The following is a 72,089-nucleotide window of genomic DNA, read 5'->3' as shown; positions in this document are numbered from 1 at the left end:
TGGAAGAAAGGATGAGTACCGGAAAGCGGTAGATGCATTAAATGCACACTATGTAGTGACACTGAATGCTACATTTCAACGCCATTTGTTTCGGAGAACGAGACAAGAAGATGGCCAGACAATCAGACAATTGCTCAGTACGTGACGAGACTACGCCAGCTAGCTGTTGGATGCAATTACATACCAGCTCATTTGGACAACCAATTATTGGATCAAGTCGTACAACACTGCAGATCAGATAAACTCAGAAGACGTCTACTGGAAAGAGGGAGTGAGTTGGAACTCACCGATGCTTTAACCATTGCTGCTGCATTAGAGGCTGTTGAAGGGCAATTTCATACCATGACCCTGAAAGACAACTCAAGCCAGAAAATTAAGAGGCTCTCACATCGCCATAACCAGCCAAGATATACATCGACACAGGACGTGGAGTGTTATTGATGTGGAAACCGAGGTCACTTTGGAAAAGACCCATATTGCCCGGCCAAAGGCAAAGTTTGCAGAAAGTGTGGAGGTAAGGACCATTTTGCAAAGAAGTGCAAAAGCAAGTCCAATGCAGACCAGAAGAGGAAGAGTATAACTTCCAAAGGCAAAGCCTGGGGGAAAGGAAAGTATTCTGGAAAGAAAGATACCATTCGCCAGATAGACGGTGACGATGATGATACCCAGGAGGAACAGAGGTGTTACTAATTTACGTTGAATGAAGTACGTCATGAGAAGGTCCCAGTGATCATTGGTGGAGTGACAGTGCAGGTCATTGTAGACTCAGGCAGTGACAGTAATGTGATTGATCGACATTTATGGGAGAAGTTGAAAAGGAAAAAGATCATCTGTACCTCAAAGAAGTGTTCCAAGAAACTGTATCCATACACAGCAACCAAGCCATTGCAGACCATTGGATGTTTTACTGCAACTGTTGAAGCTGGAGATAAGTACACCGAAGCAGAGTTTATGGTCATAGAAGAGAGGGGAGAACCATTGCTGAGTAGAAGCACAGCGCAAGACCTGGCAATACTTCATATTGGAGCTTGTGTCAATTCAATTCAGTCATACGAGGATATGAAGCAAGAATTCCCCGCAGTCTTCCAAGGAGTAGGAAAGCTGAAAGGTCGACAATTGAAGCTAGCGGTAGATGAAACGGTCAAACCCAAGGCACAACCAATGCGCCGAACTCCGTTTGGACTTCGTGGGAAAGTCAAAGCCAAAATTAAAGAATTGATCGAACAAGACATTATTGAACCGGTGGAACATTCGACACAATGGGTCAGTCCCGTAGTGATTGTGCACAAACCAAAGGGTGATATAAGACTATGTGTTGACATGAGAATGGCCAATGAAGCTATAATTAGAGAACGACACCCTATACCAACAGTGGAGGAAATACTTCAAGAACTAACTACCAGCAAGGTATTCTCAAAAATTGATCTGAAATGGGGCTATCATCAATTAGAGCTGGATCCAGGTTCCCGAGATGTAACAACATTTGTGACTCACTGTGGATTGTATCGTTACAAGAGACTATCATTTGGAATTATTGCAGCTTCGGAGATCTACCAGTATGAAATCCATCGAGTGATTCAAGGCATTCCTGGAGTTGCCAACATTTCTGACGACATCATAGTCCATGCACCAACGAGGGAAGAGCATGACAAACGGTTGAGGCGTGTACTATCTAGACTACAGGAGGCAGGCCTTACTGTGAATGGAAACAAGTGCCAGTTCGGTGTGTCAGAAATGGACTTCATGGGACACAGACTTACACGGGAAGGACTAAACCCTGCAGAGGCCAAGGTGAAAGCTATTGCAGAGGCACGTGCACCTCAGAACGCAACAGAGGTGAGGAGTTTCCTGGGATTGGTTAATTTTTGGCAAAGTTCATTCCTAATTTCGCTACAGTGGCAGAACCACTAAGGAAACTAACCAGGAAAGGTGTACCATTTCATTTTGGATCTGAGCAGAAGAAAGCGTTCACAGCGCTGAAGCAAAGCCTGACAGATGAAAAAACTCTTGGATATTACAATCCGGCGGCATCAACCAAAGTCATAGCGGATGCCAGCCCGGTTGGTTTAGGAGCCGTGTTGGTCCAGATGCATGATGGAGGACCAAGAATCATTGCCTATGCCAGCAGATCGTTATCAGATGTGGAAAGAAGATACTCTCAGACAGAGAAAGAAGCACTCGGACTTGTATGGGCCTGTGAGCGGTTCCATGTATATTTATACGGCATTGAATTTGAACTCATCACAGATCATAAGCCATTAGAGGTGATCTATGCAACTATATCCAAACCATGTGCCAGAATAGAGAGATGGGTACTCAGACTACAACCCTACAAATATAAAGTAATCCACATTGCAGGGAAAACAAACATTGCAGATCCGTTGTCCAGATTGGTGAAGGATGGTGGTCCACAATCCAAGTCAGAATTGGGAACAGAAACAGAGAGCTTTGTACGCTTCGTAGCTATCCAGTCGACACCGAAAGCTGTGACTACGAAGGAGGTCGAGAGAGAATCCGAACGTGATCCAGAACTCAGGGAAGTAAGAGAATGCATACAGAGTGGACAATGGGACAAGTGTACTCACAAGGCTTACTTTCCCATTAGAGACGAACTTTGTTGCATCAGACAGTGTGTATTAAGAGGTTGCAGATTGGTGATACCGCAAAGATTGAGACCGAAGATCATATCCTTAGCGCATGAAGGACACCTAGGTATTGTTGATACCAAGCAAAACCTCAGGACCAAGGTATGGTGGCCAGGTTGTGATAAGGACGCAGAGAAATTTGTTAAAACTTGTCACGGATGTCAAATCACATGTAGGAGTAATCCGCCAGAACCGATCCGGAGTACGCAACTCCCGACAGGACCATGGATCGACGTAGCTGTTGATTTTTTTGGACCTTTACCGACGGGTGAATCAATTATGGTAGTGATAGATTACTACAGCAGATACTATGAATACATGGTATTGAAGTCCACAACCACTGAAAAAACAATACAAGCGTTAGCAGAGATATTTGCAAGATATGGATTACCTGTTACATTATACTCTGACAATGGTCCACAATTCATTTCAGAGACATTTGCGGAATACATGAGGACCACAGGTATCCACCATCATAATGTAACTCTGAAATGGCCGCAAGCCAACGGAGAAGTAGAGAGACAAAATCAGTCCATTGAAAAACGATTGAGGATTGCACACGCAGAAGGACAAAATTGGCGAGGAGTATTGCTATCTTATGTGGCTGTCTATCGAGCAACGCCTCATGCAACCACTGGAAAAAGTCCTGCAGAAGCATTTTTTGGGAGAAAAATCCGCACAAAAATGCCAGAAATAAAGGAAATCCGAGACGACCAGGAGATGAGGGACCACGATGCTGAAAAGAAAGGTGCAGCAAAGCTGCACACAGATTCGAAACGTGGAGCCAAGTACTCAGACATCATGCCAGGAGATAATGTTCTAGTGAGCCATGAAACTGGTGGTAAGCTAGACACACCTTATTACCATCAACCCTATACTGTCGTATCCAGAAGTGGCAGTATGGTGACAGTCAAGTCTCCGACTGGAGTCCTGTATAGGAGAAATGTATCAGGTGTAAAAAGGTACCAGTCCAGAGATACATCGAGCGAAGAGGTTGAAAGGCCAATACGAGATGCTGAAACTGAGAGACCTGATGATGTTCCAGAGGCAGTTACCAGCACTCCTGATGAAGTGACTAGAGCGTCAGAAACACCCGAAGCCGTGGCGAGCAGTATTTCCGACGCCGAGAGTGAACAACCGAGAAGCGACGACAATATCGCAGGCAGGCCGAAACGAAACCGGAAAGTGTCCAAACGATACAAAGACTTTGTGCCATAGTTTTAATAAGAACTTTGGGACAGTATTTTAATCTTATATCATAAAGTGCATGTATGAGTGCTGTAGGAAGTAAACTTTATGTAGTTGAGTTATAGTATTACCATTAGTTACGATGTTTGTATGTTTCCGAGGGATATTGGTAAGTGAAGGTAAAGTTTATTTCTGATTAAAGGAGGGATGTCATGATAATGAATATGTATGAGATGTACCGGAAGTCACGTGGTATGAGAGAGAGATAAGAGCACAAGCAGGAGAACAAAGGAAACTGGAGAATAAAGACTCTGAGAAGTTTACCTGATAAAACTTGTGTTTGATGTTTTATTAACTTCACATTTCGGGCCACAAATGTGACAATAGCAACACTCAAATCACCTATTTTAAGCACTAAATGAATTATATTAAGCAATCTAGCTACATTTTCCAAATATCTGATCCATATTAATTACTTTAGGTAACAAATTATTCATTCTATTTGCCAAAAGGTTTTGGTACTATTTTATAATCCACATTTAATCATGAAATAGGTCTATAACATAAGGGTTTTAAAGGGTAACTATCCTTTTTTTGATAATGTCTTATGATCAATATAGATGAGGGGTGGCCAAACTGAATATGAATATCACAACTTTGAATTTTGTGCTCTCTCTCTCAAAGATCTTTTAATTTCAGTTTACCAAACAAACTTAATTTTGTTTATGATCTTTGCTTTGGTTGAGATCAAAGTTTTGTGAGTTTTGTGTGTTTTGTGTTTCTTTAGTGTCTAAGTTTTTCTGTGGGCTGGTTGGAAGTGTAGCTTAGACTTTGATTACATATGTAATATTTAGGCTGGGGAATTTATTAGTTTTACACTGTTATAGAGATTTGCATAGTAACCAGTGGGCATTGTTATAAAAGGGGGATTTTGAATTAAAGTTTGAAGGTGAATATTTTGTTAATAAAGTAATTGTTCATCTTTACCCCTGTGTGATATGCCTTCTTTGTGGTTGCTGGTTTGATCTTGTAACATAATTTGGGGGATTCGTCCAGGATCAAACCAATTTGGAAGCTTTAGGGGCGATAGACTTGTGCTTAGTTATCAGTCGTCTGAGTTTGACTCAACCTCCAGCTTGAAATTATAAATAAATAGTGAGTGTATAAATCACCAGCAGTAAAAAACAACTATGAATATTGACCAGTTCATACGCTTCCACCAGCGTTGTCTCCGCTCCATCCTCAACATCCATTGGAGCGCTTACATCCCTAATGTCGAAGTACTCGAGATGGCAGAGGTCGACAGCATCGAGTCCACGCTGCTGAAGATCCAGCTGCGCTGGATGGGTCACGTCTCCAGAATGGAGGACCATCGCCTTCCCAAGATCGTGTTATATGGCGAGCTCTCCACTGGCCACCGTGACGGAGGTGCACCAAAGAAAAGGTACAAGGACTGCCTCAAGAAATCTCTTGGTGCCTGCCACATTGACCACCGCCAGTGGGCTGATAACGCCTCAAACCGTGCATCTTGGCGCCTCACAGTTTGGCGGGCAGCAACCTCCTTTGAAGAAGACCGCAGAGCCCACCTCACTGACAAAAGGCAAAGGAGGAAAAACCCAACACCCAACCCCAACCAACCAATTTTCCCCTGCAACCGCTGCAATCGTGTCTGCCTGTCCCGCATCGGACTTGTCAGCCACAAACGAGCCTGCAGCTGACGTGGACTTTTTACCCCCTCCATAAATCTTCGTCCGCGAAGCCAAAGAAGAGTTAACCCTTCAGTTGTTAATTTAAAAATGGCTACAAAGTCAGACCTGATGGTTATAGTTGGCAAGTTAAAACTTCTTACAGTAAGAATTGGCCCAAAGATTGTTAAGCACTATGTAGGAAAGGGGGTAGTTGAAGAAGCTGCATTAGAACAGTTTCAAAAGGAGAAAACTTCAGAGGAAGTAAAGTTGGCTTTGAGAAAACTAGAGTTAGAGGAAAAAATAGAGGCAGGAAGGAAAGCTAAACGGGAAGCAGTAAGGCAGGCAGAAATGGAGGACAGAGAGAGAAAGAATGGAAGCATGAGCTAGAACTAACTAAATTAAAGCTGACCCTAATGCAAGGAGAGGGAGAAGCCCAAAACCCATGTGCTGATCAGGAGGAGAGGTTTCTGGTCAGTAGAGAAGTGAGGTTAGTTCCTCCATTTGAGGAAGCTGAAATAGAGCAGTATTTTCAGCATTTTGAGAAAGTAGCTGTAAATTTAAAATGGCCACCAGACCAGTGGTCACTCCAGTTACAAAGTGTTCATAAAGGGAATGCCCAATAGGTGTATTCAAGTCTCACTGTACAACAAGCAGCTGATTACGAATTTGTAAAGCAGGCTATTTTCCGATCTTATGAACTAGTCCCAGAGGCTTATAGACAAAGGTTCAGGAGTTTAATAAAGTTGTGTGTTTTGATCGGTGGTGTGCTGCAATGAAAGTAGAAAATAACTTTGATTTATTGAGGGAAATCGTTCTGATTGAGGAGATTAAAAATTGTGTATCTGACTATATTCAAGTGTACTTGGCAGAGAAAAAAATAAAAACTTGGCAAGAATTGTGTTATATCCTTTAACCCACAAGTCTAAGTGGACACCAGGGAAAACCTTTCAAAGGAATACTTCTGATAATCCAAGTAGAGTACAAAGAAAATCAAGAAGTGAGGTTAAAGGAAGAGAGGAAGAGAAATGGGTGAAGGAAAATTTTTTGAGACTTATTTGCCACTATTGTAAGAAGCCAGGGCACATAATAGCAAGTTGTCCTGTACTGAAAAGGAAAAAAGAGAAAGGGGTGGTACCAACTGCCTGTGTTCAGAGTGAGAAAGTTTGGGATATTTTTAAACCATTCATGACTGAAGGTTTCATTTCAGTTAACGAAGGATCCAATCAGGTGCCAGTTAAAATCCTGCAGGATACTGGAGCAGTTCAATCCCAATTAAGCAACGTTTTGAATTTTGGTGAGGAGACCGATACTGGAGATGTGAATTTAATTAAAGACATTGGTGGTGAAGCAGAGCCTATACCTTTTTCATAGAATAGAAATGAAATCAGACTTAGTTAAGGGCTCGGTTACGATAGGGATAAGATCAAGTCTGCTGGTGGATGGAGTTTCTCTTTTGTTAGGAAACGATTTAGCAGAGGGTAAAGTCATACCTGCAGTGAAACTCACAAGTAAGCCATTGATTTATGGGTCTGAAAAGGATTTGGAAATCTACCCTGCATGTGATGTTACTAGAGCCATGTCTAGAAAAAAGGTAGAGGTAGAGAAAGTCTGTGATTATCCTGTAGTGGAGGCAAGCATTGAGGACAAACATAAGGGTCCAGCTTTGCTGTTGTCAAGAGAAGAATTAATAGCTAGACAAAAGCATGATCCTGATCTTGCTGGGATAAGAGATAAGATTCTGTTTAACCTGGAAATTGAAACTGTGCCAGTAGGTTACTTTGTTCAAGATGGAATACTGATGAGAAAGTGGAGACCACAAGTGATACCTGCCAGTAAAAACTGGGCAGTAGTAAGGCAAGTTGTAATTCCCAAAACTTACAGGAATGAAATATTAAAGTTGGCTCATAGTACACCTTTAGGAGGTCATCTTGGAGTGAAGAAGACAATAGAAAAGATAAGGAAACAGTATTATTGGCTGAAATTAAGAAAGGATGTTGTGAACTTTTGTAGAATCTGTCACACTTGTCAACTGGTGGGCAAGCCTAATCAAGGACCACCAGTGGCACCTTTACAAACCATCCCTGCTTTCGGGGAGCCCTTCTCAAAAGTGATAGTTGATTGTATTGGCCCATTGCCAAAAACCAAAGCAGGAAATGAATATTTGTTAACTCTCATGTGCACAGCTTCAAGGTTTCAAGAAGATATTCCCATGAGAAACATTAAAGCAAAGACGATTGTGAAGGCTATGCTAAAATTTTTCACACTGTTTGGCCTACCAAGGTAAATTCAATCGGACCAGGGGAGTAATTACATGTCTGGAGTATTTCAACAGGTGGTGTATGAATTGAGAGCCCATCAAATTGTGTCGTCTGCCTATCGTCTTGAAAGTCAAGGGGCCTTGGAAAGGCTCCATTAAACTGTGAAAAATATGATGAGGGCTTATTGCTTGGAAAATAAAAAGGATTGGGATGAAGGAATCCATTTGTTATTGTTTGCTGTAAGAGAGGCAACTCAGGAGTCTCTTGGTTTTAGTCCATTTGAGTTGATGTTTGGTCATGAAAACAGGGGTCCATTACTTTTGTTGAAGGAACAGTGGATACATAATGATATACAATCAAATCTGTTGGATTATGTTTTCAAATTTAAAAACAGATTACATCAGGCTTGTGAGATGGCAAGGAAAAATTTAAAAGCTGCTCAGGGAAAAATGAAAATTCGGTATGATCAAAAAGCAAAAATTAGGGACATTAAACCTGGTGACAAAGTATTGGTTTGGTTTACAATGCAGTCAAACCCTTTGAGAGCTCAGTTTTCAGGATCATATAAGATGAAATCAAAAATTAACCAGGTCACCTGGTAATTGAGACACCTGATCATCCAAGGGAGCCATAGGTCTGTCACATGAACATGCTTAAACCTTACTTTGAGAAAATGACTGAGGAGGAGACTAGGATTCCAACCAAGGTGCTAGTTATAGAGGAAAGTAAGGATGAGATATGTTTTGGGGAAGGTCATGGAGCATAGAAAGTGATAAGCCCCAGGCTGGAAAATTCTATAGTTTTGCAAAACATAGACACCAAGTTAATGCATTTGACTAAATCAGAAAGGGAAGAAATGAAGACATTACTTATGAAATTTAAGGTTATATTCCCAGATGTTCAAGAAGAACTACTGTGGCTTGTCATGGTATGGAGGTCAGTGATGCTAAGCCTATTAAGCAGCATCCTTACCAAGTTAATCAGGAAAAGAATAGATTGTTGGATCAAGAGGTGGATTATATGCTCAAAAATGACATCATCAGAAAATCAAGTTCAAACTGGAGTTCACCCTGTGTTCTGGTGCCTAAGCCAGATGGCTTAATTAGGTTTTGTACAGATTATCAAAAGGTAAACATCGTGACAAAGACTGATGCGTTCCCTATTCCCAGAATAGATGATTGTATAGATAAGGTGGGGAAGGCTAAGTTTCTTACAAAGATTGATCTCTTAAAAGGATATTGGTGTCTTCCTTTGACAGAGAAAGGCAGGGAGATTTCTGCACTTGTTACACCTTTGGGATTGTATGAGTATAATGTTATGCCTTTCAGGATGAAAAATGCACTTGGCACATTTCAGAGAATGATTAATACAGTAATTCAGGATTTAGAGCACACAGGAGCTTATAAAGATGATTTAGTAAATAGTACGGATACATGGGAAGAACACATGCTTGAATTAGAGCTGTTATTTCAGAGACTGGTGGAAGCATACCTCACAGTGAATTTGCATAAGAGTAAGTTTAGACATGCCACTGTAATTTATCTGGGTTATGTGGTAGGACAGGGACAGATGGCACCAGTTGGAGTGAAAGTATTGGCTATCACTGTGTTCTCTATCCCCAATATTAAGAAAGCTCTTCAGAGATGCATGCCAGGAAGTGTTTCTGAAGTTAAAGGCCATTTTATGCCATCAGCCTGTACTTGTGTTCCCTAAATTTGAAAAGCCATTCTCTTTAGCCATGGACACCAATGACGAAGCACTTGATGCTGTACTGTTACAAAAGAAGGATGGTGATGGAGTAGAACATCCAATTTTGTAATTCTCAAAAAAGTTTAATGACCATCAACTAAATTACTCAACCATTGAGAAGCAGTTATTAGCGCTTGTTTTAGCGTTGCAACATTTTGATGTGTATATTTGTACTGCTCAAAAACTGTTAATAATATATACTGATCATAATCCATTAGTTTTTCTGTCTAAAATGAAAAATAAGAACAGATGGTTATTGAATTACTCTATTACAAGAGTATGATTTAATTATTATACACATAAAGGGGATGGATAATGTAATGGCAGATTGTTTGTCAAAATGTTAATTTGGGTAGATATGAATATAATAACATATTTATTGTAAAAAAATGGAGTGTTTATTTTATTTTATTTTATTTTATTTATGTAATACTTCCATTAAGTTTTAGCAGTGGAGGTGTTGTGCATTGGCCTATGTGTTGTGTGGTTTTATGTTAAAAAGTGATAGTTTGCCTTAGAGAGCCAAGGTGAAGGTGGACTGCTGAGAGAGTGAGAGATGGAACTGAGCATGTGCAGAAAAAGAAATAAATTTCTGGACTTGGATGATAAACCACCACTGGGTGGTGCCGTGGAAGGCCCAGAGATTGATTCATGGTCTGGAGGACAGTTTAGAATGTTGGGATTTCATAAAGGATGAACATTCCGAAGGCAGCCAGAAGGATCTGGTCCAAGCCAGTTGTTCCTCTCTCTGCAACGCAAGACAACTTCGAATTTTGTGCTCTCTCTCTCTCAAAGATCTTTTGACTTCAGTTTACCAAACAAATTGAATTTTGTTTATGATCTTTGCTTTGGTTGAGATTGGTTTTGTGAGTTTTGTGTGTTTTGTGTTTGTTTTGTGTCTAAGTTTTTCTGTGGGCTGGTTGGAAGTGCAGCTTAGACTTTGATTAAGTATGTTATATTTATGCTGGGGAATTTATTAGTTTTACTCTGTTATAGAGATTTGCCATTGCAGGCAAAATCTTTGCTAGGATTCTACTAAATAGAATAATACCTAGTGTCGCTGAGAATATTCTCCCAGAATCACAGTGCGGCTTTCGCGCAAACAGAGGAACCACTGACATGGTCTTTGCCCTCAGACAGCTCCAAGAAAAGTGCAGAGAACAAAACAAAGGACTCTACATCACCTTTGTTGACCTCACCAAAGCCTTCGACACCGTGAGCAGGAAAGGGCTTTGGCAAATACTAGAGCGCATCGGATGTCCCCCAAAGTTCCTCAACATGATTATCCAACTGCACGAAAACCAACAAGGTCGGGTCAGATACAGCAATGAGCTCTCTGAACCCTTCTCCATTAACAATGGCGTGAAGCAAGGCTGTGTTCTCGCACCAACCCTCTTTTCAATCTTCTTCAGCATGATGCTGAACCAAGCCATGAAAGACCCCAACAATGAAGACGCTGTTTACATCCGGTACCGCACGGATGGCAGTCTCTTCAATCTGAGGCGCCTGCAAGCTCACACCAAGACACAAGAGAAACTTGTCCGTGAACTACTCTTTGCAGATGATGCCGCTTTAGTTGCCCATTCAGAGCCAGCTCTTCAGCGCTTGACGTCCTGCTTTGCGGAAACTGCCAAAATGTTTGGCCTGGAAGTCAGCCTGAAGAAAACTGAGGTCCTCCATCAGCCAGCTCCCCACCATGACTACCAGCCCCCCCACATCTCCATCGGGCACACAAAACTCAAAACGGTCAACCAGTTTACCTATCTCGGCTGCACCATTTCATCAGATGCAAGGATCGACAATGAGATAGACAACAGACTCGCCAAGGCAAATAGCGCCTTTGGAAGACTACACAAAAGAGTCTGGAAAAACAACCAAATGAAAAACCTCACAAAGATAAGCGTATACAGAGCCGTTGTCATACCCACACTCCTGTTCGGCTCCGAATCATGGGTCCTCTACCGGCACCACCTACGGCTCCTAGAACGCTTCCACCAGCGTTGTCTCCGCTCCATCCTCAACATCCATTGGAGCGCTCACACCCCTAACGTCGAGGTACTCGAGGATGCAGAGGTCGACAGCATCGAGTCCACGCTGCTGAAGATCCAGCTGCGCTGGATGGGTCACGTCTCCAGAATGGAGGACCATCGCCTTCCCAAGATCGTATTATATGGCGAGCTCTCCACTGGCCACCGTGACAGAGGTGCACCAAAGAAAAGGTACAAGGACTGCCTAAAGAAATCTCTTGGTGCCTGCCACATTGACCACCGCCAGTGGGCTGATAACGCCTCAAACCGTGCATCTTGGCGCCTCACAGTTTGGCGGGCAGCAGCCTCCTTTGAAGAAGACCGCAGAGCCCACCTCACTGACAAAAGGCAAAGGAGGAAAAACCCAACACCCAACCCCAACCAACCAATTTTCCCTTGCAACCGCTGCAATCGTGTCTGCCTGTCCCGCATCGGACTGGTCAGCCACAAACGAGCCTGCAGCTGACGTGGACTTTTTACCCCCTCCATAAATCTTCGTCCGCGAAGCCAAGCCAAAGAGTGGGCATTGTTTTAAAAGGGGGGATTTTGAATTAAAGTTTGAAGGTGAATTTTTTGTTTCATCTTTACCCCTGTGTGATATGCCTTCTTTGTGGTTGCTGGTTTGGTCTTGTAACATGATCAATGTAGCTCATAATGTCTGATGATCAATGCAGATAATAATGTCTTATGGTGATCAATATAGCTCATAATGTCTGATGATCAATATAGATCATAATGTCTTATGGTGATCACTATAGATCATAATGTCTTATGGTGATCAATATAGCTCATAATGTCTGATAATCAATATAGATCATTATGTCTTATAATGATCAATATAGATCATAATTTCTTTTATTATTGAAAATTATTCTGGATGGGTAGAAGTTTGAGAAGTTTGATCCTGTATTTGCATAAATATTGGAATTAATAAATCCTTAAATTCTTTATAAAATTCAGATGGAAAACCATCTGACTTGAACATCTCTAGGACACTTATTAAGAGATCATTGGTTCTCTTCTGCCTCAGTAAATGGAACATCAAGTTCAGACTGTTCTTCTAAACTTAGCCTAAGGAATATTACCTATGATAAGTAATCATTTAATTTAGCTTCATGAATGTTACCTGTGATAAGTAATCATTTATTTTAGCTTCACCTACTAAAGAATCTGAAGTATATAATTTCATATAAAAGTTTCTCAAAGATTCATTTATTTCTTGAGGTTTGTTCTGCTTTCAGTTGCCAGGCTCATACTTTATGTGATCTTTCACCTAATTTGCTTCTTCCTAATGATAGATTTTTCAGTCCTATAAGCTTTTACTGTATTATAATGAAACTTTATTTATTAATCAATTGTCTTCATTTATTTTCCCAAACAAATTTTTGAAGGTCCTTTTCCAAAACTGTAATTCCTTTTTCTAATTGATCTACTTTTCTCATATAATGCTTTTCAATTTTAGATGTAAAACTTATAATTTGCCTTTAAGGTGTCCCATATGATAAATTTATCATTTCTTGAGTTCAAGTTTTTATCACAAAATATGCTAATATTATTTTGAACAAAATCACCAAAATCTTTCCTTTTTAACAATAAAAAACTTAATCTCCATCTATATATCGACTTTTCCATGTCAGGCATTTCCATTGTTATTAACAATGCGGATGATCAGATAAAATCCCTGTCTTATAATCCGCTTCACAGATCCTAGTTTCTATTTGAGCCTAGACCAAAAATAGATCGATTCTAGAATAAGAATGAAACCTACTAGAATAAAATAAATACTCTGTCTCTCTAGCATGAATTCTTCTCCATACATCAATCAAAGTCAATCAAACCTCTCATCAAACCCAACGCAGCCTTAGCAGCTTTCGTTCTTGCTGTTACTTGAGTAGACCTATCCAAAAATCGATCTTAACAAAAATTAAAGTGCCCTCCTATTAAAATATTTCCATCTGCTTCTACTAAGTTTAAACAAAGTATCCTGAATAAATTTCTCATCATCAATATTTAGAGCATTCAAGTTCAAAAAAGTCCACATTTTTGAAAATATATGACAATGTATCATTACATCTCTACCTGCAGGATCTGTAACCATATTCTGAACTTCAATCTGAAGATTCTTTTTAATCAAAGTTGCTACCCCTTTTGCTTTAGAAATGAATGAAGGTGACATTATATTTCCCACCCAATCTCTTTTTTAATTTCAAAAGCTCTTTTTCAGTTAAATGTATTTCTTGAAGAAAAGTCACATCAACCCCCAATTTCTTAATTTGTGTTAACATTTTCTTTTTATTGTTATGTTTAGCCTGTAATCATTAAAATCTAAAAACTTAATTACCTCACTCATCTAAAGCAAATATTCATCAAACCCTCTCCCTTTACCCTGTCCTACAGGCCTCCTCCAGATCCAACAAAACCCCACGTATCTGCACGCACTCCCTTTAGCAATCCAAAAGAAGAAAAAAGAGAAAGGAATAATACAGAATAATATGTTGATCCCTATAACAATATAGAAAAAAAATCCAATAAGTGTTGTCTAATACAACACTAATTCCTTCCATTTTATGGGTTGTGATCAAAGTCACAAATACACACATAATCCCGCAGAAATCCACACCTCCCATCCTTCCCAACTCCCTCAGTATATTCAAGATATAAGCTTTAAAATTAATCAACTAATTAATTAATCATGATTAAAATAACAGTTCAAAATGAAAAGAAAATGACATAGTAATAAAAAATACATTGCCAAATTTTTCCATCTCAGTTATTAAGTTAAAATAAAACAAAAAAAAAGAGATAGTTCATGGCATCAAGTCCATAGTAGACACTAAAGGCTGAGCTTCAGGAAGACTCTAATCATATTCTTCTGCCTGAGCGAAATTTGTAAAGAACCTATTCTGTTGTCCTGGATTGAAAATCTTCAAAGTCGCAGGACATCGAAGAACAAACTTATAACCTTTATCATATAAAATTTTCTTAGCTGAATTAAATTCTTTCCTTCTTCTCAACAGGTTTTCACTCAAATCAGGATAAAACAAGATCCTATCCCCTTTTCATAACAAAGGACCTTGCTCCTTTGTTCCTTTCACAGCAAGACTTAAAACTTTTTCTCTGTCTTGATAATGCAGAAATTTTATTCATATAGATCATGGCTTTGATTAGGGAGAGGCTTAGGCCTCAATGCCCCATGTGCCCTTTCAATTTCAATATTGTTTTCAAAGTTGTTTTCTCCCAATACTTTAGGAATTCAATCTTGAAGGAAGTGAATTGCATCTGGACCTTCTTTACCTTCTATTTTTAATGTTATTTCTTCTACTAAAATTCTTCAAAATATTCCTTTGTCAGAAAGCTTTTCATATACTGTAATTAAACCAGTAATTGTGTTTTCCACATTAGTCATCCTGTCTTCAACATGCTGTGAAACATCCTGCACTCTAATAATTGTTTCTTCCATTTTCCCTAATTTCTTCTTCATTTTATTTACAACTTCCAATACTTTATCAATTTTTCTTTCATCTCTTTAATTTTATCCTTAACCTCCTTTAAACCTCTCATTTCCCCTTCATTCCTTTAATCTGTTTCATTTTCATGACAGGTAACACCTCTTCCTTGGTCTGAGGATTAAATTTAATTTCTTCCTTTACCTCTTCTTCTTGAATCCCTTTTTTCTCTTCTTTCTCACCTCAGCTGATGATCCTCCTCCTGAGCCCAATTCTTCTTCCTCCACAGCTGAAATCGATGTCTCCGACTTTTCTATAGGAGTTTGTTGCACTCCCAATAGTGCTTTGAGCTTCGATGTACCACGCATATGCTAGAAGTTGTGCAAGCACGGTTCACTTGCGGGTTCTCCATCGACGCCATCTCTCCATGTTGATGGCTGAGAGGCATCGACAGGAGTCCCCTCTGAGAATGAGATTTGGAGCCAGAAAGGAGTCCAGTGCCCTCCTTCATTATCAAAACAGGCCTCGTTTCTTTTTTCTTCTTGTCTTCCTATTGGACATCATGAGAGTAAGGTAAGAAGGTTTAAATACACTTTAAGATTATTTTTAAACTTTAAATAGTGCTTATCTAAAACTTTCTAAATTAATTTACCAAGGGAGTCAGGAGCCTGTGGGTTGATCCTACAACATCACGTGATATCCCCCTCGCAACACCTCACACTAATCCGGATTGAACTCCATCTGCCATGCTTCTGTCTAACTCTGCATCCTGTCTATAAAATTCCCAGGATTCTCCTTATTACCTCTTTTTTTAAAACAAGTGGACTACATTTGTCATTCTCCAGCCCTCTGGCACCTCCCCCGTGGCCAAGGAGGATTCAAAGATCATAGCCAATGCCTCAACTATCCTTTCCAACAGCAACTTGGGATATATTGGTCTGGCCTGGAGCTTATCAATCTTAATGCTTTTAAGAAGATCCAACACTTCTTTTTCCTTAATATCAACATCGGCCAGCTCACAAGCTTGGCTTATTCCAACCTCACCTGGATCATGGTCCCTTTCTCTGGTGAATTCTGAAGCAAAGTATTCATTTAGAACCTTCAGATTCTGTACCTCAAGATACGTGTTCTCTCCTTTATCCTTAAATATCCCATCTTCATTCTTAACATTCTTCTGTTCTTCATATGTGCCTTAGGGTTTTCTTATGTAATATAACACCTATAGGTCAGCTGCTTGAATGAATTATCTTTCTGTTGATTTCAATGATGGATAGCATGCTGGATCAAAAGAGGTGTATAAAACAGATTATCAACTAAAACAATTGACCTAATCTTGTATAAATCAAATAGAAGTGAATAAATAATTATGACCCTGTGCATGTTTGGTCTGAAATGCTTACCTACAAAATTAAGATTAAAACTGACCATTTTCTCAAGAGTTCATGGTCAAGATTAGAAGATGACAGAAAAGAGAGTACATTCCTGAACAGCTTGTGAAAAAAAGAAGTCTGCAGTTGCAGTGATTGTAGTTAATGCACAAAAGTACTGGAGAAGCTCAGCAGGTCCCAGAGGGTCCATAGGAGACAAAGATATTTGCATTAACTCTTCTCTTTCTTCTCTTTGGCTTGGCTTCGCGGACGAAGATTTATGGAGGGGGTAAAAAGTCCACGTCAGCTGCAGGCTCGTTTGTGGCTGACCAGTCCGATGCGGGACAGGCAGACACGATTGCAGCGGTTGCAAGGGAAAATTGGTTGGTTGGGGTTGGGTGTTGGGTTTTTCCTCCTTTGCCTTTTGTCAGTGAGGTGGGCTCTGCGGTCTTCTTCAAAGGAGGCTGCTGCCCGCAAAACTGTGAGGCACCAAGATGCACGGTTTGAGGCGTTATCAGCCCACTGGCGGTGATCAATGTGGCAGGCACCAAGAGATTTCTTTAGGCAGTCCTTGTACCTTTTCTTTGGTGCACCTCTGTCACGGTGGCCAGTGGAGAGCTCGCCATATAATACGATCTTGGGAAGGCGATGGTCCTCCATTCTGGAGACGTGACCCATCCAGCGCAGCTGGATCTTCAGCAGCGTGGACTCGATGCTGTCGACCTCTGCCATCTCGAGTACCTCGACGTTAGGGGTGTGAGCGCTCCAATGGATGTTGAGGATGGAGCGGAGACAACGCTGGTGGAAGCGTTCTAGGAGCCGTAGGTGGTGCCGGTAGAGGACCCATGATTCGGAGCCGAACAGGAGTGTGGGTATGACAACGGCTCTGTATACGCTTATCTTTGTGAGGTTTTTCAGTTGGTTGTTTTTCCAGACTCTTTTGTGTAGTCTTCCAAAGGCGCTATTTGCCTTGGCGAGTCTGTTGTCTATCTCATTGTCGATCCTTGCATCTGATGAAATGGTGCAGCCGAGATAGGTAAACTGGTTGACCGTTTTGAGTTTACAGCAACTGCAGACTCCCTTGCTGCACTTGTGTGATGAGTTAGGGTTGCATTTCCATATTTAATTCTTCAGTTTGCTGCTGAACCTATCCTAATCTCACCTTCTGGAAACATTTGTGCCTGCTCTTTGCTCAGTCGTTCCTCAGCACCTTCTTTCCTCCTGCCCACCTTTTTTATTCAGACATTTACCTTGTTTTTTGCTCATACCTTGACAAAGGGCTCAAGCCTGAAACATTGCTTGTATATCTGTGCCTCCCACGGATGGTAAAGGACCTGCTGACTTTCTCCTGCATTTTTGTGTATCTATCGCACAAGTCCTGTGCCATTTATGCTGACTGAATGTCACAGTCATGTCTACTTTAAATACCAATAATGCAACCAGAAAAATGATTTAAGTAAGCGACTGCCATGCAGGTTTTTAAGGTATCAAAACATTTGCTCATAAATATGTAGAGGAAGCTATTTGCTTCAAATGCATTTTCCAATACTTGTGAGGTGTGGAGCCTCAGTCTTCATCTATTCTTTCTGATCCCACTCCAGCCATACCATAGATCCTCAATAACCCCCAACTCTGCAGCAAATACCTTTCCTTTTTTTTCCAAAACCTTCCCTTTCCAAGTTGCAATGACTTCCTCCTTCATAGAAATTTCATCCCACTTCCTCACTGTAATCTCCTTCCTTCCCTCTCTTGCTTCTCTCTCTGCTGTAATAGCCCTTTTCCCTCTCCCTTTGCCCCTTCTGATTGCAGTCAGAGTAAGCAGGGTCTCTGTTTCATGGACTCTGTCCACCGATTTTTCTCTCCTGTCAGCCATGGTGTTGATTTGGCTGCGGTAGGTAATTACATGACAATGAGAGGTCATTGGGCTTGGGAGAGTCTCTTATGTTTTTTAGATAGAGTTTGTGTGATTTTACCGGTCTGAAGACCGGACATCGTTCGTATGTGAACGACCAAAACTCTAAATATCCGTTTCTTTACACAGGTTTAGACAGTAAGTGCGGTAAGTAAAGAGGAAGGATTTGCAACACCAAGGTGGTTACACCCTATTCATTAGCTTGTTGTTCACGGCGTGCCTGGAGTTCACTTTAGACTGCAGGCGTTCCGGGAAATTGACAAAGTGTCATTTTCCAGGGAAAATGGGAATATTTCCCTGGAACACAGCGGCTGTGTAAAAAAAAAACACATATCTGTCTTCACAGGATTCTTGGCTTTTTAATTCTGTTTTTGTGTTTTCTCACATTCTGCCACCTCTAAATCATTGGGACATCTTTCCTCACAAAGTAGCATCTAGACACTTTAATTTCCTAATTTGCTATTTTGCTTTCACTCCAATGAGAGTAACTTTGAAAGATATCATCAGTTAAAGAATTTGATGTTTCATTTTTAATGACTTCTCGACCCAGTAAAGAAAGGCGAACCCTTAGAGTTCTATCACTTTATAAAATCATGTTTAATAAATTGAGATTCATGAAGCTAAAACACTACATTTAGATGGATTTTGAACTAATTCTCAGTGATAGTTTTTAGTCATTTAAAAGGACAGAAAGTTAGTTTTAATGGTTGTGCTTCCTTTCATCTTGTGGTTCTGTGAGGAACCATTGGCAAATAGGTAAGCTGGTCTCTGAATTCCACGCTGTTGCTTAGAAGTAGGGAAGCCACTGGAGACTATATTTAGCACACATGATTTCCCACTCCATCAGTGCTGATTTTCCAGATACATTGATGCCTTCAGTTTACATCAGCCACTGACATGGAACAAATTTTAGTTACCTGTATATTTATTTCAATTGACATTAATGTTTTAATATGTTTAATTTTAAAATAATTTGCATCAGTTAATTCAATTAAATATTCTAAGGTAGAATAACAAATAAATTTGGAATTGTGTTCACTTCCTAAAACATTTGTTTCCACTGATTTCAAATGTGTACGTTACATTTACCTTCAATAAATAAAAGGATGTGATGGATCAAATATTAGAATGATGACAAATTTATACAGTATTTCAAATGTGCTCTAACAATTCTAAACAAGTTATTTTCAGTTCTGTCCTGTGGAAATAAACAACCCTTTGTGGCGGCGCACATCCTCATGGCGAACCGGCCCCGCGTGTATCGGCACGTGGCGGGCAGCCATGGGGAAATAGCATCGTCAGTGGTTTCTCTCTGACTCCAGCCTCCCTTCCAGCTCGTGCCCTGGGCAGCGTGGTGACTGAGCCCGAGCTGCCCTTAAATGGGCACACGCTGAGTTTGAATAAACAGTCATTAATGATCTATGGTGTGGTGACTGTATTTTTCTTCATTTACTTCAAGCGCCACAGGGCTTCAAGGGCCCTCATGGGCCCAGACGTCTATCTGGACCCAGTTAATGATGGATGCAGCCAAGGTAAACGCTGTAGCCCTCAAGCTTCCCCCTTTCTGGTCCCATCACCACGAAAGGGGTTCGGGTAAGTCGAGGCACAATTTCACCTGCGCAACATCTCAGCCAACGCCACGAAGTTTTACCACGTCATGGGCATGCTGGATCAGGACATGGTGGCGAGAGTGGACAACATCATTTATCGACCACCAGCAGTGGGCAAGTACGCCATCCTCAAAAACCTGCTCCTGGGGAAGTTTGGCCTTACTCCCCAGCAGCATGCTTCCAGGTTCTTACATCTGGACGGGTTGGGGGACTGCAGCCCTTTAGCTCTCATGGATGAGATGCTGGCCCTGGCAGAGGATCATGAGCCATGTTTCCTCTTCCGCCAGATATTTCTTGAACAGATGCAAGAAGATATCTGGTTACATCTGTCTGAAGAAGACTTCTCTGACCACCGCAAGGCCGCAACCTGGGCAGATACCCTCTGGCGCGCAAAGCAGGAAAACGAGGCGGCCCTTAGCCAAGTTTCCAAGCCGATGCCCCATCAACTGCAGGATGCCCCCAAGCACGAGCCAGAGGAAATCCTGTCAACATGGTGCTTTTACCACCAGCGCTGGGGAGTGAAAGCCCATAAGTGCCACCAACCCTGCGATTTTCAGTAAATTGGCCAGGCCAACTGCTGTTGATGGCCACGTGAACAGCCTCCTTTACGTCACAGACAACTCCACGGGCCGCTGGTTCCTGATGGACACAGGGGCCGAGCTGAGAGCCCTCCCCCCTACAATGCTGGAGACTCGAACCCAGATCCCCATCCAACCCTGTGGGCTGCCAACGGCTCCACAATCAAGACCTATAGCACCTGTAGGGCGCAGATACAGATCAGGGAAGAAATGTTCACATGGAGGTTCGTCCTGGCCTCGGTGAGCACCACACTGTTGGGGGATGACTTCCTGAGGGCTCACGGCCTGCTGGTGGATGTGAGGGGTAGGAGGCTGCTCAATACCCGTACTTTTCACTCAGTGCGACTGGGCATGGTGGGCGACGACAGACCCAGAATTGCCACAGTAGCCGCCACCACGGACGAGTACGCTGAGATCCTCAGCGAGTTTCCCGCCATCCTGGAGCCACGTTTTGACATCACTTTCCCCCGACACGGAGTTTTCCACCACATCTCCACGAAAGTCCCCCCGCTGCATGCCAGAGTTAGGCGGCTGCCGCCGGAGAAGCTAAAACAGGCAAAGGAGGAATTCGCCAGGCTCCAGGATTTGGGCATCGTCCGGCGGTCGGACATCACCTGGGCGGTGCCTCTGCACATGGTCTCGAAGTCATGTGGTCATTGGATGCCCTGCGGAGACTACAGGTGGTTAAATGATGCCACGACTCCAAACAGGTACCCAGTCCCCCATATCCAGGACTTCACAGCCAAACTCCACAGCGCGCTGTTCTTCTCTAAAGTCGATCTGGTGCATGGATACCACCAGATCCTGGTTCACCCCGATGATGTTGGAAAGGCCACCATTATCACCCCTTTCAGCTTATTTGAGTTCCTCTGGATGCCATTCAGGTTGAAGAACATTGCCCAGACGTTTCAGCGCCTCATGGACGGAGTGGGTAGGGATTTGGACTTTGTCTTTATCTACCTAGATGACATCCTGGTAGCCAGCCGCAGCTGTGAAGAGCACAAGGCCCATCTCCGTACCCTGTTCGCCCGTCTGGCAGAGTTTGGCCTCATGGTCAACAAGGCCAAATGCCAGTTTGGGAAACAAACATTGCAGTTCCTGGGGCACACCATCTCAGTGTCTGGGGCAGCTCTGGAACCAGAGAAAATGGCAGCCGTCCAGCATTTCCCCAAACCCTCCACACTTAAGGGCCCTCAAGAATTTGTGGGGATGATAAATGTTTACCATAGATTCATCCCCAACGCCGCCCGCACCATGCGCCCTCTATTCGCGCTGATAGTGGCAAAAGAGAAGACCCTGGCATGGTCGGAGGAGGTGAACGAGGTCTTCGCTGCAACAAAACAGGCTCTCGCAGAGGCGATGTTGTTGGTATACCTACGCCTGGACGCACACACGGCGCTCTAGGTCAATGCTTCTGCTACGGCAGTCGGGGGACTACTGGAACAGTGGCTGGACGGGCAGTGGTGGCTGCTGGCCTTTTTCAGTAAGCAGTTGTGGCTGCTGGAACTTAAATACAGTGTGTTCAACCGGGAGCTCCTGGCGCTCTACCTGGCTATCTGCCACTTTCGATATTTCTTGGAGGGCAGAACTTTCACTGTTTTTACTGATCACAAACCCCTCACCCAAGCACTGCCTATGGCCAAGGACCCGTGGTCGGCCAGGCAACAGTGCCACTTTTCCTATGTGTCCGAATACACCACGGACATCCGGCACAGGAAGGGCAAGGACAATGCGGTTGTGGATGCGCTCTCCCACCCGGCCGTCTACACGTTAGCTTCTGGCCTAGACTACGTGCATCTAGCGCAGGACCACCATCTCGGGTCTGCACCTCGAGGATATACGGTTTCCTGACTCTGCCCAGCTGCTGCTCTGCGACACCTCCACTGGCTCACTGTAGGTAGTTCCACAGGAGTGGAGGGCAAGGGTCATCAGCTCCATCCATAATCTCACCCACCCCTCAGAGCAGGCAACCGTGAGGATGGTGGTGCAATGATTCATCTGGCATGGCCTCAAGAAAGAGGTGGCAGCGCTGGCCCGCAACTACAATAGGTGCCAGATGTCTAAAATCCACATTTCAACTCCACAAGGCGGAGGTTCCAGCATATCCACATGGATGTCGTGGGCCCCTTGCCATCCCAGTCTGTGAGGCATCAGCAGAGACATGTGCCAGAGCCCTGGTCAGCCAGTAGATCGCTCATTTCGGCGTGCTGGTGCACATCACAAGCGACAGGTGCACCCAGTTTACCTCCGCACTATGGTCTCAGCTGGCAAGGCTTCTAGGGGTAACACTTCACCACACCACGGCCTACCACCCACAGTCTAACTGGTTGGTGGAGAGGTTCCACCGGCACTCGAAGTCTGCTCTGATGGCAAGACTTTCTGGCCCCGACTGGGTAGACAAGTTACCCTGGGTCCTCCTCGTGATCAGCACGGCGCCCAAGGAGGATCTGCCAACCTTGTTGGCAGAGATGGTTTATGGTGCGCCACTCTCCCTGCCAGGTGAATTCTTTGGCCCAGAGGCCAAGGCGACGCACAAAGAAGGCGAGTGGGTCGCAGACCTTCGCAAAAGACTGGCCAACCTTACCCCGCCACTCCCATCACACCACGGCACTCGACCATCCCATCGACCCAAAGAACTGGATGTGGTGCAGTTTGTATTTGTCTGGAGAGGACCACAGAGGGCCCAGTTGCAGCGCCCATACGAAGAGCCGTATAAGGTTCTCCAGTGGTCGGGTGGGACTTTCACCTTAGATATGGGGGAAAAGAAAGAACTTTTTAGTGCGGACTGCTTAAAAGCTGCTCATTTGGACTTATCCCAGCCGGTGCAGACATCCATGCCCAAGCGCCGGGGCTGGCCACCAAAGCAGCAAGATGCGTAGCAAGTTCTGGGTGGGGGGGGGTTTGTGTGGCGGCGGACATCCTCATGGCAATCTGGCCCCGCGTGTATCGCCACATGGCGCGGCAGCCATGGGGAGATGGCATCGTCAGGGATTTCTCTCTGACTCCAGCCTCCCTTCCAGCACGTGCCTTGGGCAGTGATTATGATGTAACCATTCACATGGTGACTGAGCCCAAGCTGCCCTTAAAGGGGCACGCTATGAGTTTGAATAAACAGTCGTTAACAATCTTCGGTGTGGTGACTGTTTTTTTTCAGCTGCTTCAAGCACCACAACTTTAAGATTTCCATATTCACCTGTAGCACAGCTATTGGAGAGTTAATTTTGAGTATTTGGAAATGGATGGCAAGATCAGCATTCATTGCCCTTGACAAGGCGCTGGTGAGTCATCTGCAAGAATGACATAGCAACTGAAGGATGTGCTGAGTAATTTGAAAGGAAAGTTAAGAGTTAACCATACAGCTATAGTTTGGAATCGCAAGTAATCTGGATAAGGAGAACAGACTTGCTGTCCTGAACAAGATGGAGGGGGGGGGGGGGGAAGGGGGAAGGGATTCAATACATTCTAGCAGCACTTAAAAATAAATCTTGATTGTTTAATTAAAATCATTTTAAATTGCATCCTCCCCCCACTCCATGTAGCCTGTAAGCACTTTTTTCTTGATTTGGATTCTTCTTTCGCAAATTATAGGCAATCAATTCACTTTTCTTGCTTCACAAGAATTGCTTTAATTAATTTGTCAATTTTATCTTCAAAGGGAATACCATTAAGGGAGCATGTAAATGATATGTTACTTAACACAAAGGTAATCAAGAGGTAAGCAAAGAGAGTTGGTTCTGAGGAAAAGTTCTGAGGGATAGTGCCGGAGGATTGGCGCATTGCGCATCTGGTTCCGTTATTTAAAAAGGGTTCAAGGAGGAAGCCTGGCAACTATCGGTCTGTAAGTTTGACGTCTGTGGTAGGTAAATTAATGGAGAAAATTCTTAGAGATAATACTTATAAACATCTGGATAGACAGGGTCTGGTCAGGAGCACTCAACATGGATTTGTGGAAGGTCATGTTTGACCAATCTGATTGAATTTTTTGAAGAGGTGACTAGGAATGTGGATGAGGGTAGCTCAGTGGATGTTGTCTATATGGACTTCAGTAAGGCCTTCGATAAGGTACCACATGGAAGGTTAGTTAGGAAGGTGCAGTCTTTAGGTATAAATTTTGAGATAGTCAAATGGATTGAACATTGGCTGAAAGGGAGAGGCCAGAGAGTGGTAGTGGATAATTGTCTGTCAGGTTGGAGGCCGGTGACCAGTGGTGTGCCTCAGGATCTGTATTGGGCCCATTGTTGTTCGTTATATACATTAATGATCTAGATGATGGGGTGGTGAATTGGATTAGTAAATATGCAGACGATACTAAGATAGGTGGAATAGTGGATAATGAAGAAGGTTTTCAACGATTGCAGAGGGATTTGGGCTGATTAGAAAAGTGGGCTGAAAAATGGCAGATGGAATTTAATGCTGATAAGTGTGAGTGCTTCATTTTGGTAAGAAGAATCAGAACAGGACATACGTGGTAAATGGGAGAGCATTGATGAATACAGAAAAGCAGAAAGATTTAGGAGTAACGGTACATCATTCCCTGAAGGTAGAAACTCACGTGAATAGGGTGGTGAAGAAGGCTTTTAGTATGCTGGCCTTTATCAATCATTGCATGGAATATAGGAGTTGGGAGGTGATGTTGAGATTGTATAAGACGTTGGAGTTCTGTGTGCAGTTCTGGTCGCCTAATTATAGGAAGGATATAAACAGAGTGGAGAGAGTGCAGAGAAGGCTTACCAGAATGTAACCTGGGTTTAAGCATCTAGAGTATAGGGAGAGATTGGACAGATTAGGTCTTTATTCTTTGGAGCGTAGAAGTTGAGAGGGGATTTGATAGAAGTATTTAAGATTATGAAAGGGATAGACAGAGTGGATGTGGATAGACTATTTCCGTTAAGAGGAGGAAAGATTAAAACAAGAGGACATGAGTTAAGAATTAAGGGGCAGAGGTTTAGAGGTAACATGAGGGGGAACTTCTTTACTCAGAGAGTGGTAGCTGTGTGGAATAAGCTTCCGGGAGAAATAGTGGCGGCGGAGTCAATTGTATTATTTAAGAAAAGGTTGGACAGGTATATGGATAAGAAGAAGATGGAGGGTTATGGGCATTGTGCAGGGAGGTGGGACTAGAAAGGGGTGTTTGGTTCGGTGCAGACTAGAAGGGCTTAATGGCCTGTTTCCGTGCTGTAATTGTTATGTTATGTTAGGAGAACGGTTCGATTGACACTTTTTTATCGGTGTTGAAATTACCGGTATTAGGAAAAGAAGACATATCGGAGCTGGAGGGTCCTTTAACTGATTTGGAAATTAAATCGGCTATGTTGAAAATGCCAAGTGGAAAATCACCTGGTGATGATGGGTTTTTTGTTGAATTTTATAAGGTATTTTATGATGATTTATCTACTGTGTTTGGAGATGTGTTACGACAGATTAATGAACATTATGATCTACCTGAGTCATGCTCTAGTGCCTTAATTACTGTAATTCCTAAGAAGGATAGAGATCCATTGAAGGTGTCTTCATATAGACCAATTTCTTTGTTGAATGTGGACTATAAAATAATAGCTAAAGTATTAGCGAATCGATTGACTAAAATTTTTACCTAAGTTGATACATGTTGATCAAACAGGTTTTATAAAGAATAGATATTCTTCAGATAATATTCTTTGAGTAATTAGTTTGATTAATAAACACCGACAGTGCTCCGACAATCCGATGGTGATATCTCTTGATGCAGAAAAGGCTTTTGATAGAGTTGACTGGAACTTTTTATTTAAAGTTTTAGAGAAACTTAACTTTGGACCCTCTTTTATTTGTTGGATTAAAGCTTTATACAATAAACCAATAGCCAGGGTATTGACAAATGGTCAGATCTCGAAACCTTTTAGATTAACTCGTTCAACTCGACAAGATTGCCCTTTGTCTCCAGCTTTGTTTGCATTAGTAATTGAACCTTTAGCACAGTTGATACGACAAAATATACAGATACAAGGTATGAGAGTTTTAGTTGAGGAGTATAAAATTAATCTATTTGCTGACATTGTACTGGTGTATTTAACAAATCCAGCTCAGTCACAATACAATATGGATCTTTGTCTGGATGTAAAGTTAATTGGGAAAAAAAGTGAAATTTTACCAATAGGTGAAGGAGATTATTCAGTTTATAAGAATATTATTAATTTGAAGTGGACTGATCGAATTAAATATTTGGGTATAAATGTGGATGTTGATTATCAATCTTTATATAAATTAAATTAGTTCCGTTAATGATAAAGATTAAAGTTGATTTGATTAAGTGGAAGGATCTTTCTATAAATTTAATTGGAAGAGTAAATACAATTAAAATGAATATTTTTCCACTTATACAATATTTCTTTCAATCAATTCTGTGCTTACTTAATAAGAATTTTTTTTGAGATTTAAATAAATGGTTAGGGAATTTTTATGGAAGGGTAAATTTCCAAGAGTAGCTTTGAATAAGTTAACCTGGAAATATGCATTAGGGGGATTATGCTTACCACATTTTCAAAATTATTATGAGGCAGCTCAATTTAAATTTATTAGTTTATTAATGGACTTGGAATGGCCCCCTAGTTGGGCTAAAATTGAGATGGCAAATATTTCTGAATTTGACACACATCAATTTTTGTTTTGGTGGAATTTAAATTAATCACAACAATATAATGTGCCTTTACTAAAACATTTAATGAAGTTATGGATGAGGAAAAATAGAATGATAGGTTCTAATAGTAAATTACTGACTTTAACACCGTTATATAATAACCAACTTATTCCTTTTCCAATGTATTACATTGGAAATCTAAAGGTATAAAAAACTTGGGGGATTGTTTTTAAGAAGGTCAATTTTTATCTTTTAATCAAATGAGGGAATATTTTGGTATTAATGAGAATTCTTTATTTGTTTATTATCAACTTCGATCTCTAGTAAAACAAATATTTGGTAGAAACCTGATTTTACCTGATTTGACTAAATTTGAATCTTTTCTTGTGACTGCACCAAAGAAGGGATACATTTCATTGATGTTCCAAATATTACAGGAAAGTATGGAGAAAAAGGGATGGGATAGAGCTAAAATTAAATGGGAAAAGGATATTAACTTTACTTTTTCTGAGGATGACTGGTTAGATATTTGTCATGATAGTGTTACTAGATTGATAAATGTTTGTTATGCAATGGTTAATTACAATTTTTTACATCATTTATATTTAACACCTGAAAAGTTAAAAAAAATATGGTTTTAGTGAATCAGATTCTTGTGTTAGGTGTGGTAATTTGGTTGGAACTTATTTTCATGCTGTTTGGTTATTGGTACATATACAATCTTTATGGAAAGCAATTCAATTATTTTTGGAACATTTGTATAAGATTAAAATACTTTTAGATCCGACAATATTTTTGTTGGGTAAGTTGAAGCCTTTGAAAGATTTGGGATTAAATAGATTTCAGATTACTTTTGTATATTTAGCTTTATCTGTAGTGAAAAAATGTATAGCAAGTACATGGAAAAATGGTAATATGATTGATATTAATAGATGGCATAATGAGATGAAAACTTGTTTGGTAATGGAAAAAATTACGTATGTTTTACATGATACTTATTCTTTTTTTTAATAAGTGGTCTTTATATTTAGAATATTTACATTTAGATTTATCTTGATTAGACTTTAGTGAATATATTTTGTTTTCTTTTTTCTTTCTTTGGCTCTCCTAAAGAGAGCTGGCTGAGAGGGGGGAGGGGGGGTTCTTTTCTTTTCTCTTTTTTTATATAAAGGAAAAAAAAAATATTGTTCATAATATGTATTTTTCTTATTGTATGTAATAACTTTGATGAACGAATAAATAAAGTTATAAAAAAAAGAGAGTTGGTTGATTATTGTTCATCTCAGTGCTGAATTAACACAACTGGAGGCCCTGGGCTAGGAGACTTTGGGAGGCCCAAACATTATAGCATCTGATCATGAGAAACAAAACCTCATTCTCTTCTTTATCCACTCACTGAAAGTAGAACATAGTTGAAATTTTAGCATTGATAAAAAGATTGTTTATAACTTTATAACCTTTAATAAGATTACAAAAGTATGGAATTAATGAAGGTGTTTACACAACATTCATAGCTATGATTCAACTTTACACCATATACAAAGTCAGAACAGTTTCTTTTGAGCTGTTTTGGATGCAAACTTATCAATTATGTCATTAAAATCTATAAGTTGTAGTTTATCATTTTCTATGCAGTAAATGCTAAAATCAGACAAATGATCTTGGGACATTGTTGACTGTAGATCATTCTTAATCCTTTTTAGTCGAGAAAATGATCTTTCGCTAGTGCAGTTAGTAACCATAAAACACAGGAACGATATGAAAATTGTTTCCATATTTGGAAAAGGTGTCCGAGTTTTCTCCTGGTATATTATTTGATGCATACCTTAGTAGCTGAAATGTTCTTTTCCAGAGTGAGCTTGTTTGGCATACAGGTGAAAGTGCAAGAGTTCATCGTCTAGGCTAAGGTCAACATCCTTTGGATATCGTTGCATCAACATCTCGACGCCTTTGTGAAACAGTTGCTTGCATGTTCACCAAAAATGAAAAATGGCCAGTTACACTCCTACACACTGATAATCTTCTGCCTAGGTTGGCTTCAAGAGCATTCATGACAGGGATAAATGAATTTCCCCTAAACCTGTCTTTTGGAGAAAGATTGTCTAAGGCTTTGGGTGCTGTCCCATCATTGTTTTTTTTTTCGTGCTTGCTTCCTTTTTACAGTTTTGTACTCTACATCTGGTAGGGTAATTTTTTCTTGCTGTTCAATTTCATAAAAATTAGCTCGAGCATTTGATACGAACTGCAATAGTGAGCTATAAATATTTGCACATGTGCTCAATGAAATTTGCTAACTTTGGAGGGCCTTGCTAACTTTATGAAATTGGTCTAGCAAATATGTCCAAAGGTAAAGCATGAAAATGAATTCAAATTTTTCCATTTTCTGTCATCTAGTATCTCCTTTTTCAGTTTCATCCCAGTAAATATGACTGAAGACTTCAATAATGTTAGCATAACATTTGCTATTGGCTGTAGTAGATTTGGCCGGAGCCTCCTATCTTGTGTCTGATAAATGTTTAGAAACTTTTGACTCTGCCTATCTTTTTGTAAAAAAAAACAATAGAACTCATTTATTGTGCCATAAAAAATTCACTGCCTCCAGCCACGAGTCAACTGGAGTTCGTCCAACTATATTTAGGGAATGTCCAGTGCATGGAATAAACTTTCGAATCTTGTTCTTTTCCAGAATTTTTTGTTGAACGCCATTATACTTTCCAGCCATATTGGCTGCATTGCCATATGATTGTCCTCTGCACTGACTGAAATCAATTTCAAGTTCACTGAAGACGTTCAGTATCAGCTCAACTATACTTGCACTGGTGTTACCTTTCAGTTCAAAAAACCTCAGAAAGCATTCAACTGGTGATCCATCACCAGGAGAAACATATCTAACAATGACAGTAAGTTGATTAACATGGGAAACATGAGGGGTTGGATTGACTGATAAACTAAAATAACCTGCCTGTTTGATATCGCTCAGTATTCCTTCTCGAACTTTATTAGCCATCAACTGGATAACCTCTTCACATACAGTTTTGGATAAGTACAATGGCTGACTAGAGCCTTTACTTCCATACTGGTTTATGTGAGCACGCAGGAAGGGATCAAATTTGGTAATTAATCCAAGCAATCCAAGAAAGTTACCATTGTTTGATGAACCAAATGTTTCATCATCTCCCCTAAATGCCAAGCTACATTCTGCTGAAAGGGAAGTCACTGCAATAACTCACTGAAGTAATCCTTCTCTCCTTTGGTTTGCTCTTGGAGTTTTGATGTGAGCATTTGACCACGCTTTCTTGTTACGTATGCTAGCACGCTATAGTTGAAGTAGTTTGATTAGAGAAAAGTTTGCACACTAAACAGTAGACTTTTCCTTTTTTGGAAGAATACACTAGCCATTCTTTAGGGTAGGGTTCTCCATTTACTTTGGGGGAATAGAATAATTTTTTTGAGCAGAACTGGGCTTGGTTTTTGTATGTTTGCTTCAAATGGGTAAAAAATCCATCCAGTGCTCACATTCCGATGGACCTTTCTCAATCCAGGATGATATTTCCTTGTTATTCAATGTGGTCCATAAACCTACGTCATTATTGTCTCTGAAGAGTTGGTCTTTTTGTGTGTGCAATGCTAGGGTCTTCGCTGAGCTACTTTGCTTTGTTTTCCAAGTCTTTAGGATGGTAATGACCTTGAACTCTCTCGTGGCATGTTCCTTCAGTGCTTTGTTTTAATTCTTTGGCTGTAAGTCCTGTCACTTAATTGTCTCTTTCTCTAGAAGTTTCTGTACTTGTAGTGGTAGTTACTGACAACAGTTCTCCTTGAAGTTCTTGGGAGGCAATGTTCTGTCTATAAACTGGTTGCTCTTCAGTCTACTCAGTACAGTCTACTTGATTTTTTTTCTGTTTGTAAACATAAATGTTCTGTATCTGAGGGATTATATAGGGCTGTTTTTTCCTATTGTACAAAGCCATATGACTTCATTGCTTGCATTGTGAACATTTTAGTCATATAAAACATATTTTTGGAGACTCATACTGCACAATCATTCCCTGAGCTGATCAGTTCAAGAAAATTCATGTGTCACCTGCTGTTTCCTAATTAAGGAGAAAGGTTAGTTTCTTTTCCTTTCAATGGACAACCCAGTTACAAAGCTGTACTGTTATCCAGGAAATATGGATCAACCCACATTGCCATTTGGAATGCATTGCAGACAAAAGGTTTAAGCTGACAACATTTCATTTTGACCAGCAGCGATGTCTTGTTATAAACCTGAAGCTGCTGAGAAATCTCTTTCTCCATCACTAAATGCATTACTTCTTGGAGATCAGGAAGCAAGAATATGGCTCCTTGTTGTTATTATCAGTAGGCTTTTTCATGCAGGCCCACAAAAGCCTGCTCTGATGTCTTCCTTTAGCTTGGAGGCGGCTGGGGCGTTGATGTAGCTTTCAGGAGGGATGCCTACTGGTGACATGATGCAATATGTACGTACCAAGCAATGGCTGACTTCATTACCCATAATCCCCGAAGCAGCTGGAACCGCTCTGCATTTTCCAGAATGGTTCCAGCTGCATTAAGGATCATGGGTAGGGTAGATGGCACTTATTGAGTTGGTGGTGCCGATGAACAGCTCTGAAGACCAAAGTGACCTGGTGAGGTGCCGGTGGCCAGAGCAGCTGGTGGGACTGTCACAACCCACCCCAGCCGTTCCCTGATGGCCCGGCTGCCCCTGCCCTGATGGCCCTCGCTGGCTGCCCCTGCTTTGACAGCTTTTGCTGGCCGCCCCTGCCTGATGGCTCCCACCGTCTTCTCCTCCTCTGAGGGGGTCATGGAGGGAGATGAGTCACGGGCTGACAATGTCACCGCGGCGCCATCAGCCCACTCCTAGCCAGCCGCTTGCAGTGGCATTACTTTCAGGCTAGGTGGCAGAGTGCAGCGTTCCACTGCTGACTCTTCCCCCGAGATGGATTGCAGTCGGCACCTTGAAGCCGACCAGGGCGCATTCATGGACGTAAGTTTCCTCATGTAAGGGAGGAGAATCTCTGCCTTTACACTCAGATTGTATGAAAGGGGAGTGAGACAGTGTTTTCTTCCTCTCTTTAATTTTCAAGTTCCTCAGCTATGAAACTTGCTTATTTATTATCACCTGGACTCATCCAACCTCTTTATATGAATTGTAATCACACTCTTTTAGTCAGACTGAGTTCATTTCAATCTGTCTATGTGACAGCACAATTCCAGTACAAAAATTACTTTCCCGTGGATGTCTCATGCTGTGTGTTAATTACATTTCTGGGTTATAATTTCACAGTGGAGCCTCCAAGAGAATATTGCTCAAACTACACTGGGTATCGGTTGTTGTCCTTTGTTGCACACAAGAGAAATAATTTTTCATTAAATATGATGCATTCTGTTTCCATTTCAATGAAAGCAAAGGTTTGAGTGGAATGGTGGATGAATAAAATGCATTTAGTGAAAGAATTTCGAGCCCCGTTTTGAATTCAAAGCTCAAAGTTCAGATTCATAGTCAAGAGTATATAATAACATCACATACAACCCTGAGATACTTTTCCCTGAAGGCCAGGCAGAGTTTCTACTTATTGGTAATGCAAACTGTACTCAAGAAATGTAAACAAAGTCCACAATTAGCTCCTTGTTTTTGGTGACATTCAGTAAGAGGTTGTTGTTAGTACACAAGTCAGTCAAGTTTCCAGTCTCTCTCCAGTTTCATCCCCCCACTTTATGCAGCCGATGTATTGTCAGCAAATTTGTAAATAATGTCATTGTCATACCAAGCCACACAGTTATGGGTATAAAGTGAGTAGAGCAGGGAACTGCTCATATGGTTCTCTGGTGCTGATGGAGATTGTGGAGGAGATTTTATTTCCCATACTTTACTGAATGTGGTCTTGATGTGAGGAAATCTATCGTCCAATTACATAGTAGAGTACTGAGGCCATGATCTTGGAGTTTGCTGGTCAGTTTTGAGGGGATGATGGTGTTGGATGCCAAACTGTAGTCTATAAGGAGCATCTTTATCTATGTATATTTGCCGTCCAGGTATTCCAGGGCTTTGTGTAGAGCCAGTGAGATTACAACTGCTGTAGACCTTTTAGGTGGGGTGGGCAAATTGGAACAGATCTAGTCATCTCTCAGACATGTTTCAACTCCAGCCTCTCAAAAGACTTCATTGTGGATGTGCATGCCACTGGTCAGTAGTCATTTAGGCAAGTTACCACACTCTTCTTGGGCCCCAGGTAGAATTGAGGCCTATTTAAAACAGATGGATACCACAGAATATTGGGGTGATATGTTGAAGATATTCATAAATACCTTGGCATTTTGGCTAGCATGTTTGATACTCGGCCATCTACTCCGTCCAGACCAGAAGGCAGCCCGCATATCATCTTCGAATATTGACAGTAGAGGATCATCAGGGGACATGGGTGTATGCAGTGGTTTTTCCTTGCTCTGGTTGTCAAATTGGGCATAGAAGGCATTGAGCTCATTTGGTAGTGAATCTTTGATGTCTCTTACACCACCCAATCTACAGATTCAAGGTAGACAAGTAACCATTCTTCAGTCTTCCATGACCACCTTCTGGCTGCCCTGACCTCTGAAGCCTCTCTTTAGGCTCTGCCTGTATGTAGGCAAAAGGAGCATTGCCAGGTGATCCAAGAATTGGTATAGTTCTGAAGGTCCCTTACACACATAATTGTTCCACCTATTACAATAGATATAAAAGAAATTGAACTGTTTACATGTGATATTATTCGGTTAGTTTACAATTTATATTAATATTTGAGGCTTCATTGTTCATTGTGCAGATTACGATTGGAAATAATAGGTCTTAATTTCATTTGTCTTTTTTTCTCATGTCTAAGTTCCCTAAAGTCGACTTTAAGTTCCCTAAACAACACACTGTGCCAAATTTACCAAGATGTTGGAAGGATTGGAGGGCTTGAATAGAGAGATGCTGGAGAGGTTGGGCCTTTGTTTCCCAGAGCGTAGGGGGATACATAGTGATGTTATTTATGGAGGTTTATAAAATGACAAGAGGCATAGACCAATTGAATACTCACAATCTATTTCCTAGGGCTGACTTCTGATTCCAGAATGAGAGGACATAGGTATAAAGGAATCAAGAGGAGAAACCTTTTCACTGAGAGTAGTCCATATCTGGAACAGGCTCCCAGAGGAAGCTGTAAAAGTGAGTACAATTACTATGTTCAAAAGACATTGAGACAGATACATGGCTAGGGAGAGTTTGGAAGGATGCGGACGAAATGTAGGCAAATGGGACTAGGCCAGAATGCCATCTTTATCAGAATGGATCTGTTGGGCTGAAAGGCTTGTTATGTGGTATATATCTCTATGAGTTCAGTCCAAGGGTCTATTTCCATGCTCAATAGCTCTATTTTTAATAGCACCTTTAGATCTCTATGAGTCTATTTGCCAGTTTATTCTTCCTCATTTGTTACTTGATCCTTTGCTGTTTTCAATATTCTGTCAAACTTCTGACCTGCCATCTTGCTCAAATCTACACTTCATTGATTCTCTCAATAACTTTGTTATTGTTCAACTTTGTTGAACACGAATGGTTGATCCTCATTTTAGAATCCCCATGATATCCTTTGTTATTACTCTCTGTGCAACCATGACTGTAGGCTCAAACATCACTTTAACATTATCTATGAATTTGCAGAGGACATATCTGTCATAGGCAGGATATAGAAGAGTTAGTTGCTTGGTGCCAGTACAGCAAATTCTCTCCAAGTAAAAACCCTCCTCCGCTTAGCAGAACTTGTCCTCACTCTAAACAACTTCTCCTTTGACTCATCTGACTTCCCTCAAATCAAAGGAGTAGCCATGGATGCCTGCATGGGTCCCAGCTATGCCTGCCTGCCTGTGGGTTTTGTGGTGCAATTCATGCTGCAAGCTTACACAGGCAAAGCCCCTCAACTCTTCCTCCACTATATCGATGACTACATTGGGGCTGCCTCATTCACCCACAATGAGCTCATCAACTTAATTCACTTTGCTGCCAACTTTCACCCCGATCTCAAATTCACTTGGTCCATCTCCAACAACAGTCTTCCCTTCCTAGATCTCTCTGTCTCCATCTTGGGAGACAAGCTTTCCACCGACATATTTTACAAACCCACCAACTCCAACAACTACTTTATTGATGCTTCCTCACACCTCATCTCATGCAAGAATGCTATTCTCTTCTCGCAATTTCTCCACCTACACAACATCCATTCCCAGGATATGGTCTTCCAGTCCAGATCATCTGAAATGTCTGCCACAAATGTGACTTCCCTTCCACCACCATCAACTCAGCCCTCACGCACATCTCCTCAATTTCCTGCTCATCTGCCCTGGCTCCCTCTACCACTAGATGCAACAAACACAGGATTACCCTTGTCCTTATCTACCACCCCACCAGCTTCCGCATCCAACACATTATCCTCCAGAATTTCTGACACATACAATAGGATCACACTATTAGACACATCTTCTCCTTTCCTCCCTGCTCTGCCTTCTGTAGGGACCGCTCCCTCCGTGACTCCCTTGCGAACTCATCCCTCCCCACCAAAATGCCTCCTGGCTCCTTCCCTCTGTGGCTGCAGGAGGTGCCATACTTGTGTCCGCACCGCCTCCCTCATCACAGCCTGGGGCCCCAAAAAGGCCTTTCAAATGAAGATACTTTTGTATCTGCAGGATTGATTTACTGCATCTGGTGTTACCTTTGTGATGTTCTCTACATCAGAGTGATTTGGTGCACCTTTGCTCTGTCTGCACCAGTAATGAACTTCTCAGTGGCCAACCATTTCAGTTCTGCTTCCCTTTTCTACATGTCTGTCCATTGCCTCATGTACTGTACCACCAAGAGGAACAACATCTGATTTTCCACCTGGGCACTCTCCACTCAGATGACATTAAAATAAACTTCTTCAGTTTCTGCTAACCTGCTCTTCTTTCCCCCTCCCATTCTTTCCCCATTTTCTTTCCCTCAGCTCTCTACCCCTTCCCTCTCTATTGACCTACCATCCCACCTCCCCCTGCTTGCTGCTGTACCTCCCTCCCTTCTCCACCTCTTGCCTTTGAAGCCATGCCCCTCCCCCACATCTCTCCCCTTACCGTTTTGTTCACACCTGCTGAAAACTCTATCTATGTCTCTCAAAATCTCAAACATCTCCATAATGTCACCTCTCATCCTCTGTCATTCCAAAAAGAAAAGCCCTAGCTCGCTCAACCTTTCCTCATTAGGCATATTCTTTAATACAGAGCAATCTCCTTTTCACCCTTTCTAAAGCTCCCACACCCTTCCTTAATGAAGAGATCAGTGGTGAAGACAATACTCTGTGTGATCTAACCAGACTTTCGTAGAGCTTCAACATTGCCTCACGTCTTTTGATCTCACTCCTCTGACTAATGAAAGCCAGCACACCACACTTCTTAACTGCCTGCTCAACTTGCACAGCAACTTTGAGTTATCTGTAACTTAGACCCCAAGATCCCTCTATCCCTCCTTAGTGCTATGAATTCTGGCATTAAGTTGTACATCATTGTATTGGGATTGATGTTTATGTCCCATCTATTCATAATAATATCAACAACCTGGTTGAGGCAACTAAATGTAATATTTCAAAGTTTGCTGATGGCACAAAATGTGTGCATTTGTGAGTTGTTAAGTGGATGTAAAGAAGCTTCAATATGACTTAGGCAAGTTAAGTGGGTGGACGAGCACATGATGGATGCAATATAACATGGATAAATATGAAGTTATCCACAACTGTAGGAAAAACCAAAAGTGTAATATTAAAATGGTAATAGGTTGAGAAATGTTGATGTTCATAGGTTGCTGGATGTCCTTGTTCACCAGTTGCTGAAAGAAAACAGATGCAAGTACTGAGGATGGTCAATGGCATATTGGCCTTCCTTGAAGGAGATTTTGAATCCAGGACTGAGGATGTCTTCGTGAAGAGATTGGTGATCCACACCTTGAATACTGAGTGTATGTTCTATTTTCTTTCCCATTTGCCTACTTTTAACCTTTTTTTTGTTTGTCATGGAGAGAATGCAACAATGACTCAATGGTCTGATTCATGAATGGAAGAACAGTGGTATGAAGAGAGATGATTATATTTTCTAATGATGCAGAATGAGGCCATTCAATTTATCGAGTCTGAGCTGGTAGTCAGACCATTCTCATCAGTCCTATTCCCCCAATTACTTCTCATCATTTATTCTCTCTTAGATGCCCTTTGCTCTTCTATAATTCTCCTTCCACCCATCTCTTCTGGGGGCCAATTAGCCTACCACCTGCACAGCTTTGGGATGTGAGAGGAAACCAGAGCACCCAGGAAAAAGAACAAAGTGACAGAAAGAACATGCAACCTCCACACAGACAGCACACTGTTTCAGGATCGAACATGATGTGCTGGAACTTTGCAGTGGCAGGAACAACTGAAATTAGATTAAGTAGGCAAAGCTTAGAAGAGTAAGCATGGAATCTCATTGAAGTGTATACTGACAGAGCAAATGGACGAGATGCAGATGGGAATTTTCCCCTGGCGGGGGAGATGAATAAAACGAGGGCCACATCTTCCTGATACCAGATAAGACATAAATATTTCTTAACTCAGAGATGATACCTGTATAATTCTTCAGCACAGAAAAGAGTGGAGACTAAATTGCTGAATTTATTGAAGAAGGATGAAGCTAGATTTCAGGACACAAAAGCATCATGATGCCATGAAGAGAGAGCGAGAATTTGTATCACGAGCCAGATACAGAATCAGGATCAAACGGTTGATAGGTCAGCTCTCCTCCCATTTTACATATTTCTCTATAAAGAGCAATAAAATAAAGCTGTCAAAGTCTGTTAAAAAAAATGATAAATGTGTTTTTCTTTACCTCTGTGAACAGCTTTTCTTTTGATGCCTAAAAACATATTTAAGAAAATCAGACCATTGGCAAACTGCCTCACTGGGAAGGAGCACTTTTTGGGAAGATGTTTTCCAAGGGGAAATCATGGGCAGTAAACCTTCCAAATTACAGCATTCCATCCCTTTTTGACACTGTAACACTACACCCTGTATTTTTTCTGTACGTTTGTTTTATTATTGCACTAGCTGCTGTCTAGGTTGACATGCATGGATTGAATGCAAAATAAAACTTTGCACAGCATCTCAGTGCACTTAACAATAAACAATTCAATTTAATTCAAGACTTAGACAAAGGTTTTGAGTTACCTCTCACCTGACAGGTGGTGAGGAGGGGAAATTCATAATGTGTGACCACAAGGTTGGTCTTTTGCTGATGCACATTTTCTGTGTGTGTGTGTGTGTGTGTGTGTGTGTGTGTGTGTGTGTGTGTGTGCGTGTGTGTGTGTAAGAGGGAGAGAGTGTATATGTGAATGTGTGTGTAAGAGAGAGAGAAAGAGTGTGTGTGTGTTTGTGTAAGAGGGAGAGAGTATGTGTCAGCATGTGCATGGGTGTGAGAGAGAGTATGTGTCTGTGTGTGTTAATGGTGGGGGGGTTGGGGAGTCAATATTTGGGATTTGGGGATGGGTGTCTGCCATGACTGGGATAAGTAAGGGCCTTGCAGTAACTTGGACGGATGTGGGAAGATGGCAGAATATTTCAGAAATTGGTGATTTAAGGCCACTATTTCAGGTCTGGGGAGGTAGGCTTTGCCCTCCTGATTCACAAAATACGAACAGGTAAATACAAATCTTACCTGCTGGAACTTCACTGGTGCAGGCCTTGGCTCCCAGCAGGAATTAGTCAACAGAGGAGACCTGTTGCTTGCTCAAAATTCATATTGAGTCTAATGATATCCTTTCATTATAATGATGTTACACACAAACAGCATAATGAATGACAAATGATCAGTTCACCGTAACTGGTTTGTTCTCATTGCCTGTGACTTGTTTTTATTGCAGTGATAACAAAAATGCAAAGTACTATCCTATATTCAGTTATATAGCATGTCTTGAAATGAGCTGGGAACAGACAATGCACAGAAAATGTGTAGGTGATCATGGGAACAATTTGTCATTTCTGCAGACATTACAGATGTTTGTTGGACAATTAACACTCACAGCCTTCTGCTCTGGGAGCCAGATTGTCTCCAGCCTGATTCTCTATACTGAAAGGCCAGAATAAAATGAAACACATCTGTCCCGATATTGATGGAAGCTACTGCTAACTCCTTTTCAAGACCTCTAATTGGAAGGGATGGTTTTATTCTTTAGAATCAACTTTCAATGGAGGAAGCAGGTCTTTGGGATTCTGCCAGTTAGAAATCAGAAAATGAACTGAGAAGATTTTTTTGGCATCTTCTCCACTTCTTTTCCATTTGATATGAATAAATTTCATTTGAAGGCTCCAACAGCAACAGGAATTAGCCGAGAGTGAGGCTTAAATAGACATATGGGTTATCGTATTATCAAGAGAGAATGCTGGAAATAGTTTGAGTGTCAGGCAGTTACTGAGGAGAGAAAAACATAGAAAACCAAGTTAATTTTTCATAATAATAATCATTCATCAGCAAGTTCAGTTTAACTTTTAGTGCAGCTATATACTGTAACGGAGGTTTATTCAAGCAACAATGAAGACGCTGTTTACATCCGGTACTGCACGGATGGCAGTCTCTTCAATCTGAGGCGCCTGCAAGCTCACACCAAGACATAAGAGAAACTTGTTCGTGAACTACTCTTTGCAGACGATGCCGCTTTAGTTGGCCATTCGGAGCCAGCTCTTCAGCGCATGACGTCCGGTTTTGCGGAAACTGCCAAAATGTTTGGCGTGGAAGTCAGCCTGAAGAAAACTGAGGTCCTCCATCAGCCAGCTCCCCACCATGACCACCAGCCCCACCACATCTCCATCGGGCACACAGAACTCAAAACGGTCAACCAGTTTACCTACCTCGGCTGCACCATTTCATCAGATGTAAGGATCGACAAAGAGATAGACAACAGACTCGCCAAGGCAAATAGCGCCTTTGGAAGACTACACAAAAGAGTCTGGAAAAACAACCACCTGAAGAAACACACAAAGATCAGCGTGTACAGAGCCGTTGTCATACCCACGCTCCTGTTTGGCTCCGAATCATGGGTCCTCTACCGGCATCACCTACGGCTCCTAGAATGCTTCCATCAGCATTGTCTCCGCTCCATCCTCAAGATTAATTGGAATGACTTCATCACCAACATCGAAATACTCGAGCTGGCAGAGTCCGCAAGCATCGAATCCATGCTGCTGAAGTCCCAACTGCACTGGGTGGGTCACATCTCTAGAATGGAGGACCATCGCCTTCCCAAGATCGTGTTCTATGGCGAGCTCTCCACTGGCCACCGAGACAGAGGTTCACCAAAGAAGAGGTACAAGGACTGCTTAAAGAAATCTCTTGGTGCCTGCCACATTGACCACCGCCAATGGGCTGATATCGCCTCCAACCATGCATCTTAGCGCCTCACAGTTCGGCGGGCAGCAACCTCCTTTGAAGAAGAACGCAGAGCCCACCTCACTGACAAAAGACAAAGGAGAAAAAACCCAACACCCAACTCCAACCAACCAATTTTCCCTTGCAACTGCTGCAACCGTGCCTGCCTGTCCCGCATCGGACTTGTCAGTCACCAACGAGCCTGCAGCAGACGTGGACATACCCCTCCATAAATCTTCATCCGCGAAGCCAAACCAAAAAAGAAAAAAAAGAGATTGTATGTGCTGAAATTATGTCTCTTTAATTCCACATAGCTCAAAATATTCTTCCAAATGAAATATCTTTAACATGGGGACACCCAGCAACCTTTCCAACTCCTTGGTGATGGTGGCTGCTAAGGCTGACCCCCTTTGACTGATTTCTATACTGGTTTAGATACTTCCGAGCTCTGCTTTTTATTTCCCTATTCTGCGTGGTGTTGTTTGGGATCTGATTTGACCTACAGTTGCCATGGTAACAAACATTTCTACAGCAATATTCTGCCAAAAAATATCCAATCTGAATCAGAAAAGGCTTGATTTGTTTTGCTCATGAATCAAAATTGCAAAGGTTAGCTCAGATGTTGATGGTTGTCACTGTAATTGAAATATCTTAATTAAAAATTTCTTCAGATCTTGCAGCAGGGAACTTCTTTTTGAATGTATCTGGTTAGTTCAGAATTTCCCCTGCATTCTCTTGACAGGGAATAATGATCATGAAATTCAACAAAATGTTACAGCTTTGAATGGCTTCCCTCTCACTGAGAAATGTTTTCCCCTTCCTGATTATATAGAACTGGAAAAAAAGCAGGTTTCTCTGATCATTTTGCACTTCCTTCTTAATGCAAGATTCTGAAATGACTATTGGAAACTTGAAATGAGAAAGTGCACAGAGAATTTAATGCAAAATGTAATTCTCAAAGGTTTGAGAGAAGAATAGTGAAAATTTTGAAAGGCATAATTTGTGTGATTTGTCTAACACTAATATCACACCAAACTGTTTTTCTGCTCAGAGGAAAATTGACTCTTTTTACTTGGGTTCAATATGTTAATAAAAATAATATCTAAAACAGTGGTTCTCAACCTTTTTCTTTCCACTCACATATCACTTTAAGTAATCTCTATGCCATTGGTGCTCTGTGATTAGTAAGGGATTGCTTAAGGTGGTATGTGAGAGTGAAGGGAAGGTTGAGAATCACTGCTTTAGACCCAATTGTTACTGAAATATTTTGCTTGAGAAAAATTGTCATTGGCCTGCTTCCTTTGGAGTTATGAAACTGTGTACATAACGAGTAAATTAGGTACGATTAAAACAATTGTTTTCAAACTTTTTCCTTCCATCCACGTATTACCTTCATCTATGGCATAGGGAATACTTAAAGTGGTGTGTGAGTGGAAAGAAAAAGGTTGAGAACCACTGATCTAAAACTACTCTAGCATAAACTGGCTCAACAATATTTTTTTGTATGATATGGAAGTGGAAACATTGATTAAATAAATATTAACATCAGTTAAAATCCAAGTAAATTGTCAAATAAATTCAAGGCCCTGAATGATCTTCATGCTCAATATTCTCCAGAGCCTAATTCTCCATATTGAGAACACATTGTGGTTCTCAGAATCAACTACAGTACAGAATATGGAGAAGAAATGAATTGTGAGGCACTGGAAAAGATTGGAAAAGCATGGTGAGGGTGTGGGAATGAATGAGTTACTGCATGGAAATAAATAAATCAGATGCATCTCATGATATAGACCAAGCCCAATTGAAAATGCAACCTAATGTTCATTTTCTTGGCTGATGTAAATAGAAATTTGCACTGGGAACCAACATGTTTTCTCCACAGCTTCTTGGAAACATATCGCACAACCACACATCCAATAATCAAAAAAAAAACCTGCTCTACTGCTATTATGAATCAATTCTGCCTGCTGAAATATTGGTGAAATCCTTAACGCTGGTTACAATTTTCCAAATGCTTGTCTGCAGTTAGAGGGAGCTGCTCTTGTACTGTTTCGGTATTTGTAAAATAAATCGTTCTTGTGGTGTGCACTGCTCATGGCTTGGTGTTGTTTATTACTGAAGTGATATTTATGGAGTGGAAAAACACATTACATAAGCCTGCTATATAACTTATACTGTTGAGCCAGGTTGAGTGAAAAATCAGATAGCATTCCTGTGCTTTAAAAAAAAACAATTTATCTTTGCATTTATTGTAGAGTTTCATCAAGATGTCACAGGTCAATTAAACTCCTGGTCACAATAATTACTTTGAGTAGGAGATGTGGAAAATAAGACATGCTAAAAATATTAATACTGCTCTATAAATCAATAACATTTGCCCTGTGAAAGATTAGAGCTGCTGTTCATGAGTCACCTTTATAAGCTCCAGAAGTGCCAGTGCAGTGATGTAGCAGCAGCTCCCACAGGCTAATTTACATCAGCATATAAAAGGATTCTATGGTAATGAGGAGGGTGGTAGTGCTTGGAAAACTGCTGTCTTCAGAATTACTCATATCCTTATCATCCGGCTTGTTGAAAATGTTTACCATGTCATATATCGAATATCAGCAGAACGAGTTCTAAATTCAAGTTCAAGTTTATTGACATCTGACTGTGCACTTACAACCCCACAGAATGTTTCTCCAGACCTTCAGGACTATGGGAAGAGGCATGCTGATGTTTCACAGTCTAGCTAATGATAGCTGAAACGTGTTCAAGTTCAAAAACACAGTCATCAATTCAAGTTTACTGTCATCTGATTGCATAAGTACAACCCAATGAAACAGCGTTCTCCGGTCCTCGGTGCAAAACACATAGATACATAACCAGATATAACACACACACAGACAATACATACTCAGGATAAGTATTCATGTATACAAATAAATAAATAGATATTGTTTCATGAATGTGAGAGTCTCGGAGGGTTAGTGTGAGCAGTTCCTTTGGTCGTTCAGCATTCTCTCTGTCCATGGGAAGAAACGGTTTCTCACCCTGGTGATATACTTCTATACCACTGCCAGTGGGCTGATAACGCCTCAAACCGTGCATCTTGGCGCCTCACAGTTTGGCGGGCAGCAACCTCCTTTGAAGAAGACCGCAGAGCCCACCTCACTGACAAAAGGCAAAGGAGGAAAAACACAACACCCAACCCCAACCAACCAATTTTCCCCTGCAACCGCTGCAATCGTGTCTGCCTGTCCCGCATCGGACTTGTCAGCCACAAACGAGCCTGCAGCTGACGTGGACTTTTTACCCCCTCCATAAATCTTCGTCCACGAAGCCAAGCCAAAGAAAGATGGAATGTACCTGAAGATGCTGTGTGCAGGGTGGAAGGGATCCTCAATGATTTTGTGTGCTCTCTTCAGACAATGATCCTGGTAGATCACATTGATCGAGGAGAGGGAGACTCAAGAGATCCTTCCTGCCACTCTTAAGGTCCTATAGATTGACCTCCGATCCATTTCTCTGCAGCAACCGTAACACTCTGTGATGCAACCGGCCAGGACCCTCTCGGCGACGTAATGGTGGGCAGTAGCCTTGCCCGCTTCAGTCTTCTCAGGAAGTGCAGTCACTGTTGCACCTTTCAGACAAATGAGGAAATGTTGAGTGTCTATGATAAGTCACTAATCAAATGAAATCCAAGATTTTTTGATGTGTAGAGGAGGGTGGTTGTTCCTGGTTTTCTTGAAATCCACGATCATCTCCTTCATCTCGTCCACATTGAGACTCAGATTGTTACTCTTGCACCAGATCGTGAGATTTTCCAGCTCTTCTCTGTAGTTGTTGCTGATGAGACCAACTACTGTTGTGTCATCTGCAAACTTGATGACGTTATTGGAGCTGGATCTGGCGATGAAGTTGTGGGTCGGTATCATGAACAGGAGTGGACTCAGCACACAGCCTTGAGGTGTGTCAGGGTTCAGTGTGTAGTTGAAATCATTTTGCACTAAAATATTAGGTAACTGCCATCAAAATATTTGTCATATTATTTTACAGATGGTCTTTCTCATCAATCACTGAGGGTTGAAGATAATTTACCATCCATCCAGTCCCATGAAGCTGAGGAGATCTGTGACTCTGCCATGTGTGGGACAGGAGATAATTGAATGGAGTACTTCCGAAGTCTGGGAAGTGATGCAGGCCCTCTGCTATTTTTCTCTGGGCATCTATGTGAGAGTGACAAAGACACTTGTCGGTGTCTCCTTCTCTCTCTTGATTTTTTGTGAGTTGGATATTGAGGATATCCTTGAAGCATTTGATAATCTTTTGTGACAGATTTTGGGACAGAGAATCTGGCGTTGGGCATAGATTTTTTTTACATCAAAAATAGACTTTATTCACAATAAATTATTTACAAAAAGAAAGCTGTTCAAAGTCTCTTTGCACCTATAATGTCATATCCATACATTACACATTGTTACTTTCATTTTCTATTTAGCAGCATTGTCACCACTGTGGCGCCTTGTCATTACTTTCCCCTCTGTTGTTCGAGGGGCTTCCCCTTGGTCTCAGCCCCTCATTGCCCAGAAACAGAAGGACTTTAGACTGTAGTCCTTCCCCACACCACTATAGCTTTGACTGCCACAAGCATCAGTGCATCCCTCAGTGTGTACTTCTGCAGTCTAGATACAAATGATGTAGGCTGCCCATTAGAGATGGCTGAGGATAGACCCTTCACGTTGGGGATTATGGCCAGGTAGGTGATTCTGACATTAGCTTAATTATCATACCCTTGGGAGAAGTGTTTTTCAGAGAAAACTTGGTCAGTGTTGAAATGCAAAAGGATTTCTAACAAAAGGTAAGCTGATATGTACATTCAGCACACAATTAAAAGGTAAATTGGCTTAATTGTAAATTTGCTTTAATTGGATAGAGTTTTCCTGAAACCACATCTGGAGTACTGTGCATGGATTTGGTCCCTATATCCAGGGAATATTTGTTGAGTTTGATGTCTGTTCAACATGGATTAACTAGATTGCTTCATGAGATCAGTATTCTGTGAAAAAAGAGCTTATGCTGAATTGTAGTTAGTCTAGGAAGGACCATCTCAGTTGAAACTGGGGGATATGTTCTCAGAATAAGATTGGTTAGGTACCTATTTGTGCAGGCAGTTGGTGTGAACTTCCAGCGATAGAAATTACATTTTTTTTCCATTCAAAAATTTTTCCCAAGTTCCGGTGTGGCCTTTCACACACAAATAACCAAAACCTGAAATCTCTGGTCCCTTATGTGATTTTATACAAAATACCGGAAGTGTGGTAAGTAAAGGGGCGGGACTTGCAAATATTTGCACTAATCATTAAACATTTGTTGCAGATTGCCTGCAGTTCAGGTTCATCTGCAGGCAGTCAGCAAAAATGTCAAGGGGTGCTGCAGATAAAATTTTGGAACAGGAATGAGTCACTCATTTTTGTTACGAACTTTTTTACACAGTCTGAGTTGCAGGAATTTTGTGAAAATTTCCCGTCATCCAGCGGCTGTGTAAAAATCATATATGTGACAGGCCATTCCATGTTGGCTTGGTGATAGAACGATTAGCATAGCGGGTTGCACAACAATGTTACAGTGGAGGCGACTCAAGTTCATATTTGGCGCTGTCTGTAAGAAGTTTCCTTTAGGTGCTCCAGTTTACTCCCTTCAAAACATGCTGGGGTTCTAGGGTAATTGGGTGGCACAGGCTCGTGGGCTGGAAGGTCCTGTTACCATGTTGTTCGTCTAATTTTAAATTTAAATTCTCTGATGGAGGGAAAGAGGAGAAATCAAGTGGGAAGGGTCACCCTATATCTACAATGGGGAAGCAGTTCATCTGTCTTCAGCTTTTTCCTGTTTTCTTCCTTTGGGAGTAGCTGGTCTCTCTAAATCTTTCCAGAAACCCAGTGGAGGACTCTTAGCTAAATGCCCAAGACCAGGCACTCTTTCTTCTGGAACTCATTAAGTGAAATCCTGAGAGTTTTCCAGAATCTGATGAGGTACTGCATTTATAATTCCACAGGGTCACAAAAATTTCCTGATATACATCATTACTCTGCTTCAACATTCCAGTGCTAAATGAATACTTAAAAAAATGTTCTTTTATTCAGCATGGAAAATCCTCTGAATATCTTTTTTTAACTTCTATTTAGCAGCCAGTTCAGATGGGCCATTAGTTCATGTGCAATCTATCAAAGTGCCATATAACCTCACTAATGAGCATTAGCAGGCAATTAAAGCAATTCTTGTCCTCTGTGGGTAGTTGTTCATAGTGCCGGGCTTAGTCCCTTAACCAAGTTAGTGACATGAGCAAACTGAAGGCTAAACTGGGTTGCAGGTCAGAAACGCCTCTTCTTGCTTCCGTGACTCTAAACCAAGCCAGTCCTCACCTGATCTCGAACTCAATGATGCAGATTGAGGTGAATCGACATAAAATTAACTGTCTTTTTGATAGCGGCAGTATGGAAAGCTTTGTACGCCCCAATGTGGTCCAAAGACTCTCCCTCCTGGTCCAACCCTTGACTGGAATGATTTCAATGGCGGCCAGGGACCAACAGACGAGTATCCGGGAGTATTGTGTTGCGTCACTGACAGTGGGGTGGGGGGGGGGGGGAGAATGTTATAATGACTTTGTGTTACTGGTCATGCCCTGCCTCTGCACGCTGATCCTCCTAGGCCTTGACTTTCAGAGTCAGTTTAGGAGCATGACGATGGCATTTGGTGGCCCTCAACCACTATTGAGAGTTTTCGGGTGACCATCCCCGACCCCCATTACCATCCTGTCACCCTGACACCCAGTTCACGGCACTGTCCAGCGGCCCCAGCACTCAGTCCCTGGCTATGACCTATGGCCTCACCACCTTAAGGGTGCCCCCTCTGATGCTGTTTACGAACCTCACCCCGGACTGAAAACCCATCGCCACCCAGAGTCGGTGCTATAGTTTGGAGGATATGCAATTCATCCGGGCTGAGGTTCAGTGACTTCTGGCAGAGGGGATCATAGCCCTTAGCACCAGTCCCTGGAGAGCACAGGTCCTCATGGTCAGAGGGGCAGGTAAGCCCAGGATGGTAATTGACTATTGTCAAACCATCAACCATTTCACCCAGCTGGAGGCGTACCCGCTCCCCCGCATTGCCAACTTGATCAACAAGGTCGCCAAATATAGAATTTTTTTGGCCATTGACCTCAAGTTGGCTTACCACCAATTCCCCCTCCGTCCGAGCGATCAAATCTATACCAGATTCAAAGTCGACGGGAAACTTTTCCACTTCCTGCAGGTGCCTTTCAGGGTTACTAATGGTATTTCTGCTTTCCAGGGAGTGATGGACCAGACGGTGGAAGAGCATGGGCTGACAGCAATGTTCCCCTACCTCGACAATGTCACCATCTGCGGCCCTGATCACCAGGACCATGACGTAAACCTCGCCAAGTTCTTGCATACGGCCAAGTTGCTTAACTTGATGTACAACGAGGACAAGTGCGTGTTCAACAATGAGCGCCTGGCCCTTCTTAGATGCGTCATGGCACATGGTGTCATTGTTCCCGGCCCTTATCACATGCGACCACTTCTAGAACTCCCTGTCCCAAGTACCCTGAAGGTGCTGAAGTGATGCCTAGGGCAGTTCTCGTACTATGCGCAGTGGGTGCCCAACTACGCCGATAAGGCCCAACCCCTAATTTGGTCGACCACTTTTCCATTATTGACAGAGGCCCAGGCTGCCTTGAACCAAATTCGAGGAGACATCACTAAGGCCACCCTTCCAGGTGGAAAGCGATTCCTTTGACATCACACTGGCCGCCACATTAAACCAGGCAGGCAGGCTTGTAGTGTTTTTTTTCCGTACTCTTCATGGCCCTGAACTCTGGCACTCCTCTGTCGAGAAGGAGGCACAGGAGATCATTGAGGCAGTGCGCCACTGGCGGCATTGCCTAGCCGGTAAAAGATTTACCCTATTGCTAGATCAGAGGGCAGTTGCCTTCATGTTCAGTGCCAAACAATGGGGTAAAATCAAGAATGACAGAATTCTGAGGTGGAAGATTGAGTTATCCACCTACAATTCTGACATCTTGAACCAGCGGGTAAGTTCAATGATCCTCCGGATGTCCTAACCCGAGGGACGTACGCCAGTGCGCATCTCAACTGTCTCCAGGTCCTGCACAACAGTCTGTGCCACCCTGGAGTCACAAGGCTCTATCACTTAGGTCAAGGAACTTTACCTACTCTGTCAAGGATGTTCGGTCCATGGCCAGACGCTGCCAGATCTGCGCCGAGTGTAAGCCTCAGTTCTACCGGCCAGAGAAGGGACACCTCATCAAGGCTATCTGCCCTTTTGAATGACTCAGTATCGATTTCAAGGGCCCCCTCCCGACCACAAATAGGAACGCCTACTTCCTGATGGTGATGGACAAATTTTACAGGTTTCCCTTTGCAATTCCCTGCCCGGATATGACCTCAACCACGGTCATCAAGGCCCTGACCAGTATCTTCACTCTGTTCAGGTACCCCGACTATATTCACAGTGACTGGGGGGTCCTCATTCATGAGTGAGGAGCTGCGTCAGTACTTTCTGACCAGAGGCATAGCCACCTGCAAGACCACCAGCTATAACCCCAGAAGTAATGGCTAGGTGGAAAGGGAGAATGGCACCATCGGGAAGGCAGTGCTCCTGGCCCTCAGGTCCAAAATTTGCCAGTGTCCCGCTGGCAGGATGGTTTTCCAGAGGCCCTCCATGCTATCCAGTCGTTACTCTGGACTGCAACTAACACCACCCCGCATGAACGCCTCTTTGCTTTCCCTTGGAGTTCGGCAAATGGTTCTTCCATCCCTCCCTGGCTGACAACCCCAGGGCTGGTTCTCCTTCGGAAGTATGTCAGAGGCCAAAAGACGGATCCACTGATTGAAGCGGTACACCTCATTCATGCCAACCCCCAGTATGCATTTGTGTGGTACCCGGACGGCCACGAGGACACGGTGCCCATACGAGACCTGGCAGAGGGCTGGAGACCCCGAGACTGCCTTGTTGGCTGCTGACGACTCCGCGGATCCGATGGTGCCATACCCAAGCACAGCTCTGGAATCCAAGCTGCCGACCCTACAGCCAGACGTTCAGGCTCCTCCCGCTCCTACAGCTGCGGAGGACTCCCCAGTGATTCAGGAGTCCACTGCCAGCACCTCAACCCCCACAGTTCCAGCAGCAGACACTCCCCCCATCGGCACCCTCTTTGGAGGAGCGCTGTACTGAAACACCAGTTCTCCGGCAGTCCAGCAGACAGAGAAGGCTGCCTATCCAGCTCAACCTCTAACTGGACAGGGGAAAGCCTGCTTCCTCTGTCAGTTTATTGATTGTTAAAGTTACTGTTTTCACTGTGGTATTTTCCTCTGGGTTTTTGTAATTACCAGTGGGTTCTTTTTTTAAAAAGGAGGGGTGAATGTGATGATATGACTGTTTGTACTGTCTGGCCCGCCCTCCAGGGTTTCCCTACCTTGGCTCCTCCCTTGATCCTTCCCATGTGACCCCTGGCCATAAAGGTCGAGTCCCCTCTCATTCCCGCTCATTTGCCTAGATCCGGGCCATCAGTCTCTTGCTCAATAAAGCCTATCGTTCCTCTCAGTCTTCTGTCTGTATAATTATTGGGCTACCAATAGCGCCCAACATGCAGCAAAACATTTTCTTTTGTGTGGCTGTCACAAAAGACTTACTGTCCTCATTCCTCATTTATTATAACTTTTCCACAAACGTTGACACAATTATTTGCATGATTCTCCGCCAATTCTTATTTTGCAGGGAGGGACCTACTTGGCTGATTTAATTGAGGCACAAGAGACTGCAGATGCGGTAATTGGCAATCCTACTGTTATACCGATGCAGGGTCTTGACTTGAAATCCTGCCTCCACAGATGCTTGCTGACCCATTGAGTTCTTCCACTAGTTTGTATTTTGCCGGAGTCAATTTAGACATACAGCACAGTAACAGGACCTTTTGGCCCTGAGCCCATGACAGCCAGTTACACCCAATTGACTTACAACCCAGACATTTTGAAGGGTGGGAGATAGCCGGAGCACTTGGAGGAAACCCATACATTGTGCCATTTGTGATGCTAACTGTGCCTTAAGATTTATTTTTTACAATGATATTGCTAACGAGCAGCCTGATATAAGAACTCAAGGAAGAGAAGAAACGTGTCCTTATGCCTATTCACCTTACAAATAAAATCATGGCTGATCATTCTTGTGCTACATCACTGCTCTTGACTCCTTTAACATCTTAAAATTATCAGTCTATTTCTTGAATATACTCAGCAACAGAGCCTCCACAGATCCTTTATCAAGATAGAAAACTTGGAATGGAATTGCTTTCCCAGTTGTCCATTGGTGTTCAGGCATAGTATTTGTTCAAGTGTTGGCCACAAAATATTTCAATGAAGTTCTCGATCCAAAATATTAACCTTGTAGATGCCACCTGACCCTTTGAGTCCCTCCAACTTCTCATAGTATGCTTATTTAGAAGAACTTTTGTTCATTCAGTACCGATGCTAATTGCTACCAATCAATACTGAATGTGCCAGATGTATACTGACAATAACCACACCAGCAGTGCGGGTATAAGACCGCTTTAATAAACTAATATGTACACTAAGAGGTCTTGTCTCTCTGCAAGATGAACCTGGAAGGCTAGACAGTAGCTCTGGACTGCTTTATATACAAGGTCACTGGGAAGACCCCTGGTGACCTAGTGGTGTAATTACATATCACCACATTCATCCCCCCTTAAAAAAAATGTTATTCCCCCGCCACCGCCCCCCCCCCCCCCCCACTCCGGTCCTCCTTCCCTTGTTTGCAAGTTCATAAGTCCAAAATTTTTCGTGGTTTTCGTTGCCTTCTGGACCTCCTCGGTAGTGGTATGGGGTGGGGAGTGTGGTCTGCCTTTTGGACTTTCTTGGTGGAGGTGTGGGAGTAGGAAGTACTAGATGGCCATGTGGCCGTGTGGGCTGGGGATCCTCTTGTATGGGATTAGGTCCTACCATCGTCTAAGGTGGTGATATTTTGTGGGGCGGGCGTACCCAGGGTCCTGATTTCTGGGGTGACTCAATGGACGACTGTTCTAGTCACTGCTGTTGCGCTCCTTGACGATCCGTAGACATCTGTGTTTCCTTCGCGTTGTTCATACATCCGGCCGGCGCGAGATTCCTGGTGGCCACCGAGTCTTCTCTTCCATCTGGGAATGTGACGAAGGCATGCTGAGGGTTCGCGTGCTTCAGCTCCACTTGATCCACCAGCGGGTCCGCTTTGTGGGGTCTGCAATGCTTCTGGAGGAGAACAGGTCCCGGTGTCATCATCCATTTAGGCAGCACTGTGCCCGTCGTGGCTTTCCTTGTGAAAGAAAAGATACGGTTACATGGGGTCATGTTAGTGTCAGTACACAATAAAGAACGTATAGAGTGTAGGGCTTCCAGCAACACTTCTTCCCATTTGTAACAGGCAGGTCTTTTGCTTTTAAAGTCAAGAGGACCATTTTCCAGATAGTGGCATTTTCCCTTTCGACTTGACCATTCTCCCTGGGATTGTAACTTGTAGTGCGTCTGGTAGCAATCCCTCTCTCACGCAGGTACTGTTGTACTTCTGCGCTCATGAATGCAGCAGCCCTGCCTGTGTATATGTTGTTCGGGTACCCAAATATGCTGAAGATGGTTGGAGGCATTTTATAACAGTGCCTGCTGATACATCAGAAGACGGGATTGCGAAGGGGAAATAATTCATCTATTACGTTTAGGAAATAGACATTTCTATTACTGGATGGGAGCGAGCCTTTAAAATCGAAGCTGAGGCGCTCAAAAGGTTTGGTAGCTTTTATCAGGGTGGCTTTGTCTGGCTGGTAAAATTGCGGTTTGCATTCCACACAGATGGGACAGCTCTTGTTCACTGACCTAATTTCCTCTACCGAAAATGGGAGGTTTTGGGTTTTAATGAAGTGAAAAAGTCTAGCGACCCTCGGGTGGCCCAGCTCATTGTGCAACCTCTGCAACTGGGATGTGTGGTTAAGGATGGCACAAGTGCCTCTGGTCAGCATGTCCGGGGGCTCGTTGAGTCTCCCGGGGTGGTATAGAATGTTGTAGTTTAATGTAAACAATTCTATCCGCCAGCGCAGTATTTTGTCATTCTTTATTCTCTCCCTGTTCTGGTTATCGAACATAAAAGCCACAGACCGTTGGTCCGTGATGAGGGTGAAGTGTTTGCATGCCAGATAATGTCGCCAGTGCCTTACTGCTTCCACAATGGCTAGGGCCTCCTTCTCTACTGCTGAGTGTCTTACCTCTGATCCCCTGTAGGGTTTGCGAGAAAAAGGCCACCTGTCGTCCGTCTTGCTTCAGTGTGGCAGCCAGAGCCACATCGGATGCATCTGTTTCTACTTGAAATGGGATCGACTCATCTATGGACTGCATGGTAGCTTTAGCGATATGGTCCCTAATGTCTCTGAATGCTCTGGTGGCTGCTGGGCATAGTGGGAAAACTGAGGCTTTTACAAGTAGGCAGACCCTAGCGGCGTAGTTGGGGACCCATTGGGCGTAGTAAGCGAACAGTCCCAAACACCTTTTTAGTGCTTTCAGCGTGTGTGGCACTCGGAGGTCTAGGAGAGGGCGCATATGGGCTGGGTCTGGGCTGATTTCCCCGTTCTGCACTATGTAGCCCAGGATTGGCAACTTCCTGGCGCTAAAGACGCATTTGTCCCTATTGTATGTTAGGTTCCTTTCCTCTGCTGCCTGGAAGAATTCGTGTCATGATCCTCCTGAGTGTGGCCACAGATTGTCGCGTTGTCTAAGTAGGGGGACACAGCTTTCAGTTGGAACTCATCTACTATTCGGTCCATTTCTCTCTGAAACAGGGACACTCCATTGGTGACACCGAAGGGAAGTCACAGAAATTGATACAGCCTGCCGACTGCCTCAAATGGCGTGTAAATGCAATTGCTGTTTCTAATGGGCTGCCTTCAGGTCTATGGTGGAGAACACCTTGTACTGCGCAATGTTGTTGACCATGTCTGCTATGCGTGACAGGGGAAAGGCATCTAGTTGTGTAAATTTGTTGATTGTCTGGCTGTAATCCACTACCATGCACAGTTTTTCTCCTGACTTTACTACAATGACCTGGGCTCCCCAGGGGCTGGTGCTCTGCTCCATGATGCCCTCCTGTAGTAGCTCTGTCCTAATGAAGGCTCAGTCCCTCGGGCTATACCTCCTGCTCTTTGTGGCTATTGGTGTGCATTCTAGGGTAAGGTGTGTGAACAGCAGAGGGGGTTCTATGTTCAGGACAGACAGGCTACAGTGTTGTTTCTTTGTAAGGCATAGTGGGGGGGGGGGGTGAGGCCCGTTGTGCACTATTGTAATGCTTTCTAACTGGCACTGAAAATCTAACCCCAATAATACCGGGGCATAGAGGTAAGGGAGTACTAGTAATTTGAACCCTTCCTATTTTGTGCCCTGGATTTCTAGAGTAACCCTGCAAAACTGTTTTACCTCAGCCGCAAGGCTGCTGGCTGCAAATAGGATCCTGTGCTCACTCGGGCATGTGAGGAGGGAAAGGTGGTTGACTAACCCCTGGACAATAAAACTTTCAGTGCTTCCACTATCTATTAAGCAATTTACCTTCACATCATTAATTTTGATGCACACAGTGGCATCAGATAATTTGTGTGGACTCGCCTGATTCATGCGTAGGGAAGCAAGTCTGACGAGTCCCTCGTGTCCTTCCATCTGATAGTACTCATTGTCATTACCTATCTCGGCTGCACCATTTCATCGGATGCAAGGATCAACAACGAGATAGACAACAGACTCGCCAAGGCATATAGCACCTTTGGAAGACTACACAAAAGAGTCTGGAAAAATAACCAACTGAAAAACCTCACAAAAATTAGCATATACAGATCCATTGTCATACCCACACTCCTGTTCGGCTCCGAATCATGGGTCCTTTACCGGCATCACCTACGGCTCCAAGAACGCTTCCACCAGCGTTGTCTCCGCTCCATCCTCAACATTAATTGGAGCGACTTCATCTCCAACATCGAAGTACTCGAGATGGCAGAGGCTGACAGCATCGAATCCATGCTGCTGAAGATCCAACTGCACTGGGTGGGTCACGTCTCCAGAATGGAGGACCATCGCCTTCCCAAGATCGTGTTATATGGCGAGCTCTCCACTGGCCACCGAGACAGAGGTGCACCAAAGAAGAGGTACAAGGACTGCCTAAAGAAAGCTCTTAGTGCCTGCTACATTGACCATTGCCAGTGGCTGATATCGCCTCAAACCGTGCATCTTGGCGCCTCACAGTTTGGTGGGCAGCAACCTCCTTTGAAGAAGACCGCAGAGCCCACCTCACTGTCAAAAGACAAGGAGGAAAAACCCAACACCCAACCCCAACCAACCAATTTTCCCTTGCAACCGCTGCAACCGTGTCTGCCTGTCCCGCATTGGACTTGTCAGCCACAAACGAGCCTGCAGCTGACGTGGACATTACCCCTCCATAAATCTTCATCTACGAAGCCAAGCCAAAGAAGATTCATCTCCTGAAGACTGTGTCCTCTGCTCTGTAGAATTTGTTCAAGATGGCCGGCTGCACATGGCATTCTTCTTCTTCTGTTTGTCTGTGGAGAAAGAAAAGCTTTCCCGCCTCTCATTAGCATGCGAATGGGCCTTGGCTGTGGCCTTGGGGCTTCTGCAGACTTTTGCATAATGCCCACGATTTCCACAGTTGGAACAACATTTTCTCTGGCAGGGCAGAGGGCTCTGGGGTACTTTCTTTGTCCACAGAAAAAGCACTTGCGACCCTCAAGGTGTGCTGCTGCTGTGAATTCCTGTGAGGCAGCATACTTTTCTTTTTGTGGGGCTAGAGAGTCCAGCAGTGTGACATTTGTCCCAGTCCCACGGTCCTGTGAATACTCCTCCAATTTTTTCCTGGTGCTTTCTAAAGCTTCTGCAATAGTCTCTGCCTCATCTAGCCCCACCATTTTTTTCTCCAGCAATCAATGTCTCATCTCAGTGGACCGTATGCCTGCAACAATTCTGTCCCTAATAAGGTCCTCCACATACTCCTGAGCTGATAGTGCTTTAAAGGTGCAACCTCTCGCCAGGTCTATCAGAGAGAGTATAAAGTCTCTGGCAGACTCCCCTACTTGTTGTGACCCATCATGAGCCTGTACCGGGTGTGGAGTTCACTATGCCCCTTACTGTAATGCCTCTGTAAAATGCTCATTGCCTCTTGGTAGGACCTGGCATCCTGTATAAGGGAGTAAGGGTGGTCTCCCAGCTGTGCTAACAGCAGCATTAATATCCGATGCCTCAGCACCCTCCACGTAATTCAGAAAGCATCTCTGCCAGTGACCGAAGTGAGTGCCGGCTCCGGGATTTCTGGGGTCGAGCTCCAGCTTGTCTGGTCACAGCACATGGCTAAGACGCAGTCTCTGGTCCCTTAGGTGTAGCAAGGGCAGACCATGGGGTGCTGGGAGCTGCTGCTAGAGCCTTTGTGGGGCTTGTGTCTGCTGGAGGAGTAACCTGGGTGATTGGGGCTGTTGGCTGAGTCTCTGGCTTTGAGACGTTTGCAGTGGGCTTAGGGGGATCCCAGCGGTAGCGTTAGGTCTCCGAGGTACTGGGGAAACTGCTGCTGAGGGAGTAACGGTTGCAGTGTCTGCTTTCCCTGGCTCTGGAGTGGTCGGGAATTCTGCACATATGTGGTGATCGGGAGCACGACTTGTGGAGATCCTTCCACCCAAGCTTGTAGTGGCCCTTTTCTGATTGGACCAGGGTTTAGGGTCAGCGGTGCCTGTATTGGTGAACCCACAGGTAGGCAGGGCTCTTGGCCATTTCTTACCTGCCTTATCATACTTCTGTGGTCTTCCCCACATTCTACCATGATTCCAGTACAGCGGTTCTTCGCCGTCTCTGTCCTCGGATGCTTGTATGTGCTGGTCGTTCTTGGATGCCATTCCTCAGGAAGAGTCTCCAGGTGGTTGGGAATGTGCATTGGAGCAGAACCAGCTTCTATCCTAGTAGCTATCATATTAGTTTATTAAATTGTACTGACAATAACCACACCAGCAGTGCGAGTGTAAGACAGCTTTAATAAACTAATATGTACACTAAGAGGTCTTGTCTCTCTGCAAGATGAACCTGGAAGGCTAGACTGTAGCTCTGGACTGCTTTATATACAAGGTCACCAGGATGACCCCTGGTGACCTCGTGGTGTAATTACATATTATCACAAAATGTTCCTCTTAATAAGTGTTGGGAGGACAGTCCACAGTCTTCCCAGGTCCATAATTATCTCCACAGTTAAATACAGAAGGCCTATCTCACTTAATGGAAGTTTTTCAGCATCAAGCTGTATAATCTAAAGGGTTGGAGAGCTTCCAAGTTCCCTAATAGGAGATCCAGTATTGCACTCTCTCCAGTTGATACCTCAATATATTGATTTAGAAAACTTTCATGAACACATTTGACAAACTCCAAGCCGTCCAGCCGTTCAGCATGATGCTGAACCAAGCCATGAAAGACCCCAACAATGAAGACGCTGTTTACATCCGGTACCACACGGATGGCAGTCTCTTCAATCTGAGGCGCCTGCAAGCTCACACCAAGTCACTAGAGAAACTTGTCCGTGAACTACTCTTTGCAGATGATGCCGCTTTAGTTGCCCATTCAGAGCCAGCTCTTCAGCGCTTGACGTCCTGCTTTGCGGAAACTGCCAAAATGTTTGGCCTGGAAGTCAGCCTGAAGAAAACTGAGTCCTCCATCAGCCAGCTCCCCACCATGACTACCAGCCCCCCCACATCTCCATCGGGCACACAAAACTCAAAACGGTCAACCAGTTTACCTATCTCGGCTGCACCATTTCATCAGATGCAAGGATCGACAATGAGATAGACAACAGACTCGCCAAGGCAAATAGCGCCTTTGGAAGACTACACAAAAGAGTCTGGAAAAACAACCAACTGAAAAACCTCACAAAGATAAGCGTATACAGAGCCGTTGTCATACCCACACTCCTGTTCGGCTCTGAATCATGGGTCCTCTACCGGCACCACCTACGGCTCCTAGAACGCTTCCACCAGCGTTGTCTCCGCTCCATCCTCAACATCCATTGGAGCGCTTACACCCCTAACGTCGAAGTACTCGAGATGGCAGAGGTCGACAGCATCGAGTCCACGCTGCTGAAGATCCAGCTGCGCTGGATGGGTCACGTCTCCAGAATGGAGGACCATCGCCTTCCCAAGATCGTGTTATATGGCGAGCTCTCCACTGGCCACCGTGACAGAGGTGCACCAAAGAAAAGGTACAAGGACTGCCTAAAGAAATCTCTTGGTGCCTGCCACATTGACCACCGCCAGTGGGCTGATAACGCCTCAAACCGTGCATCTTGGCGCCTCACAGTTTGGCGGGCAGCAACCTCCTTTGAAGAAGACTGCAGAGCCCACCTCACTGACAAAAGGCAAAGGAGGAAAAACCCAACACCCAACCCCAACCAACCAATTTTCCCTTGCAACCGCTGCAATCGTGTCTGCCTGTCCCGCATCGGACTTGTCAGCCACAAACGAGCCTGCAGCTGACGTGGACTTTTTACCCCTTCCATAAATCTTCGTCCGCGAAGCCAAGCCAAAGAAAAGAAGCCCTTTTACAGTATGGAAGTCCAGTCAGTATGTGGAAAATTAAGATCCTCAACTATCACAATCTGATGTTTCCTGCAGATGGCTGCTATCTCTCTACAGATTTTCTCCTTCAATTTTTGTTGACTATTGAACAGTATATAATGCAACCCCATGAGTGTGGTCATATCTTTCCTATTCCTCAGATCCACAATATAGTCATCAAAATGATGGATCTGCCACCAAAATGGAGTTTTGACAGTCAGCCAAGCCCTCATAACGGTGAACTTGTGCTATTTAAATAGGAATATGTCTTGGATCTGATTCTTGGGGCAGGGCTGACTGCTTGACGTTCTGGTTTTATGTTGCTTTAGATGCAATAGAACGGGGTGGGCGGGGGTGGAGGATGAAAGGGGAAGGAGTAGCATCATGGAATTGCTCAGGCAGAATTGACCAGAGGGGTGGTCTACAGAGACTATATCGTGGATCTGACAAACAGGAAATGTATGACCATATTCAATAGTCAACAAGAATTGAAGGGGAAAATCTGCAGAGAGATAGCAGCCAGCTGAAGGAAACATCAGGTTGTGATAGTTGAGGATCTTAATTTTCCACATACTGACTGGACTTCCATAATGTAAAAGGGCTGGATGGCTTGGAGTTTGTCAAATGTGTTCATGAAAGTTTTCTAAATCAATATATTGAGGTATCAACTGGAGAGAGTGCAATACTGGATCTCCTATTAGGGAACGAGACAAGACAGGTGTCAGAAGAATGTGTCGGGAACATTTTGGGTCCAATGACCATAACGCCATTAGTTTCCAAGTTAATTATGAAGAAGAATAGGTCTGGGCCTTGGGTTGAGATTCTAAATTAGAGAAAGGCTAATTTTGAGGAAATGAGAAATGATCTAGATTGCGTGGATTGGGATACGTTGTTTTCAGGCAAGGGTATGTGAGTTAAGTGGAGGACCATTAAAGGTGACATTTTGAGAGTACAGAGTATGTATATTCCTGTCAGGATAAAAGGAAAGGTTAGCAGGCATAGGGAACCTTGGTTTACAAGGGATATTGGGGATCTGGTTTGGAAGAAGAGAGAGGTATAGGCAACATGGAGTAAATGAGGTACATGAGGCATATAAAAAAATGCAAGAAAAAACCTCAAGTAAGAAAGACATGAGGTTGTTTTGGCAGACAATGTGAAGGAAAATACTAAGGGTTTCTACAGGCATATTAAGAGCAAAAGGATAGTAAAAAGAGACAAAATCAGTTTACTTGAAGATACGAGTGGTCGGCTTTGTAAGGAGCCAAAAGAGATGGGGAAGATATTAAATGTTTTTTTTCATCAGTATTCACTCAAGATATGGACACAGAGTTGTGGTAAGTAAGTAAAACAAGCAGTGAGGTCATGGAACCTACACAGATTACAGAGGAGGAGGTGATTACCATCTTAAAGAAAATAAGGGTGATAAATCCCATGGTCTGACAAGATATTCCTTCGGACCTGGAGGAAAACTAATGTAGAAATTGCAGGGGGTCTGGCAGAAATATTTAAAATGTCCTTAGCCATGGGTGTGGTGCCAGAGGATTGTTGTTCCATTCCAAAATTGATGTAACTTCTAAAGAATGGTATAGATTGGGGATTAAATGCTTTAAATATTTATTTGTAAGGGGAGTCTCACTTCCTTTGAACAACTTTCCATTAAATATAGTCTACCAAATACTAATTTTTTTCATTATCTACAGATTAGAGATTTTTTTATGACAATAACCATGACCTGCGTGGGTTTCCTCTGGGTGCACCTGTTTCCTCCAACCCTCCAAAATGTTTGGGGTTGGTAGGTTAGTTGGGTGTAATTGGGAAGCATGTGTTTCATGGGCTGGAAGGCCTTTCTACCATGCTGTATAGTTAAAAAAAATTAAAACCATGGATCATACTCTCCTATGTAGATAATGCAGATAAGTGAAGTTATTCACTTTAATGGCAATAACAGGGAAGCAGATTCTTATCTGAATGATGACAAATTTGGAAAAGAAGTCCCATAAGACCTACGTGTATCAGTCATTGAAAATTGGAATGGAGGTGTGTCAGGTGATGAAGAAAACAAATGGCTTGTTGGTCTTTACTGTAATATAGGAATTGTATATAGTTCAGTTGTTAAAGGCCTTGATATGTCTTCCAAAACTCTCGAAGCCTTCTACAGGTGTACAGTGGAGAGCATTCTGGCTGGTTGCACCACTGTCTGGTATGGAGGTGCCAACTCTCAGGACAAGATTAAACTCCAGAGGTTTGTTAACTCAGCCTATGACATCACAGGCACCAGACTTCACTCCATAGAGGATATCTATATGAGGTGGTGTCTTAAAAAGCTACCTCAATTCTCAAAGGCCCCCACCACCCAGGCCACACCCTCTTAACTCTGCTACGATCAGAAAAGTAGGCACAGGAGTCTAAGATGAGCACTCAATGGCAGAAAGTCAGCCTCTTTCCCGCTGACATCAGATTCCTGAATGATCAACGAACCAAAGACGCTGCCTTACTATTTGTGCGCTACTATTTTAATTTTTTAAATTTATACTAATGTTGTAAGATGGCTATAATATGAATGCTGCATAATGATCCTGCTGCACAAACGTTGAATTTCATGACTTGTTCATGACAAAAAATCCTGATTCTGATTCTGGTGAGCCCACACATTGAGTATTGTGTCTAATTTTAGTTTCCAAATCCAAGAAAGGGAATTCTTGTCATTGAGGGAGTGCAGTGATGGTTAACCAGTCTACTCCTGGATTCATGGGATGGCAGGACTGATGTATGAAGAAACTGGATAGACTAATATTGCACTCATTAGAATCTAGAAGAATGAGAGAGGATCTCTTGGAGATATATAACATTCTGACAGGACTAGACAAGTTAGATGCAAGAAAGATGTTCCCAATCATGGGGAAGTCCACAATAAAGGGTCACTGTCCAAGGATAAGGGGTACATCAGTTAGGATCAAGATGAGGCACCTCCTATGGCCACAGGGGAAGATGCTGGGTGGGTGGGGTGGGCGGATTTGGTGGTGAGGGATGAGTGCACTAAGGAGTCAGGAGGGACCAGTCCCTACGGAAGGGAGAGAGGGTAGGAGAGGGGAAGATCTGATTGGTAGTGGGATCCTGTAGTAAGTGCTGGAAATGCTGGAGGATAATGTGTTGGATGCAGAGACTGGTGGGGTGGTAGGTGAAGATGAGGGGGATTCTAGGTTTGTTAAATCTGGGGCCATAGGGGGCCAGGACAGATGAGTGGAAATGGAGGAGATGAGAGTAAGGGCTGAGTTGATGGTGGTGGAGGGGAAGCCATATTTGTGGAAGAAGACATACATTTCAGATGATCTGGACTGGTAAACCACATCCTGGGACAGATGTGGCAGAGGCAGAGAAATTACGAGAAGGGAATAGAATCCTTACAGGGGACAGGATGTGAGGACATTTTCTTGACGTAGTTGTGGGAATTGGTGGCTTTATAATACATGTCGGTGGAAAGCTTGTCTCCCAAGATTGAGACAGAGAGATCCAGGAAGGGAGAGAATTGTTGGAGATGGACCAGGTGAGTTTGAGATCGGGGTGGAAATTGGCAGCAAAGTGACAAGCTCATCATTGTGCATGAGGCAGCCCCAATGTAATCATCAATGAACCTGAGGAAATGTTGAAGGGTCTTGGCCATGAAGGTTTGGAGCATGGATTGCTCCACAAAGCTGACAAGCAGGCAAGCATAGCTGGATTCCATGGAGGTATCCATGGCTACTCCTTTGACTTGGAGGAAATGAAATGAGTCAAAAAAGAAGTTTAGAGTGAGGACAAGTTCTGCCAAGTGGAGGAAGGTAGTGCAGGAGGGTGACTGGTCTGGTCTCTGGATCAGAATGAAGAAAAGTGCTTTAAGACCTTCTGTATGGTGAATAGAGGTATAAAGGGATTGGACATCCATCATGAAAATGAGGTGGTCCAGGTTGGGGAATCTGTAGTCATTGTGGAGATGGAAGGCTTGTGATGTGTCACGGATGTAGGTGGGGAGGGATTGGATCAGAGGAGAAGGGATGGAGTCAAGGTAAGGTGAAACTTGTTCTGTGGGGCAAGAGCAAGCGGAAATAATGCGTCTACTGGTTGGTTGGGTTTGTGTATCTTGGGTAAAATGTAGAAATAGGCAGTGTGGGAATGGGATACTATGAGGCTTGAGGCTGTGAAAGGGAGGTGACCAGAGGTGATGAGGTTGGAAATAGTGTTGGAGACGGTGGCTTGATAAGTGGTGGTGGGATCCTGTGGAAGGGGCAGGTAGGAGGAGGTGTTGTCTGGCCTCGGCAAGGTAGAGGTCAGTGTACCAGACTGCAACAGCAGCACCCTTATCTGCGGATTGTTGGTGAGGTTGGAATTGTTGGAGTGAGAATGGAGAGCAAAGCCTTTGGAGGAGGTAAGATTAGAGTAAGGGAGGGGATTGGTGAATTTGAGATGGTTGATGTCTCGGTGGCAACTGGAGATAAAAAGATCCAGAGCAGGTAGCTGGCCTGGATGAAGTGTCCAACAGGAGGAAGAAGGCTTAAAATGGTAGAAGGGGCCTTGGATTTGTGGGGGTGGGGGGGGGGCGTGGTGGTTTGGAGAGTCATGGTCATAGAAGTAAGCCCAGAGAAGGAGGCAACAGAAGAAGAGTTCAGCATCGTGGTGAGCGTGGAACTCGTGTAGGTGTGAGCTGAGGGGATGAAGGTAAGGCCTCTACTGAGGACTGAACACCCTCTCTCAGAGAAGGGAAGTTTGGAGGGGATGGTGAAGACTGATCAGGGGTCAGTGGAAATCGGTGTGGTGGAGGGTATTGGGAGGAGGTGGAGGGTTAGGGAGGTCAGAGGGTAGAGAAGGTAGGGGATGTCAGGAGGTGAAAGGTTGGGGTGTTGGAGGGCAGAGAGGAAGGGGTGGGGGAGGTCAGAGGAGGGGGTGGGGTGGTAGTCAGGGAGAGGAGGAGTGTAGCGAGGTGGTCAGGGGGTGGGGGAGTGTAGAGGTCCCGAGAGTGAAGGGAGAGATGAGGGGATTAGGAAAATGAAGGGAACTCGGGGGGGGGAGATGAGAGTAGAGTAGGGACAGGTGGAGAGGAATAGGGAAGAGTGAGGAGTAGTAGGGGGGAAGAGCAAGTGTAATCCAGCAGCAAGGTCAGGATCACAGTCTGTGTTGGGGGCCATATGGTAGGAGTCAGCTTGGGAGGCTCTGCTCCGAGAGCAGCTGGGGCTCGGGTGAGAGTCTGCTACCGAAGTGTTGGGCCCTCCTGCAGATAGGTGGCCAGGGTCAATGGTGGAATTAGTGGTAGGGCGTCGGGAGCTCCGGTACGTAGGTGACTGGGGCCAAGGTTCGGGATTGAGGTCATGGTGTTAGGAACTACAGTGAGTAGGAAGCCTGGGCCAGGGTTCCAGCCAGTGGCTGAGGCGTTGGGAGATCCAGTGAGTCAGCGGCTGGGGCCAGGGCTGGAGTCAACGGCTGAGGTGTTAGGGACTCCAGTGGGTAGGTGACTGTCTAGGGTTCGAGTAGGTGAGTTGGCGACAGAGGCCTGGGTTAGAGTCGGTGGATAGGGGGCCAGGGTGGAGTCGGCAGCCAATGCGTTGAGAACTACGCTGTGTTGGTGGCTGGGCACAGGTTTTGAGTCAGCAGCCACGGCGTTGGGAGCTCCACTGAGTGGGCAACGGGGCCAGGGTTGGAGATGGTGACCAAAGCTGCAGAAAGTCTGGTGGGCAGGTGGCCGGGGCTGGAGTTGGCATTGGAGGTGTAGAGATCCCAGGAGAGCAGATAGCTGGGGATGAGATGGGAACCCTCGTGGATGGTTGCAGAGGCTGCAATCTCCACGAAGAGGAGCTTGTGATCTTTGATGGATACCATGTGGATTAGGCACTTTCAGGTGGCCAAAATATCCCGATGTAAAGCTGCCTATTGTACTCCAATGCGGCTGTCAGGTGGCCACCTGAAAGTGGAGAACCTGACCAGGAGGAGCACTTACCTCCTAACTATCCCCTGTCCGGCTCAGAGAATCCCCTGTTGCACCTTAAAGCAGTAGTGGGACTACAGCCACAGTCCACAGGAGCCAGCATTCCCTTGGATGCAGCTCTCCTTCAGCTGGCATGTTCAGGTGACAGAAAGGCATATTCTCCATGGCCACCTGACGTCCCAGCTGCACTCCCCCAGCCGCATCTGCTGGCTCATTATCTGCGTCCGAGCACCTGAAAGCGGCTAATGTTGTGTTAGTATCTGAGATCCTTGTTGGGATAGAGGTCATTCATTGTGTCTTAACCACTGTAATTCTATTTATTCTAATTTTTGTCTTCAATGTTTCAAGTATCAGACATGTTTTAGTGGCGAGAAGAGCCCACCAGCAGAGGGTTGGTCCCCAGAGACATAGAGATGCAGATCTGCAGAGAATCCCTCATTTTACTGCTCGTTGTCTTGGGGACTTCCATCCTTTATGGGCATTCTATGTGATATCTGCCACATTGAATCATCTTAGAGATATGGTGATCTTACCATCTGGGCTGAGTCCACCGCACTTTGAATGACACTTTCTTTGGTGTGGTGCCCCAGTCTGAGTGTAATTGAGTAGGTAATAGGACCCCATGTGAAAACCAGACTTTGAATGACAGTAAACTCACAAATTTCCTCCAAATACATCACCCACAATGCACTTCCTCTTTAAACAGTGGTGGCCAGTTTGAGCTGCTGATACAATGTTCTAGAGAAACTCAGCAGGTCATGCAGTATCCATAGGAAGTAAAGGATAACCAATATTTTGGGCTTGGGATCTTCGTTAGAGTTTATCCAATAGGTTTGTGTGTTGTACTTGACCCTGGCATCTTCAAACTTCCTTGTTTAACTTTATTCAGCTGTTGGAAGCAGATTAAGGATAAAGCAGAATTAGCAGAGGTTGACTGGACAATTGCAATAATTTATTGTTATGTGTTGAACGGGCAAAGGTTAAATAAAATTGGTGTCAATTCTGTGCCTATTTTGAGATGCATTCTCAGTTAGTTACTATGGGGAACCAATTACAAGACACAGACCAGAACATTATGTGAAACACTGAATTGTTTTCTGACTCGTTATATAACCATTGAGTAATTTGTTCAATTCACAGGTGATAAGAAACTGAGGAAGGTCGAGGCAGGTTTGGAACCTGATGGAGGAGATGGCTCCACTTAAAGCAGACCTGAATTATTTTTTAGACATACAGCACGGTAACTTGCCCTTCTGGCCCACAAGCTTGTTCCACCCAATCGCATCCAATTGACCTACAATGTTTTGAAGGGTGGGAGGACCTGAAAGAAACCTATGTAGACATGGGGAGAACATATAAACTCCTTACAGACAGAGCCGGATTCAAACCCCGATCACTGGTGTTGTAACAGCCTCACGCTAACTGCTACACTAACCATGCCACCCTGTGCAGAATGTTAAAAGAACTTCATTGCAGGAAATTGTAAAGATACACACATTGGAAGAAAGGAATGATGACATACTCACCCACCTAATCTTCCTGAGAAATATTGAAAGTTGCATGAAGAATTTCCCTTTTCTTTCTAGAGCCATGTGATTTACAAAAATCAGGGCAATCCAGCTGCAAGAATACCTTAGGGGGAGAGAGGGAAGAAACACTTAAGTCATGCAGCCTCCGTTCTGCTTTATCATTTCCTCCTTTTATCATTCCATGATAACTACAAAAGGACTGAGCAGGAAACCTGTCGCAACACATTTTTGCAAAGTTATCATAAAAGCCGAACAGCTAAAAGGATAGTCAGGAGTATAATAAAACTATTTTCCAGCCACTGGATCCACCCAGTGCCAAACCATTGTGTGAAGGGGTTGGTTTAATAGTCATGCCTATCTGCACCAATTCTCCTGAAGTCTTAGATCTGTTTTTGCATGTGGCTCACCAAATTAGTGATGTTTTCAGAGGTAACAGCTATATACGTACAACAGTCTTGACCTATAATTTCTCTTTGTGATCAGCCAGAATAAGGTCAAGGGCCATTCAGTTCTGGATCACCAGAGTACAGATGGCAAACATCTCCATTGATAGTGGAGAAGCAGCCTCCCAGCTTCTTGGATTTCTTTAGCCATGTCATTAGCTAATAGCTCCAATGCTGAGATGAGGCGAATCAGTGGTTTGGATGCCTTTCCTGTACAGTAAAAGTGGAACAGAATCTTAAAGACTTGCATTAACATAGAGATACCTCTCTTTGTCCTGAACCTGGCTACCTCTGGCCATTCAGGGTGTTGGTCTAATTTCTGAATACGATCTACAAGGGAACCACATATCCTAAATAACTGGACCCAGTCCAATGAACAGGCATCCATAGATAAGCTCTATGTCCACAAATAAAATAAATTCCGTTGTATGCAGTAAAATTATTAGCCAATGTCATCCACAGCCTGAAAGATTCTCTGGACCAGTCATCAATAGAGGTAATATTGTGTACACAATATTTGCTCATGTCATCATCCAGTGATAATAAATCCAGCACTTATGGCAGTGAGGGCTTTGCTCCTTAAAGTGTCCACATCAGTCGTCCATAGAATATCTCTGCAGCTAATAGCTTGGATTTAGCCTGCAGTGTTACCTATATATTAAGCAATGCTAGGGGTAGTACTTTCAGCCAATTGAGCCATTTGTCAGTCAATTTGGATAGATCCATTTTTAATGTTCCATTCGCATGTTTCACAATTCCTGCTGCTCAATATTCTTTTGAATTCTTTGTACCTCCTCTATGTTCTCCACAGCCCCACCAACCTTAGTGTCATCTGCAAGCTTATTAATCTATTCATATCGCAAACAACAGGGTCTCAACAGTGATCCAGTGGAACACCACTTGCCACAGAATTCTAGCCCAAATAACACTTTTCCACCATTACCCTCTGTCTTCTATGGGCAAGTTATTTCCTAATCCAAATGATCAATTCACAATGGATTCTTTTGTCCCATCTGGATCAGATTATCATACAGGACCTTGTCATTCATCCCTTCCTCTCTTAGTCTGTCCATATTTTCCCTTCCCCCATTCTCTAATCCTCTACATTCTTTCACTCTCCCTCTAGTCTCTCTTTCCTTTCTTCCTCTATTCACTCTTTCTCCCCATTTATTCCTTTCTCTTTGTTTTTTTTTTAAATCTAGGCCTGGGCTCACCTATTTGGGACCTCATTCTGCTCTTTTTTTTTAACATCTGAAGAACATTAGTAGTGAATGTAACCAAACTATTTGACAATGGGCCATTCTATTGTATAATAGTCAGGATTATTGGGAAAAGGCAAGAAGTCATCATTTAATGCTCCTCTCTTATTGGACTTGAGAAAACTGGTCTCTTGAGCTGCTGTAGTTTATATATTTTAGCTGCTCCCACAGAATTGTTAGGCAGAACTTTCCAGCCATAGAGAAATATCAAATCGGAGGAATAGAAGTTTACAGATCGCAAAGAAAGGGACATGTCTACAAGGAATTAGAAAAACAAAAGAGAATTTTAAATTAGTGGTACTCAAATGAAAATTTTTAAACATTTAAGGGAAAATATTTTCATATGGACCATTAAAATATATTGATATTCTGTCACCAACTGATTAAAAGTGTTAAACCTGATTAAATTCATTAAACCTGCAGATGAGCAATCATTGTTTACTGTATAATTGTATCAATACTTCCATATTGCTAAACTCTTCTTGCAATAAAAGCCAATTGCCATTTGCCTTCCTGACCACTTGCCTGCACCTGCATGCCAACCTGATGCAATTTTTACACAAGAACCACAAGTTCCCTCTGTAAGATGCTCATTTGCAATCTTTCTCCATTTTAAAACATGGCCTCCCTTTATATTCCTCTTACTACATGACCTCACACTCACACATTCCCACATTCAACTCCATTTGCTGAACTTTCACCCACTCAAATAACAAATTGATATTCTTTCACATGTCAATATGGAGAATCATCAAAATGACTGAGAAGTTTCCTGGGGTCTCCATTTCCACAATTGACAGCTTTCACTGGGAACATTGCTTAAATAGGACTCAGAGAAATATTGAGGACTACTATCCATCACACAGGATCTTCTACCTACTACCACCAGGAAGGAGTTACAGGAATATCAACATTAGCACTGCCATGTCAGAGAAGAGCTTCTTCCTATAGGCAGTGAGATGGATGAAAGATATCTTATAACCTTTTGTCTCCCATAAATGAAATGAGTAAATTATTCTGACATATTTATGCATGTTTATTTGTTTTATCTTATATATGTATATATGTGTGTGTGTGTGTGTGTGTGTGTGTGTGTGTGTGTGTGTGTACATCCACCATAATCCAATGAAACACTGTTTCTTCTGGTGGTATATGTACAGTTAGATGATAATAGATTTGAACTTGAATCTTATAGTGGAAATTAAGAGATGTACTCCAGATAATGAGTATGGGTGGGTTGAAGAGCGGGAAGGACCACCATCATGAGGAAATTCCAAAGCAGTGAATGTGACAAAGTAACATGGGAAAGATTAAAAGTGATGGGAAAATTAAAATCTGATGCAAAGACTACACCATATCTATGAACAAACTAAGCAGAATGCTGTACTTTCGATTAAAACATGCTGATATTACAATGTGATTTTGGTGATCTAATGCACAGTGCTGCAATAATTTCTGGTTACAAAGCAAAAAGGAAACACAGTCCTAGAAGCAGAGCGAAGAAGGTCCATGAATGTGGTCCCTAACCTCAGAGAACTGAATGATGATTAGAAAATATGGAATATTTCAGACTTGAAATTAAAATTTATGATCAGGTGGGAAGAGAGGACTGTGGTTGATGGGATATTAAATAGCTACATCTGTGCTTAATTCATCATTGAAATTAAATCACTACATTTAGGATAGATCCAAAATTTTGACACAAAGTAATTAACATACAGGAAGTGAAACTAAATTTATATGAAATTATATGTTGCGTAAAACAAACAGGGGAGAGAATATCAAATAGCAAACCGAGCAGTTCAGCTGCCACCTGTCACCTGCTGATGGGAGTCATCCTTGGCTCAGTGCTAATAAATATTTCTTGCTTTTGAGTCAGGGATGGAGGTTTAGCATAAAACTTAGTCTCAGCCATGCGACCACTGAGTGTGTTACACACTGAGATGTTGTTGTTGCTGTGGGGAGTTGATCCATAGCTAGTGTGCTCTGTCAGTAATTGAAGAGTAGCAGGGGCATGACCAGTATTTATCTTTCAGCAAACACCAAAAATAGATGAACTAGTCACCTTCACACTGCAGTCTCTGGGAGATTGAGTGCAAATTGGCAACCGCATTTCCTAATGATCAGGAGCTAAAAGCACATGAAGTCAGAGAGATACTATGGAAATCGGCCCTTCAATGCACTGTCTGCATCAATCATCAAACATCTGTTTATACTAATTCTTTTCTTCTCCCAATTTTTTGATCAACTCTCCCTAGATTCTACCATTCATCTCCAAGCTCAGGGAAATTTGTAGCAACTTATTAACCTACCAACCTATGTCTTTGGGATGTGAGAGGGAAGTGAAGCACCTGGAGAAAACAAATGTGGGCAGAAAAGTGGCAGATGAAGTTCAATCCGGATAAGTGTGAGGTATTGCATTTTGGAAGGTCAAACCAGAAGGCTGAATCCAGGCTCAATTGTTGGGTTCTTAACAGTATGGAGGAACAGAAGGACCTTGCGATCCAAATCCACACATCTCTCAAGGTTGCCACACAGGCTGATAGGATAGTTACGAAGTCCTATGGGATGCTGGACTTCACTAATAGGGGGATTGAGTTCAAAGGTCGCGAGGTCATGTTGCAAGTCTACAAATCTCTGGTGAGAGCGCATAGAGTATTTTGTTCAGTTTTGGTCACCTCATTATAGGAAGGATGTGAAAGCTATGGAGAGGGTGCAGAGGTGATTTGCCAGGATTGGAAAATAAGGTTAGCAGAGGTTTCTCTTTGGAGTGAAGAAGGATGAGAGAAGACTTACTAGAGGTCTATAAGATTCTGAGAGACATAGTTAAGATGGACAGCCAGTACATTTTCCCCAGGGCGGGAATAATAAACACCAGAGGACATAGATAAATATTGAAAGGAGGGAAGGTGAGGGGCGACATCAGGGGTAGGTTTTTTACACAGAGTTGCAGGTGCCTGGACTGCCTTGCCAGGAACAATGGTGGAGGCTGAAACAATAGGGGCATGGAAGAGACTCTTAGATAGGCACAGGGATGAAAAGAAAATAGAGGGTTACGAGTTAGGAAGGGTTTAGATTTTTTTGTAGAAATGCAGGTCGGCACAATATCAAGAGCTGGATAGCCTGAACTGTACTGTAATTTTCTATGTAATCAGAGGGAAAATGTACAGATTCCACATAGCACCTGAGGTCAGGATTGAATCCAGATCTCTGTCACTGTGAGTCAGTAGCTCTACTAGATGCACCCAGGGGTGCAGTGCTGCCTGAACTCACTGGAGCATTGCTCCAGCACCTCATGGGGCAGCTCCACTCTAGCTCAGCGCTATTCAAGAACCCATTTTTTCCACAACTGGTACACTCATCTCGTTCCTCATCCTACCATTCGCTCTCAATCATACAATGCCAAATACAACATGGCGGCCACCAAGTTTAGGCCTCGCAAGACCTACTTGTCACCGTTTTTGGTGAGCTCTGGCACCTAAAAAAAAATTAGCAGTGCACCCCTGGATGAACCAGTGTGCCACTTACATGTCCAGAGTATGCAGTGGTACACCCTGAAGACATAAAAGGCATGTTATAATTGAGGATTTTTATCTGCCTCATTAGTGGTTGCTTTCTAAAATTTTGGGGAATATGAGAGTCACAAGTGTAAAGGTTGTGTCATCTCAGTACCTGGAAAAAAAGTATATTATGCTAATTTATTAATTTGCAATTTAGGTGTCAAAGATAAAGTCATCTTTGAGGAGGAGACAGGGGTGAGTTTTCTTGAACAGTTGAAACTTTAAGTGAACCACAGGGAGACTAGAACTATAGATGTTCAAGTTCTTCCTTCAGAATATTAAGATGGCATTCAAGAAGAAACTCTCTTGGACATGTCATGAAAGAATTTTGCTGTACTTAAGTTTTTATACTTTTTAAGCACCAATAACAGCTGGTGATTAAATGGAATAGCAACTTTGAAATTTTATGTGTGAGCAAATGACTGTAGAATTATTCATTTCCAATTACGCTCACATTGTATAAACACCACTACAGCAGATCTTCTGTCCTGTTGCTGAGCCCAGCTGCAAATTTGAAAGTGATGGTCTTTCTAACTTTCGGCTAAAAGATTATTTATATTTTAGATAAACCATTGCCTCAAGCTCTGAACCTCACACCTAGGTTGCTAATTTCATATCTTCTTCTTCTTTGGCTTGGCTTCGCGGATGAAGATTTATGGAGGGGTATGTCCACGTCTGCTGCAGGCTCATTGGTGACTGACAAGTCCGATGCAGGACAAGCAGGCTCGGTTGCAGCGGTTGCAAGGGAAAATTGGTGGGTTGGGGTTGGGTGTTGGGTTTTTCCTCCTTTGTCTTTGTCAGTGAGGTGGGCTCTGTGGTCTTCTTCAAAGGAGGTTGCTGCCAGCCGAACTGTGAGGCACCAAGATGCACGGTTGGAGGTGAGATCAGCCCACTGGTGGTGGTCAATGTGGCAGGCTCCAAAAGATTTCTTTAAGCAGTCCTTGTACCTCTTCTTTGGTGTACCTCTGTCTTGGTGGCCAGTGGAGAGTTCGCCATAGAACACGATCTTGGGAAGGCGATGGTCTTCCATTCTGGAGATGTGACCCACCCAGCGCAGTTGGGTCTTCAGCAGCATGGATTCAATGCTTGCAGACTCTGCCAGCTTGAGTACTTCGAT

At 43.2% G+C, this 72,089-nt stretch overlaps 1 long non-coding RNA gene across 2 annotated transcripts; it reads left to right on the top strand.

The window, feature by feature from the left end:
* Positions 1-29,774: 29,774 nt before the first annotated feature.
* Positions 29,775-44,898, top strand: LOC138756355 (uncharacterized). Of its 2 annotated transcripts, none has more exons than XR_011353019.1 (3): positions 29,775-29,981; positions 34,172-34,285; positions 44,572-44,898. It is a non-coding gene; the product is annotated as an uncharacterized lncRNA (long non-coding RNA). The 2 variants fall into 2 exon arrangements; XR_011353018.1 differs by lacking the exon at positions 44,572-44,898 and adding an exon at positions 36,965-37,090.
* The last annotated feature ends 27,191 nt before the right edge of the window (positions 44,899-72,089 follow it).

The sequence above is a fragment of the Narcine bancroftii genome, chromosome 3, assembly GCF_036971445.1.
Source record: "Narcine bancroftii isolate sNarBan1 chromosome 3, sNarBan1.hap1, whole genome shotgun sequence".
Lineage (NCBI taxonomy): Eukaryota > Metazoa > Chordata > Chondrichthyes > Torpediniformes > Narcinidae > Narcine > Narcine bancroftii.
This window is presented reverse-complemented; position numbering and strand designations above follow the sequence as displayed.